Source organism: Syngnathus floridae, unplaced genomic scaffold (assembly GCF_059516105.1).
Source record: "Syngnathus floridae isolate MCC-2025c unplaced genomic scaffold, RoL_Sflo_1.0 HiC_scaffold_45, whole genome shotgun sequence".
NCBI lineage: Eukaryota > Metazoa > Chordata > Actinopteri > Syngnathiformes > Syngnathidae > Syngnathus > Syngnathus floridae.
In genome coordinates this window covers 128,080-198,352 of record NW_028284074.1, presented here as the reverse complement: position 1 = coordinate 198,352, position 70,273 = coordinate 128,080, and the positions used below count along the sequence as shown (strand labels likewise).

The following is a 70,273-nucleotide window of genomic DNA, read 5'->3' as shown; positions in this document are numbered from 1 at the left end:
TTCAGTGCGGCATGGTGTTGTTCAATGCGGCATGGTGTTGTTCAGTGCGGGATGGTGTTGTTCAGTGCGGCATGGTGTTGTTCAGTGCGGCATGGTGTTGTTCAGTGCGGAATAATGTTGTTCAGTGCGGCATGGTGTTGTTCAATGCAGGATCGTGTTGTTCAGTGCAGCATAATGTTGTTCAGTGCAGCATGGTGTTGTTCAGTGCGGCATGGTGTTGTTCAATGCGGCATGGTGTTGTTCACTGCGGGATGGTGTTGTTCAATGCGGGATCGTGTTGTTCAGTGCGGCATAATGTTGTTCAGTGCGGCATGGTGTTGTTCAGTGCCGCATGGTGTTGTTCAGTGCGACATAATGTTGTTTAGTGCGGCATAATGTTCTTCAGTGCGGCATAATGTTGTTCAGTGCGGCATGGTGTTGTTCAGTGCGGCATGGTGTTGTTCAGTGCGGCATGGTGTTGTTCAGTGCAGGATGGTGTTGTTCAGTGCGGCATGGTGTTGTTCAATGCGGCATGGTGTTGTTCAGTGCGGGATGGTGTTGTTCAGTGCAGGATGGTGTTGTTCAGTGCGGCATGGTGTTGTTCAGTGCGGAATGGTGTTGTTCAGTGCGGCATGGTGTTGTTCAGTGCGGCATGGTGTTGTTCAGTGCAGGATGGTGTTGTTCAATGCGGGATCGCGTTGTTCAGTGCGGCATGGTGTTGTTCAGTGCGGCATGGTGTTGTTCAGTGCGGCATAATGTTGTTCAGTGCGGCATGGTGTTGTTCAGTGCGGCATGGTGTTGTTCAGTGCGGCATGGTGTTGTTCAGTGCGGCATGGTGTTGTTCAGTGCGGCATGGTGTTGTCCAGTGCGCCATAATGTTGTTCAGTGCGGCATGGTGTTGTTTAGTGCGGGATGGTGTTGTTCAGTGCAGGATGGTGTTGTTCAGTGCGGCATGGTGTTGTTCAATGCGGCATGGTGTTGTTCAGTGCGGGATGGTGTTGTTCAGTGCGGCATGGTGTTGTTCAGTGCGGAATAATGTTGTTCAGTGCGGCATGGTGTTGTTCAGTGCGGCATGGTGTTGTTCAGTGTGGCATGGTGTTGTTCAGTGCGGCATGGTGTTGTTCAGTGCGGAATGGTGTTGTTCAGTGCGGCATGGTGTTGTTCATTGCGACATAATGTTGTTTAGTGCGGCATAATGTTGTTCAGTGCGGCATAATGTTGTTCAGTGCGGCATGGTGTTGTTCAGTGCAGGATGGTGTTGTTCAGTGCGGCATGGTGTTGTTCAATGCGGCATGGTGTTGTTCAGTGCGGGATGGTGTTGTTCAGTGCAGGATGGTGTTGTTCAGTGCGGCATGGTGTTGTTCAGTGCGGAATGGTGTTGTTCAGTGCGGCATGGTGTTGTTCAGTGCGGCATGGTGTTGTTCAGTGCAGGATGGTGTTGTTCGATGCGGGATCGTGTTGTTCAGTGCGGCATGGTGTTGTTCAGTGCGGCATGGTGTTGTTCAGTGCGGCATAATGTTGTTCAGTGCGGCATGGTGTTGTTCAGTGCGGCATGGTGTTGTTCAGTGCGGCATGGTGTTGTTCAGTGCGGCATGGTGTTGTTCAGTGCGGCATAATGTTGTCCAGTGCGCCATAATGTTGTCCAGTGCGGCATGGTGTTGTTTAGTGCGGGATGGTGTTGTTCAGTGCAGGATGGTGTTGTTCAGTGCGGCATGGTGTTGTTCAATGCGGCATGGTAATGTTCAGTGCGGGATGGTGTTGTTCAGTGCGGCATGGTGTTGTTCAGTGCGGCATAATGTTGTTCAGTGCGGCATGGTGTTGTTCAGTGCGGCATGGTGTTGTTCAGTGCGGCATGGTGTTGTTCAGTGCGGCATGGTGTTGTTCAGTGCGGAATGGTGTTGTTCAGTGCGGCATGGTGTTGTTCAGTGCGGGATGGTGTTGTTCAATGCGGGATCATGTTCAGTGCGGGGTGGTGTTGTTCAGTGCAGGATGGTGTTGTTCAGTGCAGGATGGTGTTGTTCAGTGCGGCATGGTGTTGTTCAATGCAGGATCGTGTTGTTCAGTGCAGCATAATGTTGTTCAGTGCAGCATGGTGTTGTTCAGTGCGGCATGGTGTTGTTCAATGCGGCATGGTGTTGTTCAGTGCGGGATGGTGTTGTTCAGTGCGGCATGGTGTTTTTCAGTGCGGCATAATGTTGTTCAGTGCGGCATGGTGTTGTTCAGTGCGGCATGGTGTTGTTCAGTGCAGGATGGTGTTGTTCAGTGCGGCATGGTGTTGTTCAATGCAGGATCGTGTTGTTCAGTGCAGCATAATGTTGTTCAGTGCAGCATGGTGTTGTTCAGTGCGGCATGGTGTTGTTCAATGCGGCATGGTGTTGTTCACTGCGGGATGGTGTTGTTCAATGCGGGATCGTGTTGTTCAGTGCGGCATAATGTTGTTCAGTGCAGCATGGTGTTGTTCAGTGCGGCATGGTGTTGTTCAGTGCGACATAATGTTGTTTAGTGCGGCATAATGTTGTTCAGTGCGGCATAATGTTGTTCAGTGCGGCATGGTGTTGTTCAGTGCGGCATGGTGTTGTTCAGTGCGGCATGGTGTTGTTCAGTGCAGGATGGTGTTGTTCAGTGCGGCATGGTGTTGTTTAATGCGGCATGGTGTTGTTCAGTGCGGGATGGTGTTTTTCAGTGCAGGATGGTGTTGTTCAGTGCGGCATGGTGTTGTTCAGTGCGGAATGGTGTTGTTCAGTGCGGCATGGTGTTGTTCAGTGCGGCATGGTGTTGTTCAGTGCAGGATGGTGTTGTTCAGTGCGGCATGGTGTTGTTCAGTGCGGCATGGTGTTGTTCAGTGCGGCATGGTGTTGTTCAGTGCGGAATGGTGTTGTTCAGTGCGGCATGGTGTTGTTCAGTGCGGGATGGTGTTCAATGCGGGATCGTGTTGTTCAGTGCGGGGTGGTGTTGTTCAGTGCAGGATGGTGTTGTTCAGTGCAGGATGGTGTTGTTCAGTGCGGCATGGTGTTGTTCAATGCAGGATCGTGTTGTTCAGTGCAGCATAATGTTTTTCAGTGCAGCATGGTGTTGTTCAGTGCGGCATGGTGTTGTTCAATGCGGCATGGTGTTGTTCAGTGCGGGATGGTGTTGTTCAGTGCGGCATGGTGTTTTTCAGTGCGGCATAATGTTGTTCAGTGCGGCATGGTGTTGTTCAGTGCGGCATGGTGTTGTTCAGTGCGACATAATGTTGTTCAGTGCGGCATAATGTTGTTCAGTGCGGCATGGTGTTGTTCAGTGCGGCATGGTGTTGTTCAGTGCGGCATGGTGTTGTTCAGTGCGGCATGGTGTTGTTCAGTGCAGGATGGTGTTGTTCAGTGCAGGATGGTGTTGTTCAATGCGGCATGGTGTTGTTCAGTGCGGGATAGTGTTGTTCAGTGCAGGATGGTGTTGTTCAGTGCGGCATGGTGTTGTTCAGTGCGGAATGGTGTTGTTCAGATCGGCATGGTGTTGTTCAGTGCGGCATGGTGTTGTTCAGTGCAGGATGGTGTTGTTCAATGCGGGATGGTGTTGTTCAGTGCGGGATGGTGTTGTTCAGTGCAGGATGGTGTTGTTCAGTGCGGCATGGTGTTGTTCAATGCGGCATGGTGTTGTTCAGTGCAGGATGGTGTTGTTCAGTGCGGCATGGTGTTGTTCAATGCGGCATGGTGTTGTTCAATGCGGCATGGTGTTGTTCAGTGCGGCATGGTGTTGTTCAGTGCGGCATGGTGTTGTTCAGTGCAGCGTAATGTTGTTCAGTGCGGCATGGTGTTGTTCAGTGCGGAATGGTGTTGTTCAGTGCGGCATGGTGTTGTTCAGTGCAGGATGGTGTTGTTCAGTGCGGCATGGTGTTGCTCAGTGCGGCATGGTGTTGTTCAGTGCGGGATGGTGTTGTTCATTGCGGCATGGTGTTGTTCAGTGCGGCATGGTGTTGTTCAGTGCGGCATGGTGTTCTTCAGTGCGGCATAATGTTGTTCAGTGCGCCATAATGTTGTTCAGTGCGGCATGGTGTTGTTCAGTGCGGGATGGTGTTGTTCAGTGCAGGATGGTGTTGTTCAGTGCGGCATGGTGTTGTTCAATGCGGGATCGTGTTGTTCAGTGCGGCATGGTGTTGTTCAGTGCGGCATGGTGTTGTTCAGTGCGGCATGGTGTTGTTCAGTGCGGCATGGTGTTGTTCAGTGCGGGATGGTGTTGTTCAGTGCGTTATAATGTAGTTCAGTGCGGCATGGTGTTGTTCAGTGCGGCATGGTGTTGTTCAGTGCGGCATGGTGTTGTTCAGTGCGGCATAATGTTGTTCAGTGCGGCATAATGTTGTTCAGTGCGGCATGGTGTTGTTCAGTGCGGGATGGTGTTGTTCAGTGCGGGATGGTGTTTTTCAGTGCGGCATGGTGTTCAATGCGGAATGCTGTTCAGTGCAGGATGGTGTTGTTCAGTGCGGCATGGTGTTGTTCAGTGCGGCATAATGTTGTTCAGTGCGGCATGGTGTTGTTCAGTGCGGCATGGTGTTGTTCAGTGCGGCATGGTGTTGTTCAGTGCGGCATAATGTTGTTCAGTGCGGCATGGTGTTGTTCAGTGCGGCATGGTGTTGTTCAGTGCGGCATAATGTTCAGTGCGGCATAATGTTGTTCAGTGCGGCATGGTGTTGTTCAGTGCGGGATGGTGTTGTTCAGTGCAGGATGGTGTTGTTCAGTGCGGCATGGTGTTCAGTGCGGGATGGTGTCTTTCAGTGCGGCATGGTGTCGTTCAGTGCGGCATGGTGTCTTTCAGTGCGGCATGGTGTCGTTCAGTGAGGCATGGTGTTGTTCAGTGCGGCATGGTGTTGTTCAGTGCGGCATGGTGTTGTTCAGTGCAGGATGGTGTTGTTCAGTGCGGCATGGTGTTGTTTAATGCGGCATGGTGTTGTTCAGTGCGGGATGGTGTTTTTCAGTGCAGGATGGTGTTGTTCAGTGCGGCATGGTGTTGTTCAGTGCGGAATGGTGTTGTTCAGTGCGGCATGGTGTTGTTCAGTGCGGCATGGTGTTGTTCAGTGCAGGATGGTGTTGTTCAGTGCGGCATGGTGTTGTTCAGTGCGGCATGGTGTTGTTCAGTGCGGCATGGTGTTGTTCAGTGCGGAATGGTGTTGTTCAGTGCGGCATGGTGTTGTTCAGTGCGGGATGGTGTTCAATGCGGGATCGTGTTGTTCAGTGCGGGGTGGTGTTGTTCAGTGCAGGATGGTGTTGTTCAGTGCAGGATGGTGTTGTTCAGTGCGGCATGGTGTTGTTCAATGCAGGATCGTGTTGTTCAGTGCAGCATAATGTTTTTCAGTGCAGCATGGTGTTGTTCAGTGCGGCATGGTGTTGTTCAATGCGGCATGGTGTTGTTCAGTGCGGGATGGTGTTGTTCAGTGCGGCATGGTGTTTTTCAGTGCGGCATAATGTTGTTCAGTGCGGCATGGTGTTGTTCAGTGCGGCATGGTGTTGTTCAGTGCGACATAATGTTGTTCAGTGCGGCATAATGTTGTTCAGTGCGGCATGGTGTTGTTCAGTGCGGCATGGTGTTGTTCAGTGCGGCATGGTGTTGTTCAGTGCGGCATGGTGTTGTTCAGTGCAGGATGGTGTTGTTCAGTGCAGGATGGTGTTGTTCAATGCGGCATGGTGTTGTTCAGTGCGGGATAGTGTTGTTCAGTGCAGGATGGTGTTGTTCAGTGCGGCATGGTGTTGTTCAGTGCGGAATGGTGTTGTTCAGATCGGCATGGTGTTGTTCAGTGCGGCATGGTGTTGTTCAGTGCAGGATGGTGTTGTTCAATGCGGGATGGTGTTGTTCAGTGCGGGATGGTGTTGTTCAGTGCAGGATGGTGTTGTTCAGTGCGGCATGGTGTTGTTCAATGCGGCATGGTGTTGTTCAGTGCAGGATGGTGTTGTTCAGTGCGGCATGGTGTTGTTCAATGCGGCATGGTGTTGTTCAATGCGGCATGGTGTTGTTCAGTGCGGCATGGTGTTGTTCAGTGCGGCATGGTGTTGTTCAGTGCAGCGTAATGTTGTTCAGTGCGGCATGGTGTTGTTCAGTGCGGAATGGTGTTGTTCAGTGCGGCATGGTGTTGTTCAGTGCAGGATGGTGTTGTTCAGTGCGGCATGGTGTTGCTCAGTGCGGCATGGTGTTGTTCAGTGCGGGATGGTGTTGTTCATTGCGGCATGGTGTTGTTCAGTGCGGCATGGTGTTGTTCAGTGCGGCATGGTGTTCTTCAGTGCGGCATAATGTTGTTCAGTGCGCCATAATGTTGTTCAGTGCGGCATGGTGTTGTTCAGTGCGGGATGGTGTTGTTCAGTGCAGGATGGTGTTGTTCAGTGCGGCATGGTGTTGTTCAATGCGGGATCGTGTTGTTCAGTGCGGCATGGTGTTGTTCAGTGCGGCATGGTGTTGTTCAGTGCGGCATGGTGTTGTTCAGTGCGGCATGGTGTTGTTCAGTGCGGGATGGTGTTGTTCAGTGCGTTATAATGTAGTTCAGTGCGGCATGGTGTTGTTCAGTGCGGCATGGTGTTGTTCAGTGCGGCATGGTGTTGTTCAGTGCGGCATAATGTTGTTCAGTGCGGCATAATGTTGTTCAGTGCGGCATGGTGTTGTTCAGTGCGGGATGGTGTTGTTCAGTGCGGGATGGTGTTTTTCAGTGCGGCATGGTGTTCAATGCGGAATGCTGTTGTTCAGTGCAGGATGGTGTTGTTCAGTGCGGCATGGTGTTGTTCAGTGCGGCATAATGTTGTTCAGTGCGGCATGGTGTTGTTCAGTGCGGCATGGTGTTGTTCAGTGCGGCATGGTGTTGTTCAGTGCGGCATAATGTTGTTCAGTGCGGCATGGTGTTGTTCAGTGCGGCATGGTGTTGTTCAGTGCGGCATAATGTTCAGTGCGGCATAATGTTGTTCAGTGCGGCATGGTGTTGTTCAGTGCGGGATGGTGTTGTTCAGTGCAGGATGGTGTTGTTCAGTGCGGCATGGTGTTCAGTGCGGGATGGTGTCTTTCAGTGCGGCATGGTGTCGTTCAGTGCGGCATGGTGTCTTTCAGTGCGGCATGGTGTCGTTCAGTGAGGCATGGTGTTGTTCAGTGCGGCATGGTGTTGTTTAGTGCGGCATGGTGTTGTTCAGTGCGGGATGGTGTTGTTCAGTGTGGCATGGTGTTCAGTGCGGCATGGTGTTGTTCAGTGCGGTATCGTGTTGTTCAGTGCGGTATCGTGTTTCTCAGTGCGGTATCGTGTTGTTCAGTGCAGTATCGTTGTGTTGTTCGTATTGTGTTTAACACTTAGCCTCTAACACTTAGCCTCTAACACTTAGCCTCTAGCATCTAGAAGGTAAATAAATAGGAAGGAAGGACTCACCGGTGACGTCTTCGCCCACGTCCAAGCGTTGTACTTTGTATTTTCATCCTTCTGACAGTGGAAAACATAGCCAACAAACACCGTGGAACCTAAACGAATGAAAGAAAACTATCATTTGGCCACAACCAACATTCACAGATACAACACAATGTGACGTGCGGGGTTGAGGTTAAAGGTTGAGTGCAGGGCCCTCGTTTTAAACTACTTTTTTGAAAAGGATTGGGAACAAGTAAGACGTATTTAATTTATTTAATGGGAAGTAGTAAGAGCTATTGAATTTAATCTATGTATTATATTCTATTGTATTGTATTCTGTTGTATTCTTTTGGATTGTATTCACACTAACCCCACTAAAACTTCAGCCCACAAAAACTCGCCTCTGGCGCCTAGCCTCTGGCACTTAGCCTCTAACACTTAGCCTTTAACACTTAGCCTTTAACACTTAGCCTTTAACACTTAGCCTAGAAGGTGAATAAATAGGGTTAAAGGTTGAGTGAAGGGACCTCGTTTTAAACTACTTTTTTGTAAAGGAGTGGGAACAAGTAAGACGTATTTAATTTATTTAATGGGAAGTAGTAAGACTTATTAAATTTATTTAATCTACTTTTCTTCCCAGGCAAAATTTGATGTGCTGCAATTCCAAATTTCCAAAGTGAATGAAGGAATGAAGTCCTTTAAATTATGATTTTGTATAAATACTAGGCATTAACACAAAATGGACGGCACAAAATGGGCAGACTTTACTTGTTTGAAAAGGACTGGTTACAAGACAGACTTTTTTAATTTATTTAATGGGAAGAAGACTTATTTAGTTTAATTGATCTATTTTTGTTCCCTGCCAAAATTCGATTTGCTGCAATTCCAAATTTCCAAAGTGAATGAAGGAAAGAAGTCGTTTAAATTATGATTTTGTTTAAATACTAGGCATAGACACAAAATCTACGGCACAAAATGGGCAGACTTTACTTGTTTGAAGAGGACTGGTTACAAGACAGACTTTTCTGATTTATTTAATGGGAAGAAGACTTATTTAGTTTATTTAATCTATTTTTGTTCCCTGGCAAAATTGGATTTGCTGAAATTGTATTTTGCCAAATCTTGCCTTGAGACCTGATAGGAAGTATTAAACGCTTAGTTAAATCAATACAAGTTGGTAATAAGAGCGAGTAATGTTGGTTGAACCGATGAATGAAGGTTGAAAGCAATTTAAATTATGACTTTGTATAAATACTAGATATTAACAGAACATCTACTGCGCGAAATGGGCAGAGTTTACTTGTTTGAGAAGGAGTGGCTTATTCAAAACTAAGATTTATTTAATCTGTTTGTTCCCAGGCAAAATTGGATGTGATGCAATTCCAAATTTCACCACATGATGGTGCCCAATTTTGAATTCATAGGACATATTAAACACTTAGCTTGTTATTATGTTCAAGGTAATCAGATTTGTTTATTATTCTAATGGCCTCTTCAAAACTATTCTGGATTACTACTTTGGATCTATTCTACATTACTTGGCAACAACATACTCTGTAACAGATTAGGCAGTATAATCATATCTGTTAACTTGAGAGTGCCCACACTCAATCTACTTATCGTGATGTGTTAAATCAATTACTGTTAGACATTATTTGTCTGATAATCTACCAAATCTTTGAATTGAAGAATTTGTGATTTAATTAATAGCTTGTTGTTATGTTAAGGGTAATCAGACTTGTATATAATTCTAATGGCCTTCTTTTGAAAACTATTCTGAATTACAACTTTGGATCTTATATTACTTTGCAACAATCTACTCGGTGACAGATTAGGCAGTATAATCACATATGTTAACTTCAGTGCCCACACTGTATTTATTTATGGTTATTTGTTAAATCAAGTACTGTTAGACATGAAATAGGAAGTGTTTAACATAAATGTTATGGCTACTCACCATTGTAGCTCGCTCCTGGTCAATGATACGAGCCTCTTCTTGCAGTGGAAAACTTGCAGCCAACAAACACCGTGGAACCTAAAGGAATGAAATTAAACATTAACATTTCGCCTCGACCAATTTTCACACGTACAACGCAACGCGGCTACACTTCTGCTATTACAAACGTAAATCTCCTTAAACACAATGAGTGTTACTTACCGTGTACGCTCTAGACGGTCCAGTTGCAAGCAGAAAATAAAGATATTTCTGTTGATAATCGTCGCTGCTCAGTGGCTCACGGCCATCGCGCCAACAGATTTGAATTTTGGCGGAGGTTCGGGCAATTACGTCATATCCACGGCACATGACTGCGACGTAATACCCGCTTATCTGAAACGGCAGTTAAAAGTAGAGTTACATCAAGTTTTCTTGGAACCTAAACGAATGAAAGAAAACTATCATTTGGCCACAACCAACATTCACAGATACAACACAACGTGCGGGGTTGGGGTTAAAGATTGAGTGAAGGGCCCTCGTTTTAAACTACTGTTTTGAAAAGGAGTGGGAACAAGTAAGACGTATTTAATTTATTTAATGGGAAGTAGTAAGACTTATTAAATTTATTTAATCTACTTTTCTTCCCAGGCAAAATTTGATGTGCTGCAATTCCAAATTTCCAAAGTGAATGAAGGAATGAAGTCCTTTAAATTATGATTTTGTATAAATACTAGGCATTAACACAAAATCGACGGCACAAAATGGGCAGACTTTACTTGTTTGAAAAGGACTGGTTACAAGACAGACTTTTTTAATTTATTTAATGGGAAGAAGACTTATTTAGTTTAATTGATCTATTTTTGTTCCCTGCCAAAATTCGATTTGCTGCAATTCCAAATTTCCAAAGTGAATGAAGGAAAGAAGTCGTTTAAATTATGATTTTGTTTAAATACTAGGCATAGACACAAAATCTACGGCACAAAATGGGCAGACTTTACTTGTTTGAAGAGGACTGGTTACAAGACAGACTTTTCTGATTTATTTAATGGGAAGAGGACTTATTTAGTTTATTTAATCTATTTTTGTTCCCTGGCAAAATTGGATTTGCTGAAATTGTATTTTGCCAAATCTCGATTTGAGACCTGATAGGAAGTATTAAACGCTTAGTTAAATCAATACAAGTTGGTAATAAGAGCGAGTAATGTTGGTTGAACCGATGAATGAAGGTTGAAAGCAATTTAAATTATGACTTTGTATAAATACTAGATATTAACAGAACATCTACTGCGCAAAATGGGCAGAGTTTACTTGTTTGAGAAGGAGTGGCTTATTCAAAACTAAGATTTATGTAATCTGTTTGTTCCCAGGCAAAATTGGATGTGATGCAATTCCAAATTTCACCACATGATGGTGCCCAATTTTGACTTCATAGGACATATTAAACACTTAGCTTGTTATTATGTTCAAGGTAATCAGATTTGTTTATCATTCTAATGGCCTCTTCAAAACTATTCTGGATTACTACTTTGGATCTATTCTACATTACTTGGCAACAACATACTCTGTAACAGATTAGGCAGTATAATCACATATGTTAACTTGAGAGTGCCCACACTCAATCTACTTATCGTGATGTGTTAAATCAATTACTGTTAGACATTATTTGTCTGATAATCTACCAAATCTTTGAATTGAAGAATTTGTGATTTAATTAATAGCTTGTTCAGGGTAATCAGACTTGTATATAATTCTAATGGCCTTCTTTTGAAAACTATTCTGAATTACAACTTTGGATCTTATATTACTTTGCAACAATCTACTCGGTGACAGATTAGGCAGTATAATCACATATGTTAACTTCAGTGCCCACACTGTATTTATTTATGGTTATTTGTTAAATCAAGTACTGTTAGACATGAAATAGGAAGTGTTTAACATAAATGTTATGGCTACTTACCATTGTAGCTCGCTCCTGGTCAATGATATGAGCCTCTTCTTGCAGTGGAAAACTTGCAGCCAACAAACACCGTGGAACCTAAAGGAATGAAATTAAACATTAACATTTCGCCCGGACCAACATTCACACGTACAACGCAACGCGGCTACACTTCTGCAATTACAAACGTAAATCTCCTTAAACACAACGAGTGTTACTTACCGTGTACGCTCTAGGCAAAATTGGATGTGATGCAATTCCAAATCTATCTGAAACGGCAGTTAAAAGTAGAGTTACATCAAGTTTTCTTTTTTAATCAACACAATCATTTACAACCGTTGACCAGAAAGAATCGTCGAAATTCGACGTCCCCCACAAACGCCACGCTCACTCGCTTTTCAGGGCAACAAAAGTACTTCTTTTTAAAAACGATGAGTTGTACTTACCGTGTACGCTCTGGACGGTCCAGTTGCAAGCAGAAAATAAAAATATTTCTCTTGTTAGTCGTATGTTACCATCCGCTGTGTCTTTGTCAACATCGCCGCCATTTTCCTACTTCCTGCTGCGAGCCACGCCCACGGATTTAAATTTGGGCGGAAGCTCTTTCCATTGGCGTCGTTTTTGCGTATAGCAAATCCGATTGGTTGGGAAGGGGGCACGGTTATGCAGCCGAGGGGTCCTGTGATCGGTGGGATGTAAAGTAGGCGTCGACGTCACGTCCGCGTCACGTGACCACGACGTGGCAGACGTCATATAGCAACCGCTGTTTTGTTTAGTAGACTTACAGTTGTTATGCATTGACATAATGGCGCACACACCAAATAGATTTAAATAAATTAAATAATTCTTCTGCCCACTCTCTTTTAAACAAGTTAACTCTCCCCGCGGATTTGAATTCCGGCGAAAGTTACGCCCATCGACGTCACGTATGTCACGTGACCACGACGTGGCAGATGTCATATAGCAACCGCTGTTTTGTTTAGTAGATTTACAGTTGTTATGCATTGGCATAATGGTGTGCACTCAAAATAGATTTGAATAAATATTTCTTCTGCCTACTCCCTTTTAAACAAGTTAACTCTGCCCACGTCCATTGACGTCTTGTCTGCGTCACGTGACCACGACGTAGCGACGTCATATAGTAACCGCTGTTTTGACCAGTAGACTTAGTTATTATGCGTTGACATAATGGCGCACTGGTTAGCATGGCCACCTCTTAAGCATGATGATGCGGGTTCGACGCCTGATCAATGTTAGCATGGAGTGAGCTGAAGTGCATGGCGCTGAAGATTTGAATCTTTGAAATGCGCTGAGGTCTGACATATCAGGCAGAATGGTTTGCCATCACGTTCAACAAAAAATAGAAACTTTCCCACTCTGATTAAAACGTCCTGTGTTCATCTACGTATTTGCTGTGCATCTTTTCCCTGCCATTTCGAGAGCCCAATTGACACTCATAGTTTAAAGAAATGTGTTTGCCCATCCTACTTTGTGGAATTTCACCACATGCGCTTTTGACCAAAATACCAAATTGAACTCAAGTGAAGCCAACACGCACAACCCCCCCCCCCCCCCCACACACACACACACACAAATGTTGATATGAACATAAAAGAGCCGCATGCGGTTCGGGAGTTGCGGCTTGGCCAAACCTGTACTATACAACTTTATTTGTATAAAATTTTCACAACAGCTGTCACACAAACAAAGCGGGAAAAACCGAAGACGTGCGTGTTCCGCCCACGCTGGATTTATTTGCACCTTTGAAAAGACACCGTATTGCCGCAGATGTGGCAAAGAGTACTTTTGGGCATCTGAGACGGAAGGATGTCCAAAGCATCACGTCACCTGCTCTGGTAGGCATGGTGGTGGGACGTTGAGGTCAACCGCTTTGGGGTTGGCTGACTCTTTGATCGCAGGATGCCACACACTTGAAGACAGAAGCAGAAAAGCAGAGCTAAATGCAAAATGTACTCACCGGTGACTCCAATTTTTTTCCCCCCTGAAGAAACAGCTGGACGGGTGGCCCCGGCTGGCCAGTGGGACTCTTGTTATTCTGACCCTTTTTAGTGCGCGTTTGGGGCAACAACCGTTTTTTGTGGCGCTCTCTTCTGGTTCAAAAGTGCCCTGCATGTGAATTTGCTTTTCCTGCCTTCTGATTGGATGAGCGCCGGTGTGACGCGGTGCCTCTGTCACCGTGGCGGGGGGTATACGTTGGCATCGGAGCGTCTGCCAACGTCTGAGACCGGCTGGCAGTGTATCGGAGGTGTCGAGTGCGGTGCCGCTGGAGCTCACTCACCAGCTGGTGTTAGGGCCACAGAATGAAGGCCAAGGAGAAGAATAGAAAGAGAAACAGAAACTTCTCCTCCAATTGTTTGATTTGTCTCTTCTGAGCTTCGATGAATTCTTTCAGCTCTTTGTTCCTCTAGGACGGACAAATGGAAAGTGGCATTCAAAAGCCAGTAAGCGTGCAAGTAAGTGCCGGGCTGGCTTTGGGCCCTTACCTGTTGCGCGCTGTGCAGCAGATCCATTCTCTCTTGGAGGATGCAAGCGTCGCGCTCCCTCAACTCGCACATCAGGGCTCGCTTCCATTGGTCCACGGCGCTCCTAAGCTCTTCTCTCTGATCCGCCGTCAGCACGTCATTCACGCCAGCGTGGCTGGCTTTTTCGCCGTCCGTGGCGGGGCAGTCCCGCTGCGGTAGCGCCTCGTACAACATGGCCTCCAGCTCCAGGATCCTCTGGGCCGCAATCCTCGTCCATCAGTGGTCCGGCGGGAGATTTGAGGGCGGCTTACCTTATGAGCCTGGTCCATGGAACACTTCCTGAAGTCCAACTCTTCATCCAGGTAGCCCTTCTGCTTGCAGAACATATCCTAGCACAGCTCAAGGTCAGAATTGTTGGGGCACATTGCCGGAGTTCCCCTTGGCTGATGTCGCGTGTCTGTCTACCTTCTCACTTTCAATGTCCAACATCTTCTGTTGAAGTGCTGACTTGGTCACTTTGATGTATTTTAACCACTGAGGAAAGGCTGCTGTCACATAAGCAGAATGCGAGAGCGTGCGTGGACGTGCGCGTTACCTTCTCGGCTAGGGTGAGAAGGGTCCTGGCGTGAATCACGACCACCTGCTCCTCGTTGGTGAGATTCTGCAAGAGCCCAAAAGCACAGCGTCAACAAGCTTCTTTCAGCGCAAAGCCTTCCAAAAGTCACATTTGAGCCGCCGAGTCTCGTGGAGTGCGAATATAAGGAGTTCGACATACACTTACGGCGTTATAGCCCAGGATGTCCAGCTTCTTCATCAGATCACTGATGACGATGTCCGGGGGAAAGGCGCAAGGAGCAATGTAAGGTGTTCTGGGACCTCGGGTTAAGGTTAGGGTTGCGAGGGACGCCTTACGTACGCTCACGCCCTCGGCCTCGCAGTAGATCTGCAAAGGGCTGAGGCCGTCTGGGAAACGGACTTGCAGAAACTTCAAGACGGGGGAGCGCCACTCCCTCTCCTGAAAGGCAGAGGCATGCATCCGTCCGTCCGTCCGTCCGTCCGTCCGTCACATCTCTGGCCTCAACACGCTTGTGCGAGTCTTCCCACCTCCAGCTCCAGGATGCGGAACTCAAGCAGTTCGTTTTGGTCTCGGATATCCTGGATGTGCTCTTTCAGACGCGCTTCTTCCGCCTCCATCCGCCTGACCTGAAAAGACAGTCAGACCTCATCTGCGGGGCTTCCCGACAGGTGTGACGCCAAGCGACTCCGCCCAGCGCCTTTCTTTCCGTCACCTTTTCGGCCAACTGCTGATTGCTCTGACGCAGCAGCTGCTTCTCCTCCACCCACTTGACATTCTAGAAGAGACAAACGCGTGGACAGCTTTGGAATGTTGTGTCATTTTCATCCACAAATTCTTTGGTTGACTGGAAAATGACATTTGCTTTTCTCCGCATTTTCCCAGCCACGTTCGGGGGGGGGGGGGGGGGGTTGGTCCAGTAATGCCAGACGGATGAGTGACTGAAGAATGTAGCTATTTTGTCTGAGAAAAAGGTGTGCTCATTGATGAGCTTACCTGTCCTTGTTGCTTCAGCGCTGACTCCAGATCTGCTACTCTGCTTTGATAGTGACCCATTTCTACCATCAGCTTTTCTCTGGTCTGAAAGGAGGAGGAGGGAGGCTCCTCCTCCTCCTTTCAGACCAGAGAACACCCGAGGCTGGGTGAGAACGGGGAGGCTGCGACCCGGCCGGGGGTTGCGGGAAGGGGCGCCACCTTGATCTCCTTCTCGGCGTCGTAGTCCCCTTCGCTGGTCTGGGCTCTTAGAGCGTAGGCTCGTTGCAGCGCTTGATATTCTTGCGTCAGCTGGCGGTAGCGAAGCTCCGCCTCTTCATGCACACACCAATGCAACACAGCACTAGTACCAGAATCAGTCAGACCGGCGACAAAGCACCCGCGACGCAAAGACGAGTCCGATTCCAGGCTGAAGAGGAATGTTTGGTGCCAATACGCTGGCAGAAATGGCGGGCTACCTCTTCGGGTTCCGTGTCGGGGGTTCTGTCGGTGTGAAAAGACAAGGACGATCCGTCCGAGTCCACCAACACGTCTTCGTCGTAGCCGTAAAATGTTTCGATGACCTGCGGGCGCGGAAGCAAACATCTCTCTGAACAAACTGAAGCGACACCTCACGATGAATCGACGAGAGGAACGATAGCGAGAAAAAGGCCATTTCATCTTGCGCAACACCAAGCAGCCGCAAACAAACAGACTCACCTTGCAGGACCTCACGCTTTGTTCCTCCTCAGAGATTCTCGACGTCGGTATCGTAGCAGCAAATCTCTCTCCTGTCGACACAAATAATCCGCCTTTGAGATTCTTTGGATGCAAAGGGAACGAACGGCTCCGGCGCAGAAACAAACGCGACTCACAATGACATTTCTGACATGAGCTCCTGTCTCCAGAGCCTGAAAAACACGTCACCGGCGATGATTGGAGGGACGCTCGTCTTTTCCAAAAGTGACAACTACAGGGTGTGTCAGGGTTTTCCAGATTATCTTTATCGTATCATTGTGTTGCTTTGACTTTGACTGCGACCTGTAATAAATAATATTATTTATCCCTTATTTATCCCTATCGCTTATCCCTTCCTACACAAAGTCGTAAAACACCCCTTGCTATGTTTTGACTAGAGGTCAAGGGCTTCCTCTATTCAATCCACTCTTACACCCACCCTGTTTCTCTTAATTAAAATGCTCGTGCAGGAGCCGAGAGTCAGACTTCATTCGTACAACGGATGGACTCTCCACCTGCAGGTGTCCAAAAGAACTTACTTGTCTCCCGTGTGGTAATAAGTTGCAGCGAGCGCAACTCTAACAGGGTGCATTTTGCCACTAGCTGCCTACGGACAATGACGTCGCGCTCGCGGCTCATGGTTGACGGGCTGAGCAGCCGGGCAAGTCCGTCGTTTTCAGCGCACAGCGAGTGGCAAAGGCGCTGACAAAACGGGAGCTTTGAGCTGCTGAAAACGGCAAAACAAGTCTAAAGCGTGTTCAAACGCGTGCGCACAATGCTCCTGCTTGAAAGGTCGGAATTTAAGGGGCCAATTTTTTGGATGGCGGCCGCCGGCCAAGCTTTGGACGGAAAAGGTTTCCTGGCGACAGCGAGCGAGCGCGGCGCTGCCGTACGTGCACCGAGTCGCCTGCCTGAAGACCTTGGACAAGTCGTCGATGATGTGCCGCTGCTCCACAACTTGAAGGAACTCCATTTCACCGTCCTGCTGGCCGCAACCGCGGTCCAGGTCATTGAGCGAACTAGGCCTTCTCTGTGGAACACAAATGCAGTGGACTCTGTTGGCACGCCGCTGTTGTCCGCGTCGACTTACCAAGCTTGCCATCTCCTCGTTCTCCTGGGTGACAAAGCGCACTTTGTTTTCAAGGCGACACAGCACCAGCGAGAGTTCTTCATTCTTCCTGCTCAGGCGTTTGTTTTTGTACAGGAGTGGCAGAAACTGGCTTTCTGTTTCTCTCAGTCGCTTTAGCTGCAAGCATGAAGTGCGGGATGTGAAAGACGCACAACACGCGGGCCAGAACGTATCCATTCCTTTTGCATCGGTTTGAACGGAATCGTGGCTTTGGCTCCCAATAAAAGACATCTACCAGGCAACCGACTCGCCGCGCCGCTCAACTAATAAGCAAGCGCAATGGGTGCCTCGCTGGATGGCGCGCATCAAACGTAGCGCAAACCTTCAAGCGTGCCGTCAATAAATTACCAGTTCATTGCGCTCTTCAGAAAGCAGGGCGTTTCGATCCTCCAGTTTCCTGATGACTGCGCTGAGCTCAGCGATTTTCAGATGAAACCGTCGCGTGTCCCGATCCTCCTGAGACTGAAAACGCCCCGCAACACACACACACAAGCACTCGTTCAAAGTTCAAAACTGTTTTTGTGCTACCTTCCTCCAGCAACGAACTAAGTCATGCGTACTGCAAGTGTGTGATGAGGTGGCTTACGCAATGAAGAGGATTGCTAGTAGCGGCGTTGACCCCACTTCCAGGGTAGTTTAGGCCCGCCCTTTGGGAATCCCTCAGGGCAGCGATCTGCTGCTCGGCAGCCTGAGTCTGCAGCTGAAGGCGGTGGACGTGGCCGGCCCCAGGGCTTCATCCAAAACACTAACCGCTCTGTCTTTCAGCTTGATCTCATCCGTCTGGATGTACAAACGGGGAGCGCTCAGGCAGGCGGGCAAACTCATTTGCCAGAATTGTGACAAAAACAAAGAGAGCAACCGGCCAATTTTTTTCTTGAATCGACTAGAACACCTTTGCTGTGACAAAAGCGAAGCGAGCAACCGGACATTTTCTTCTTGTGAAATAGAATAGAATAGAATGCCTTAGGTGTCATTGCACTGCAGGTATACAACGAAATTGGGAACATAGCCACGCACCGCGCATCTGATCAGTCCTACCAGTCGGCGGATCTCCCTCTCGCAGTCTCTCTTGGTTCGGCTCAGCTCCTCCCGATGCTGGTGATGAGCCGATCGGAGCTCGGCCGCTCGGGACTGCCAGGCCTGCTGGGCCGCTGCCAGGGCTTCTTCCGCGCTCCTGGTGGAGGCGACACCGCTCGGTCTCCCGACACCGCCGCGTCTCCTCCACCTCCGCCAGCAAAGCGCCCCCCCTCCTCACCTGAGCAGACATTGCGCCACACCGGGCCGTTGAGACCGCAACGGAGCGCCGCGACGCTTACTGGGGACAAGCTACACAATACGGTAGCGGCCGCATCGAAGCCCGACGTGGCGTGCGGATAGTCAGACACGGATAGAGCGGATCACCTTGTCCATGGAGCCGTCCCTCAGGCTGAGGACCAAGGCATTCAGTCGCTGGATCTCTCCATCTTTGATTTTGATCACTCTCATCAGCTCCATTTCATGCTGCCGCAGTAATGTCTCCCTGGTAATGGCTAACTCTTTCTGCTTCTCCTCATGGAGTTTGCTTTTGAGTTCCGTCATGGCGGCGGTGGCACGGTGGTGCTCCGCCCGCAGGTCCTGACTTCTCTCTCTCTCCAGACAGCTGACCTGACATGACTTAGACTTAGACTTAGACAAACTTTATTGTCATCTTGTCTGCACATGGTGCATACAAAACGAAATTCCGTTGCATACGTCTTACAACAAAGTAGTGATATTGCAGTTGAATAGAAGTAACATATCCTATGAAAATATATATATATATACATATATACTATATATATATATATATATATATATTAAAAATAAGTATAAAGTGCAGCAGTGATAATTATGCAATAGTGCAAGTAGGCAAAACAGTATTCAAGAGTGTGCAGAGGAATGCTAAACCATGTATTAAACTTCTATTTAAAGGGTTTATACAAGTTCAGTAAAGTTGGTAGTGCGAGATAGTGCAAGATAGAGGTCCGTAGTGTCATAAAGTACAGTTCTGTGAATGTGTGATGCAGAGTTCAGTTTAGAGCTCAACAGTTCTAGTGTTCAACAGTCTGATGACAGCAGGGAAAAAGCTGTTGCAGAACCTGGTGGACCTGCAGCGGATGCTGCAAACCTCTTCCCAGAGGGCAGCAGGGAGAACAGTCCATGGTGGGGGTGTGATGGGTCATTGATGATGTTACGGGCACGGGACATGCAGCGCTGAGATGAAATGTCCTGAATGGAGGGAAGAGGAGCCCCTATGATCCTCTCTGCTGTCCTCACCACTCTCCTCACGTTCTTCCAATCGGAGGCGGTGCAGCCTCCACACCACACAGAGAGACAGCTTGTCAGAATGCTCTCTATGGTGCTCCTGTAGAACGTCCTCATGATGGGTGGGGGCAGGTGGGCTCTCCTCATCCTCCGCAGGAAGTACAAGCGCTTCTGTGCCCTCTTGACCAGTGCCGTAGTGTTCATAGTCCAGGTGAGGTCTTCTGTGATGTGGACCCCCAGGAATTTGGTGGTGCTGACCACCTCCACAGCTGAGCTGTTGATGATCAGTGGAGCGTGGTGAGGCTGTTTTTTCCTGAAGTCGACGATGATCTCCTTCATCTTCTCCTCATTCAGGATCAGGCTGTTTTCTCTGCACCAGCCCACCAGCTGCTCCACCTCCTCTCTGTAGTCCAGGTCGTTGTTGTCTCTGATGAGCCCCACCACCGTTGTGTCGTCTGCTGACTTCACGATGTGATTGGTGGTGAACCTGAGGACGCAGTCGTGTGTCATCAGGGTGCACAGCAGGGGGCTCAGGACGCAGCCCTGAAGGGAGCCTGTGCTGAGGGTGATGACATCAGAGGTGTTCTGTCCGACCCGGACTGACTGAGGTCTGTTGGTGAGGAAGTCTAGCAGCCAGTTGCGAAGGGGGGTGTTGAAGCCCAGGTGTTCCAATTTTCCTACCAGATGCTGTGGGATGATGGTGTTAAACGCTGAGCTGAAGTCCAGGAACAGCCTCCGCACATGGGTGTTCTTCTCCTCCAGGTGAGCCAGGCTCAGGTGAAGAACGGAGGAGATGGCGTCCTGAGTGGAGCGGTTTTGCCGGTCGCCAAACTGGAACGGGTCAAATAATAGGGGGAGTCTGGAAACGATGTGACCTTTAAGCAGCCTTTCGAAGCACTTCATCATAACCGGAGTCAGTGCAACAGGCCGGTAATCATTAAATGAGGTGATTTGAGGTTTCTTCGGCACCGGAATGATGGAGGCAGTCTTAAAGCACGCCGGCACTGTGGCTTGGCCCAGCGAGGTGTTAAAAATGTCTGTGATGACCCCAGCCAGATGACTTGCACATTCCCTGAACACACGCCCAGGAATGTTGTCGGGGCCAGGGGCCTTACAGGGGTTGACTCTCCTCAGGGTCTTCAACACATCGGCGGAGTCAAGGCAGAGTACCTCCTCTTCCTGATGGGGGACAGTTTTAACTGCTGGAGTGCCGTTTAGTGCCTCGAACCTCCCAAAGAAGTTATTTAGACCATTTAGAAAGTCAGCATCAACTACACCCACCGGGGGGGGGGAGGGTGAGTTGTAGTCTGTAATCGCCCGTATGCCTTGCCACATACTCCTGATGTTTTTGACGTCGTGGAAACGATCCTGAAATTTTCGACTGCGGTCTCGCTTCGCTATCCTGATGGCACGGTTCAAGTTGGCTCTCGCTGTCCTCAGTGTCTCCTTGTCGCCAGACTTGAAGGCAGAGTTCCGCGCTCGTAGCGTTTGACGTACCTCCTCAGTCATCCAGGGTCGTTGGTTGCCCCGGGTGATGATATTCTTAGTGGTGCTGACGTCCTCGGTGCATTTGTTGATGTAGGCTGACACAGTCATGGCACACGCATGTCTAATCTACATCGGGAAAACTGGGAGGGAGGGAGGCAGGCAGGGAGGCAGGCAGGGAGGCAGGCAGTGTCTGTCTGTTGAGGTTTTCACCTTGTTCTTCTCCTGCTGAAGTTCTAACTGGACGTCCATCAGTTTGGTTCTCAGCTCGTCATTGGCGGCCTGAAGGGCGTCCGTTCGCTCCGCCTTGGCCCGCCCTGCCGGAGCTCGTTTGGACATCTCTTACTCGAGTCTCGCCCGGTCGTCAGTCAGAGATCACAACATTTGTACCTGGAGAGCACAAACGCAGCGCTGTTTTCCACTGGCTTCGAACTCAACTTCAATCGGTACCGTAACTTACAACATCATAAACATAGAACTAGCTTGACTTATTCATTGAATAAATGCATTTGGTTCTTCAAAACTGCATCACGCAACATAGCGTGACCGAGACGGCCGTTATCCACCTGCGTGAAGTTATTTGGTGAAATGAATGAGATGTTTAAGACACCATCGTTCTGTCTCTATGTAGATGAAGGGAAATAATCGATTGCTGAAGGTCCAAAGGTGTTGTGATAAACAAATAAACATATTAGTGATTAGTGACATATTTGTGATAAACATATTAGGCAGGATAATCACATATGTTAACGTGACTGCCCACACTGTATTTATTTATGGTTATTTGTTAAATCGAGTACTGTTAGACATGAAATAGGAAGTGTTTAACATAAATGGAAGACGAAAGGGGTACTCACCATTGTAGCTCCTGCTGGTCAATGATACGAGCCTCTTCTTGCAGTGGAAAACATACAGCCAACAAACACCGTGGAACCTAAAGGAATGAAATTAAACATTAACATTTAGCCTCAACCAACATTCACAGATACAACGCAACGCAAACTACACAAACGTAAATCTTTTTAAACACAATGAGTTGTACTTACCGTGTACGCTCTAGACGGTCCACTTGCAAGCGGAAAATAAAGATATTTCTGTTGATAATCGTCGTGTTTGTATCCGGTGTCTCGCTCAAGGCCATTGCGCCCACAGATTTGAATTTTGGCGAGAGTTCAGCCTATTGACGTCATTTCCGCGGTGTAATACCCGCATATCTGAAACGGCAAAGTTAAGAGTAGAGTTAAATAAAGTTTTTAGTCAACGCAATAATTTACAACCGTTGACCAGTCGAAATAATCGTCGAAATTTGGCGTCTGTGGCTGGAAGCAGACGCCGAGTTCGACATTCCTCCCAAACGCCACACTCCCTCGCTTTTCAGGGCTAAAAAAAAACAGTTGTAATTACCTTGTACGCTCTAGACGGTCAAGTTGCAAGCTGAAAACAAAAATATTTGCCTTGTTAGTCATCGTGTTACTAACAGCTGTGTCTTGTTTGCCAGAACTGCCGCTTTCCTACTTCCTGTTGCAAGCCACGCCCACGGATTATAATTTTGCCGTGAGTTCCGCCTATTGACGTCATGTCCGCGTCACATGACTGCGACGTAATATTATCTAAAACTGTTTGTGCGGTATTGTGTTGTTCTGTGCGGTATTGTGTTATTCTGTGCGGCGTCCTGTTGTTCTGTGCGGTGTCGTGTTGTTCAGTGCGACGTCGTGTTGTTCAGTGCGGCATGGTGTTGTTCAGTGCGGCATGGTGTTGTTCAGTGCGGCATAATGTTGTTCAGTGCGGCATAATGTTGTTCAGTGCGGCATGGTGTTGTTCAGTGCGGCATGGTGTTGTTCAGTGCGGCATGGTGTTGTTCAGTGCGGCATAATGTTGTTCAGTGGGCCATAATGTTGTTCAGTGCGGCATGGTGTTGTTCAGTGCCGGATGGTGTTGTTCAGTGCAGGATGGTGTTGTTCAGTGCGGCATGGTGTTGTTCAATGCGGCATGGTGTTGTTCAGTGCGGGATGGTGTTGTTCAGTGCGGCATGGTGTTGTTCAGTGCGGCATAATGTTGTTCAGTGCGGCATGGTGTTGTTCAGTGCGGCATGGTGTTGTTCAGTGCGGCATGGTGTTGTTCAGTGCGGCATGGTGTTGTTCAGTGCGGAATGGTGTTGTTCAATGCGGGATCGTGTTGTTCAGTGCGGCATAATGTTGTTCAGTGCAGCATGGTGTTGTTCAGTGCGGCATGGTGTTGTTCAGTGCGACATAATGTTGTTTAGTGCGGCATAATGTTGTTCAGTGCGGCATAATGTTGTTCAGTGCGGCATGGTGTTGTTCAGTGCGGCATGGTGTTGTTCAGTGCGGCATGGTGTTGTTCAGTGCAGGATGGTGTTGTTCAGTGCGGCATGGTGTTGTTTAATGCGGCATGGTGTTGTTCAGTGCGGGATGGTGTTTTTCAGTGCAGGATGGTGTTGTTCAGTGCGGCATGGTGTTGTTCAGTGCGGAATGGTGTTGTTCAGTGCGGCATGGTGTTGTTCAGTGCGGCATGGTGTTGTTCAGTGCAGGATGGTGTTGTTCAGTGCGGCATGGTGTTGTTCAGTGCGGCATGGTGTTGTTCAGTGCGGCATGGTGTTGTTCAGTGCGGAATGGTGTTGTTCAGTGCGGCATGGTGTTGTTCAGTGCGGGATGGTGTTCAATGCGGGATCGTGTTGTTCAGTGCGGGGTGGTGTTGTTCAGTGCAGGATGGTGTTGTTCAGTGCAGGATGGTGTTGTTCAGTGCGGCATGGTGTTGTTCAATGCAGGATCGTGTTGTTCAGTGCAGCATAATGTTTTTCAGTGCAGCATGGTGTTGTTCAGTGCGGCATGGTGTTGTTCAATGCGGCATGGTGTTGTTCAGTGCGGGATGGTGTTGTTCAGTGCGGCATGGTGTTTTTCAGTGCGGCATAATGTTGTTCAGTGCGGCATGGTGTTGTTCAGTGCGGCATGGTGTTGTTCAGTGCGACATAATGTTGTTCAGTGCGGCATAATGTTGTTCAGTGCGGCATGGTGTTGTTCAGTGCGGCATGGTGTTGTTCAGTGCGGCATGGTGTTGTTCAGTGCGGCATGGTGTTGTTCAGTGCAGGATGGTGTTGTTCAGTGCAGGATGGTGTTGTTCAATGCGGCATGGTGTTGTTCAGTGCGGGATAGTGTTGTTCAGTGCAGGATGGTGTTGTTCAGTGCGGCATGGTGTTGTTCAGTGCGGAATGGTGTTGTTCAGTGCGGCATGGTGTTGTTCAGTGCGGCATGGTGTTGTTCAGTGCAGGATGGTGTTGTTCAATGCGGGATGGTGTTGTTCAGTGCGGGATGGTGTTGTTCAGTGCAGGATGGTGTTGTTCAGTGCGGCATGGTGTTGTTCAATGCGGCATGGTGTTGTTCAGTGCAGGATGGTGTTGTTCAGTGCGGCATGGTGTTGTTCAATGCGGCATGGTGTTGTTCAATGCGGCATGGTGTTGTTCAGTGCGGCATGGTGTTGTTCAGTGCGGCATGGTGTTGTTCAGTGCAGCGTAATGTTGTTCAGTGCGGCATGGTGTTGTTCAGTGCGGAATGGTGTTGTTCAGTGCGGCATGGTGTTGTTCAGTGCAGGATGGTGTTGTTCAGTGCGGCATGGTGTTGCTCAGTGCGGCATGGTGTTGTTCAGTGCGGGATGGTGTTGTTCATTGCGGCATGGTGTTGTTCAGTGCGGCATGGTGTTGTTCAGTGCGGCATGGTGTTGTTCAGTGCGGCATAATGTTGTTCAGTGCGCCATAATGTTGTTCAGTGCGGCATGGTGTTGTTCAGTGCGGGATGGTGTTGTTCAGTGCAGGATGGTGTTGTTCAGTGCGGCATGGTGTTGTTCAATGCGGGATCGTGTTGTTCAGTGCGGCATGGTGTTGTTCAGTGCGGCATGGTGTTGTTCAGTGCGGCATGGTGTTGTTCAGTGCGGCATGGTGTTGTTCAGTGCGGGATGGTGTTGTTCAGTGCGTTATAATGTAGTTCAGTGCGGCATGGTGTTGTTCAGTGCGGCATGGTGTTGTTCAGTGCGGCATGGTGTTGTTCAGTGCGGCATAATGTTGTTCAGTGCGGCATAATGTTGTTCAGTGCGGCATGGTGTTGTTCAGTGCGGGATGGTGTTGTTCAGTGCGGGATGGTGTTTTTCAGTGCGGCATGGTGTTCAATGCGGAATGCTGTTGTTCAGTGCAGGATGGTGTTGTTCAGTGCGGCATGGTGTTGTTCAGTGCGGCATAATGTTGTTCAGTGCGGCATGGTGTTGTTCAGTGCGGCATGGTGTTGTTCAGTGCGGCATGGTGTTGTTCAGTGCGGCATAATGTTGTTCAGTGCGGCATGGTGTTGTTCAGTGCGGCATGGTGTTGTTCAGTGCGGCATAATGTTCAGTGCGGCATAATGTTGTTCAGTGCGGCATGGTGTTGTTCAGTGCGGGATGGTGTTGTTCAGTGCAGGATGGTGTTGTTCAGTGCGGCATGGTGTTCAGTGCGGGATGGTGTCTTTCAGTGCGGCATGGTGTCGTTCAGTGCGGCATGGTGTCTTTCAGTGCGGCATGGTGTCGTTCAGTGAGGCATGGTGTTGTTCAGTGCGGCATGGTGTTGTTTAGTGCGGCATGGTGTTGTTCAGTGCGGGATGGTGTTGTTCAGTGTGGCATGGTGTTCAGTGCGGCATGGTGTTGTTCAGTGCGGTATCGTGTTGTTCAGTGCGGTATCGTGTTTCTCAGTGCGGTATCGTGTTGTTCAGTGCAGTATCGTTGTGTTGTTCGTATTGTGTTTAACACTTAGCCTCTAACACTTAGCCTCTAACACTTAGCCTCTAGCATCTAGAAGGTAAATAAATAGGAAGGAAGGACTCACCGGTGACGTCTTCGCCCACGTCCAAGCGTTGTACTTTGTATTTTCATCCTTCTGACAGTGGAAAACATAGCCAACAAACACCGTGGAACCTAAACGAATGAAAGAAAACTATCATTTGGCCACAACCAACATTCACAGATACAACACAATGTGACGTGCGGGGTTGAGGTTAAAGGTTGAGTGCAGGGCCCTCGTTTTAAACTACTTTTTTGAAAAGGATTGGGAACAAGTAAGACGTATTTAATTTATTTAATGGGAAGTAGTAAGAGCTATTGAATTTAATCTATGTATTATATTCTATTGTATTGTATTCTGTTGTATTCTTTTGGATTGTATTCACACTAACCCCACTAAAACTTCAGCCCACAAAAACTCGCCTCTGGCGCCTAGCCTCTGGCACTTAGCCTCTAACACTTAGCCTTTAACACTTAGCCTTTAACACTTAGCCTTTAACACTTAGCCTAGAAGGTGAATAAATAGGGTTAAAGGTTGAGTGAAGGGACCTCGTTTTAAACTACTTTTTTGTAAAGGAGTGGGAACAAGTAAGACGTATTTAATTTATTTAATGGGAAGTAGTAAGACTTATTAAATTTATTTAATCTACTTTTCTTCCCAGGCAAAATTTGATGTGCTGCAATTCCAAATTTCCAAAGTGAATGAAGGAATGAAGTCCTTTAAATTATGATTTTGTATAAATACTAGGCATTAACACAAAATGGACGGCACAAAATGGGCAGACTTTACTTGTTTGAAAAGGACTGGTTACAAGACAGACTTTTTTAATTTATTTAATGGGAAGAAGACTTATTTAGTTTAATTGATCTATTTTTGTTCCCTGCCAAAATTCGATTTGCTGCAATTCCAAATTTCCAAAGTGAATGAAGGAAAGAAGTCGTTTAAATTATGATTTTGTTTAAATACTAGGCATAGACACAAAATCTACGGCACAAAATGGGCAGACTTTACTTGTTTGAAGAGGACTGGTTACAAGACAGACTTTTCTGATTTATTTAATGGGAAGAAGACTTATTTAGTTTATTTAATCTATTTTTGTTCCCTGGCAAAATTGGATTTGCTGAAATTGTATTTTGCCAACTCTTGCCTTGAGACCTGATAGGAAGTATTAAACGCTTAGTTAAATCAATACAAGTTGGTAATAAGAGCGAGTAATGTTGGTTGAACCGATGAATGAAGGTTGAAAGCAATTTAAATTATGACTTTGTATAAATACTAGATATTAACAGAACATCTACTGCGCGAAATGGGCAGAGTTTACTTGTTTGAGAAGGAGTGGCTTATTCAAAACTAAGATTTATTTAATCTGTTTGTTCCCAGGCAAAATTGGATGTGATGCAATTCCAAATTTCACCACATGATGGTGCCCAATTTTGAATTCATAGGACATATTAAACACTTAGCTTGTTATTATGTTCAAGGTAATCAGATTTGTTTATTATTCTAATGGCCTCTTCAAAACTATTCTGGATTACTACTTTGGATCTATTCTACATTACTTGGCAACAACATACTCTGTAACAGATTAGGCAGTATAATCATATCTGTTAACTTGAGAGTGCCCACACTCAATCTACTTATCGTGATGTGTTAAATCAATTACTGTTAGACATTATTTGTCTGATAATCTACCAAATCTTTGAATTGAAGAATTTGTGATTTAATTAATAGCTTGTTGTTATGTTAAGGGTAATCAGACTTGTATATAATTCTAATGGCCTTCTTTTGAAAACTATTCTGAATTACAACTTTGGATCTTATATTACTTTGCAACAATCTACTCGGTGACAGATTAGGCAGTATAATCACATATGTTAACTTCAGTGCCCACACTGTATTTATTTATGGTTATTTGTTAAATCAAGTACTGTTAGACATGAAATAGGAAGTGTTTAACATAAATGTTATGGCTACTCACCATTGTAGCTCGCTCCTGGTCAATGATACGAGCCTCTTCTTGCAGTGGAAAACTTGCAGCCAACAAACACCGTGGAACCTAAAGGAATGAAATTAAACATTAACATTTCGCCTCGACCAATTTTCACACGTACAACGCAACGCGGCTACACTTCTGCTATTACAAACGTAAATCTCCTTAAACACAATGAGTGTTACTTACCGTGTACGCTCTAGACGGTCCAGTTGCAAGCAGAAAATAAAGATATTTCTGTTGATAATCGTCGCTGCTCAGTGGCTCACGGCCATCGCGCCAACAGATTTGAATTTTGGCGGAGGTTCGGGCAATTACGTCATATCCACGGCACATGACTGCGACGTAATACCCGCTTATCTGAAACGGCAGTTAAAAGTAGAGTTACATCAAGTTTTCTTGGAACCTAAACGAATGAAAGAAAACTATCATTTGGCCACAACCAACATTCACAGATACAACACAACGTGCGGGGTTGGGGTTAAAGATTGAGTGAAGGGCCCTCGTTTTAAACTACTGTTTTGAAAAGGAGTGGGAACAAGTAAGACGTATTTAATTTATTTAATGGGAAGTAGTAAGACTTATTAAATTTATTTAATCTACTTTTCTTCCCAGGCAAAATTTGATGTGCTGCAATTCCAAATTTCCAAAGTGAATGAAGGAATGAAGTCCTTTAAATTATGATTTTGTATAAATACTAGGCATTAACACAAAATCGACGGCACAAAATGGGCAGACTTTACTTGTTTGAAAAGGACTGGTTACAAGACAGACTTTTTTAATTTATTTAATGGGAAGAAGACTTATTTAGTTTAATTGATCTATTTTTGTTCCCTGCCAAAATTCGATTTGCTGCAATTCCAAATTTCCAAAGTGAATGAAGGAAAGAAGTCGTTTAAATTATGATTTTGTTTAAATACTAGGCATAGACACAAAATCTACGGCACAAAATGGGCAGACTTTACTTGTTTGAAGAGGACTGGTTACAAGACAGACTTTTCTGATTTATTTAATGGGAAGAGGACTTATTTAGTTTATTTAATCTATTTTTGTTCCCTGGCAAAATTGGATTTGCTGAAATTGTATTTTGCCAAATCTCGATTTGAGACCTGATAGGAAGTATTAAACGCTTAGTTAAATCAATACAAGTTGGTAATAAGAGCGAGTAATGTTGGTTGAACCGATGAATGAAGGTTGAAAGCAATTTAAATTATGACTTTGTATAAATACTAGATATTAACAGAACATCTACTGCGCAAAATGGGCAGAGTTTACTTGTTTGAGAAGGAGTGGCTTATTCAAAACTAAGATTTATGTAATCTGTTTGTTCCCAGGCAAAATTGGATGTGATGCAATTCCAAATTTCACCACATGATGGTGCCCAATTTTGACTTCATAGGACATATTAAACACTTAGCTTGTTATTATGTTCAAGGTAATCAGATTTGTTTATCATTCTAATGGCCTCTTCAAAACTATTCTGGATTACTACTTTGGATCTATTCTACATTACTTGGCAACAACATACTCTGTAACAGATTAGGCAGTATAATCACATATGTTAACTTGAGAGTGCCCACACTCAATCTACTTATCGTGATGTGTTAAATCAATTACTGTTAGACATTATTTGTCTGATAATCTACCAAATCTTTGAATTGAAGAATTTGTGATTTAATTAATAGCTTGTTCAGGGTAATCAGACTTGTATATAATTCTAATGGCCTTCTTTTGAAAACTATTCTGAATTACAACTTTGGATCTTATATTACTTTGCAACAATCTACTCGGTGACAGATTAGGCAGTATAATCACATATGTTAACTTCAGTGCCCACACTGTATTTATTTATGGTTATTTGTTAAATCAAGTACTGTTAGACATGAAATAGGAAGTGTTTAACATAAATGCTATGGCTACTCACCATTGTAGCTCGCTCCTGGTCAATGATATGAGCCTCTTCTTGCAGTGGAAAACTTGCAGCCAACAAACACCGTGGAACCTAAAGGAATGAAATTAAACATTAACATTTCGCCCGGACCAACATTCACACGTACAACGCAACGCGGCTACACTTCTGCAATTACAAACGTAAATCTCCTTAAACACAACGAGTGTTACTTACCGTGTACGCTCTAGGCAAAATTGGATGTGATGCAATTCCAAATCTATCTGAAACGGCAGTTAAAAGTAGAGTTACATCAAGTTTTCTTTTTTAATCAACACAATCATTTACAACCGTTGACCAGAAAGAATCGTCGAAATTCGACGTCCCCCACAAACGCCACGCTCACTCGCTTTTCAGGGCAACAAAAGTACTTCTTTTTAAAAACGATGAGTTGTACTTACCGTGTACGCTCTGGACGGTCCAGTTGCAAGCAGAAAATAAAAATATTTCTCTTGTTAGTCGTATGTTACCATCCGCTGTGTCTTTGTCAACATCGCCGCCATTTTCCTACTTCCTGCTGCGAGCCACGCCCACGGATTTAAATTTGGGCGGAAGCTCTTTCCATTGGCGTCGTTTTTGCGTATAGCAAATCCGATTGGTTGGGAAGGGGGCACGGTTATGCAGCCGAGGGGTCCTGTGATCGGTGGGATGTAAAGTAGGCGTCGACGTCACGTCCGCGTCACGTGACCACGACGTGGCAGACGTCATATAGCAACCGCTGTTTTGTTTAGTAGACTTACAGTTGTTATGCATTGACATAATGGCGCACACACCAAATAGATTTAAATAAATTAAATAATTCTTCTGCCCACTCTCTTTTAAACAAGTTAACTCTCCCCGCGGATTTGAATTCCGGCGAAAGTTACGCCCATCGACGTCACGTATGTCACGTGACCACGACGTGGCAGATGTCATATAGCAACCGCTGTTTTGTTTAGTAGATTTACAGTTGTTATGCATTGGCATAATGGTGTGCACTCAAAATAGATTTGAATAAATATTTCTTCTGCCTACTCCCTTTTAAACAAGTTAACTCTGCCCGCGTCCATTGACGTCTTGTCTGCGTCACGTGACCACGACGTAGCGACGTCATATAGTAACCGCTGTTTTGACCAGTAGACTTAGTTATTATGCGTTGACATAATGGCGCACTGGTTAGCATGGCCACCTCTTAAGCATGATGATGCGGGTTCGACGCCTGATCAATGTTAGCATGGAGTGAGCTGAAGTGCATGGCGCTGAAGATTTGAATCTTTGAAATGCGCTGAGGTCTGACATATCAGGCAGAATGGTTTGCCATCACGTTCAACAAAAAATAGAAACTTTCCCACTCTGATTAAAACGTCCTGTGTTCATCTACGTATTTGCTGTGCATCTTTTCCCTGCCATTTCGAGAGCCCAATTGACACTCATAGTTTAAAGAAATGTGTTTGCCCATCCTACTTTGTGGAATTTCACCACATGCGCTTTTGACCAAAATACCAAATTGAACTCAAGTGAAGCCAACACGCACAACCCCCCCCCCCCCCCCCCCCCCCCCCCACACACACACACAAATGTTGATATGAACATAAAAGAGCCGCATGCGGTTCGGGAGTTGCGGCTTGGCCAAACCTGTACTATACAACTTTATTTGTATAAAATTTTCACAACAGCTGTCACACAAACAAAGCGGGAAAAACCGAAGACGTGCGTGTTCCGCCCACGCTGGATTTATTTGCACCTTTGAAAAGACACCGTATTGCCGCAGATGTGGCAAAGAGTACTTTTGGGCATCTGAGACGGAAGGATGTCCAAAGCATCACGTCACCTGCTCTGGTAGGCATGGTGGTGGGACGTTGAGGTCAACCGCTTTGGGGTTGGCTGAATCTTTGATCGCAGGATGCCACACACTTGAAGACAGAAGCAGAAAAGCAGAGCTAAATGCAAAATGTACTCACCGGTGACTCCAATTTTTTTCCCCCCTGAAGAAACAGCTGGACGGGTGGCCCCGGCTGGCCAGTGGGACTCTTGTTATTCTGACCCTTTTTAGTGCGCGTTTGGGGCAACAACCGTTTTTTGTGGCGCTCTCTTCTGGTTCAAAAGTGCCCTGCATGTGAATTTGCTTTTCCTGCCTTCTGATTGGATGAGCGCCGGTGTGACGCGGTGCCTCTGTCACCGTGGCGGGGGGTATACGTTGGCATCGGAGCGTCTGCCAACGTCTGAGACCGGCTGGCAGTGTATCGGAGGTGTCGAGTGCGGTGCCGCTGGAGCTCACTCACCAGCTGGTGTTAGGGCCACAGAATGAAGGCCAAGGAGAAGAATAGAAAGAGAAACAGAAACTTCTCCTCCAATTGTTTGATTTGTCTCTTCTGAGCTTCGATGAATTCTTTCAGCTCTTTGTTCCTCTAGGACGGACAAATGGAAAGTGGCATTCAAAAGCCAGTAAGCGTGCAAGTAAGTGCCGGGCTGGCTTTGGGCCCTTACCTGTTGCGCGCTGTGCAGCAGATCCATTCTCTCTTGGAGGATGCAAGCGTCGCGCTCCCTCAACTCGCACATCAGGGCTCGCTTCCATTGGTCCACGGCGCTCCTAAGCTCTTCTCTCTGATCCGCCGTCAGCACGTCATTCACGCCAGCGTGGCTGGCTTTTTCGCCGTCCGTGGCGGGGCAGTCCCGCTGCGGTAGCGCCTCGTACAACATGGCCTCCAGCTCCAGGATCCTCTGGGCCGCAATCCTCGTCCATCAGTGGTCCGGCGGGAGATTTGAGGGCGGCTTACCTTATGAGCCTGGTCCATGGAACACTTCCTGAAGTCCAACTCTTCATCCAGGTAGCCCTTCTGCTTGCAGAACATATCCTAGCACAGCTCAAGGTCAGAATTGTTGGGGCACATTGCCGGAGTTCCCCTTGGCTGATGTCGTGTGTCTGTCTACCTTCTCACTTTCAATGTCCAACATCTTCTGTTGAAGTGCTGACTTGGTCACTTTGATGTATTTTAACCACTGAGGAAAGGCTGCTGTCACATAAGCAGAATGCGAGAGCGTGCGTGGACGTGCGCGTTACCTTCTCGGCTAGGGTGAGAAGGGTCCTGGCGTGAATCACGACCACCTGCTCCTCGTTGGTGAGATTCTGCAAGAGCCCAAAGGCACAGCGTCAACAAGCTTCTTTCAGCGCAAAGCCTTCCAAAAGTCACATTTGAGCCGCCGAGTCTCGTGGAGTGCGAATATAAGGAGTTCGACATACACTTACGGCGTTATAGCCCAGGATGTCCAGCTTCTTCATCAGATCACTGATGACGATGTCCGGGGGAAAGGCGCAAGGAGCAATGTAAGGTGTTCTGGGACCTCGGGTTAAGGTTAGGGTTGCGAGGGACGCCTTACGTACGCTCACGCCCTCGGCCTCGCAGTAGATCTGCAAAGGGCTGAGGCCGTCTGGGAAACGGACTTGCAGAAACTTCAAGACGGGGGAGCGCCACTCCCTCTCCTGAAAGGCAGAGGCATGCATCCGTCCGTCCGTCCGTCCGTCCGTCCGTCACATCTCTGGCCTCAACACGCTTGTGCGAGTCTTCCCACCTCCAGCTCCAGGATGCGGAACTCAAGCAGTTCGTTTTGGTCTCGGATATCCTGGATGTGCTCTTTCAGACGCGCTTCTTCCGCCTCCATCCGCCTGACCTGAAAAGACAGTCAGACCTCATCTGCGGGGCTTCCCGACAGGTGTGACGCCAAGCGACTCCGCCCAGCGCCTTTCTTTCCGTCACCTTTTCGGCCAACTGCTGATTGCTCTGACGCAGCAGCTGCTTCTCCTCCACCCACTTGACATTCTAGAAGAGACAAATGCGTGGACAGCTTTGGAATGTTGTGTCATTTTCATCCACAAATTCTTTGGTTGACTGGAAAATGACATTTGCTTTTCTCCGCATTTTCCCAGCCACGTTCGGGGGGGGGGGGGGGGGTTGGTCCAGTAATGCCAGACGGATGAGTGACTGAAGAATGTAGCTATTTTGTCTGAGAAAAAGGTGTGCTCATTGATGAGCTTACCTGTCCTTGTTGCTTCAGCGCTGACTCCAGATCTGCTACTCTGCTTTGATAGTGACCCATTTCTACCATCAGCTTTTCTCTGGTCTGAAAGGAGGAGGAGGGAGGCTCCTCCTCCTCCTTTCAGACCAGAGAACACCCGAGGCTGGGTGAGAACGGGGAGGCTGCGACCCGGCCGGGGGTTGCGGGAAGGGGCGCCACCTTGATCTCCTTCTCGGCGTCGTAGTCCCCTTCGCTGGTCTGGGCTCTTAGAGCGTAGGCTCGTTGCAGCGCTTGATATTCTTGCGTCAGCTGGCGGTAGCGAAGCTCCGCCTCTTCATGCACACACCAATGCAACACAGCACTAGTACCAGAATCAGTCAGACCGGCGACAAAGCACCCGCGACGCAAAGACGAGTCCGATTCCAGGCTGAAGAGGAATGTTTGGTGCCAATACGCTGGCAGAAATGGCGGGCTACCTCTTCGGGTTCCGTGTCGGGGGTTCTGTCGGTGTGAAAAGACAAGGACGATCCGTCCGAGTCCACCAACACGTCTTCGTCGTAGCCGTAAAATGTTTCGATGACCTGCGGGCGCGGAAGCAAACATCTCTCTGAACAAACTGAAGCGACACCTCACGATGAATCGACGAGAGGAACGATAGCGAGAAAAAGGCCATTTCATCTTGCGCAACACCAAGCAGCCGCAAACAAACAGACTCACCTTGCAGGACCTCACGCTTTGTTCCTCCTCAGAGATTCTCGACGTCGGTATCGTAGCAGCAAATCTCTCTCCTGTCGACACAAATAATCCGCCTTTGAGATTCTTTGGATGCAAAGGGAACGAACGGCTCCGGCGCAGAAACAAACGCGACTCACAATGACATTTCTGACATGAGCTCCTGTCTCCAGAGCCTGAAAAACACGTCACCGGCGATGATTGGAGGGACGCTCGTCTTTTCCAAAAGTGACAACTACAGGGTGTGTCAGGGTTTTCCAGATTATCTTTATCGTATCATTGTGTTGCTTTGACTTTGACTGCGACCTGTAATAAATAATATTATTTATCCCTTATTTATCCCTATCGCTTATCCCTTCCTACACAAAGTCGTAAAACACCCCTTGCTATGTTTTGACTAGAGGTCAAGGGCTTCCTCTATTCAATCCACTCTTACACCCACCCTGTTTCTCTTAATTAAAATGCTCGTGCAGGAGCCGAGAGTCAGACTTCATTCGTACAACGGATGGACTCTCCACCTGCAGGTGTCCAAAAGAACTTACTTGTCTCCCGTGTGGTAATAAGTTGCAGCGAGCGCAACTCTAACAGGGTGCATTTTGCCACTAGCTGCCTACGGACAATGACGTCGCGCTCGCGGCTCATGGTTGACGGGCTGAGCAGCCGGGCAAGTCCGTCGTTTTCAGCGCACAGCGAGTGGCAAAGGCGCTGACAAAACGGGAGCTTTGAGCTGCTGAAAACGGCAAAACAAGTCTAAAGCGTGTTCAAACGCGTGCGCACAATGCTCCTGCTTGAAAGGTCGGAATTTAAGGGGCCAATTTTTTGGATGGCGGCCGCCGGCCAAGCTTTGGACGGAAAAGGTTTCCTGGCGACAGCGAGCGAGCGCGGCGCTGCCGTACGTGCACCGAGTCGCCTGCCTGAAGACCTTGGACAAGTCGTCGATGATGTGCCGCTGCTCCACAACTTGAAGGAACTCCATTTCACCGTCCTGCTGGCCGCAACCGCGGTCCAGGTCATTGAGCGAACTAGGCCTTCTCTGTGGAACACAAATGCAGTGGACTCTGTTGGCACGCCGCCGTTGTCCGCGTCGACTTACCAAGCTTGCCATCTCCTCGTTCTCCTGGGTGACAAAGCGCACTTTGTTTTCAAGGCGACACAGCACCAGCGAGAGTTCTTCATTCTTCCTGCTCAGGCGTTTGTTTTTGTACAGGAGTGGCAGAAACTGGCTTTCTGTTTCTCTCAGTCGCTTTAGCTGCAAGCATGAAGTGCGGGATGTGAAAGACGCACAACACGCGGGCCAGAACGTATCCATTCCTTTTGCATCGGTTTGAACGGAATCGTGGCTTTGGCTCCCAATAAAAGACATCTACCAGGCAACCGACTCGCCGCGCCGCTCAACTAATAAGCAAGCGCAATGGGTGCCTCGCTGGATGGCGCGCATCAAACGTAGCGCAAACCTTCAAGCGTGCCGTCAATAAATTACCAGTTCATTGCGCTCTTCAGAAAGCAGGGCGTTTCGATCCTCCAGTTTCCTGATGACTGCGCTGAGCTCAGCGATTTTCAGATGAAACCGTCGCGTGTCCCGATCCTCCTGAGACTGAAAACGCCCCGCAACACACACACACAAGCACTCGTTCAAAGTTCAAAACTGTTTTTGTGCTACCTTCCTCCAGCAACGAACTAAGTCATGCGTACTGCAAGTGTGTGATGAGGTGGCTTACGCAATGAAGAGGATTGCTAGTAGCGGCGTTGACCCCACTTCCAGGGTAGTTTAGGCCCGCCCTTTGGGAATCCCTCAGGGCAGCGATCTGCTGCTCGGCAGCCTGAGTCTGCAGCTGAAGGCGGTGGACGTGGCCGGCCCCAGGGCTTCATCCAAAACACTAACCGCTCTGTCTTTCAGCTTGATCTCATCCGTCTGGATGTACAAACGGGGAGCGCTCAGGCAGGCGGGCAAACTCATTTGCCAGAATTGTGACAAAAACAAAGAGAGCAACCGGCCAATTTTTTTCTTGAATCGACTAGAACACCTTTGCTGTGACAAAAGCGAAGCGAGCAACCGGACATTTTCTTCTTGTGAAATAGAATAGAATAGAATGCCTTAGGTGTCATTGCACTGCAGGTATACAACGAAATTGGGAACATAGCCACGCACCGCGCATCTGATCAGTCCTACCAGTCGGCGGATCTCCCTCTCGCAGTCTCTCTTGGTTCGGCTCAGCTCCTCCCGATGCTGGTGATGAGCCGATCGGAGCTCGGCCGCTCGGGACTGCCAGGCCTGCTGGGCCGCTGCCAGGGCTTCTTCCGCGCTCCTGGTGGAGGCGACACCGCTCGGTCTCCCGACACCGCCGCGTCTCCTCCACCTCCGCCAGCAAAGCGCCCCCCCTCCTCACCTGAGCAGACATTGCGCCACACCGGGCCGTTGAGACCGCAACGGAGCGCCGCGACGCTTACTGGGGACAAGCTACACAATACGGTAGCGGCCGCATCGAAGCCCGACGTGGCGTGCGGATAGTCAGACACGGATAGAGCGGATCACCTTGTCCATGGAGCCGTCCCTCAGGCTGAGGACCAAGGCATTCAGTCGCTGGATCTCTCCATCTTTGATTTTGATCACTCTCATCAGCTCCATTTCATGCTGCCGCAGTAATGTCTCCCTGGTAATGGCTAACTCTTTCTGCTTCTCCTCATGGAGTTTGCTTTTGAGTTCCGTCATGGCGGCGGTGGCACGGTGGTGCTCCGCCCGCAGGTCCTGACTTCTCTCTCTCTCCAGACAGCTGACCTGACATGACTTAGACTTAGACTTAGACAAACTTTATTGTCATCTTGTCTGCACATGGTGCATACAAAACGAAATTCCGTTGCATACGTCTTACAACAAAGTAGTGATATTGCAGTTGAATAGAAGTAACATATCCTATGAAAATATATATATATATACATATATACTATATATATATATATATATATATATATATTAAAAATAAGTATAAAGTGCAGCAGTGATAATTATGCAATAGTGCAAGTAGGCAAAACAGTATTCAAGAGTGTGCAGAGGAATGCTAAACCATGTATTAAACTTCTATTTAAAGGGTTTATACAAGTTCAGTAAAGTTGGTAGTGCGAGATAGTGCAAGATAGAGGTCCGTAGTGTCATAAAGTACAGTTCTGTGAATGTGTGATGCAGAGTTCAGTTTAGAGCTCAACAGTTCTAGTGTTCAACAGTCTGATGACAGCAGGGAAAAAGCTGTTGCAGAACCTGGTGGACCTGCAGCGGATGCTGCAAACCTCTTCCCAGAGGGCAGCAGGGAGAACAGTCCATGGTGGGGGTGTGATGGGTCATTGATGATGTTACGGGCACGGGACATGCAGCGCTGAGATGAAATGTCCTGAATGGAGGGAAGAGGAGCCCCTATGATCCTCTCTGCTGTCCTCACCACTCTCCTCACGTTCTTCCAATCGGAGGCGGTGCAGCCTCCACACCACACAGAGAGACAGCTTGTCAGAATGCTCTCTATGGTGCTCCTGTAGAACGTCCTCATGATGGGTGGGGGCAGGTGGGCTCTCCTCATCCTCCGCAGGAAGTACAAGCGCTTCTGTGCCCTCTTGACCAGTGCCGTAGTGTTCATAGTCCAGGTGAGGTCTTCTGTGATGTGGACCCCCAGGAATTTGGTGGTGCTGACCACCTCCACAGCTGAGCTGTTGATGATCAGTGGAGCGTGGTGAGGCTGTTTTTTCCTGAAGTCGACGATGATCTCCTTCATCTTCTCCTCATTCAGGATCAGGCTGTTTTCTCTGCACCAGCCCACCAGCTGCTCCACCTCCTCTCTGTAGTCCAGGTCGTTGTTGTCTCTGATGAGCCCCACCACCGTTGTGTCGTCTGCTGACTTCACGATGTGATTGGTGGTGAACCTGAGGACGCAGTCGTGTGTCATCAGGGTGCACAGCAGGGGGCTCAGGACGCAGCCCTGAAGGGAGCCTGTGCTGAGGGTGATGACATCAGAGGTGTTCTGTCCGACCCGGACTGACTGAGGTCTGTTGGTGAGGAAGTCTAGCAGCCAGTTGCGAAGGGGGGTGTTGAAGCCCAGGTGTTCCAATTTTCCTACCAGATGCTGTGGGATGATGGTGTTAAACGCTGAGCTGAAGTCCAGGAACAGCCTCCGCACATGGGTGTTCTTCTCCTCCAGGTGAGCCAGGCTCAGGTGAAGAACGGAGGAGATGGCGTCCTGAGTGGAGCGGTTTTGCCGGTCGGCAAACTGGAACGGGTCAAATAATAGGGGGAGTCTGGAAACGATGTGACCTTTAAGCAGCCTTTCGAAGCACTTCATCATAACCGGAGTCAGTGCAACAGGCCGGTAATCATTAAATGAGGTGATTTGAGGTTTCTTCGGCACCGGAATGATGGAGGCAGTCTTAAAGCACGCCGGCACTGTGGCTTGGCCCAGCGAGGTGTTAAAAATGTCTGTGATGACCCCAGCCAGATGACTTGCACATTCCCTGAACACACGCCCAGGAATGTTGTCGGGGCCAGGGGCCTTACAGGGGTTGACTCTCCTCAGGGTCTTCAACACATCGGCGGAGTCAAGGCAGAGTACCTCCTCTTCCTGATGGGGGACAGTTTTAACTGCTGGAGTGCCGTTTAGTGCCTCGAACCTCCCAAAGAAGTTATTTAGACCATTTAGAAAGTCAGCATCAACTACACCCACCGGGGGGGGGGAGGGTGAGTTGTAGTCTGTAATCGCCCGTATGCCTTGCCACATACTCCTGATGTTTTTGACGTCGTGGAAACGATCCTGAAATTTTCGACTGCGGTCTCGCTTCGCTATCCTGATGGCACGGTTCAAGTTGGCTCTCGCTGTCCTCAGTGTCTCCTTGTCGCCAGACTTGAAGGCAGAGTTCCGCGCTCGTAGCGTTTGACGTACCTCCTCAGTCATCCAGGGTCGTTGGTTGCCCCGGGTGATGATATTCTTAGTGGTGCTGACGTCCTCGGTGCATTTGTTGATGTAGGCTGACACAGTCATGGCACACGCATGTCTAATCTACATCGGGAAAACTGGGAGGGAGGGAGGCAGGCAGGGAGGCAGGCAGGGAGGCAGGCAGGGAGGCAGGCAGTGTCTGTCTGTTGAGGTTTTCACCTTGTTCTTCTCCTGCTGAAGTTCTAACTGGACGTCCATCAGTTTGGTTCTCAGCTCGTCATTGGCGGCCTGAAGGGCGTCCGTTCGCTCCGCCTTGGCCCGCCCTGCCGGAGCTCGTTTGGACATCTCTTACTCGAGTCTCGCCCGGTCGTCAGTCAGAGATCACAACATTTGTACCTGGAGAGCACAAACGCAGCGCTGTTTTCCACTGGCTTCGAACTCAACTTCAATCGGTACCGTAACTTACAACATCATAAACATAGAACTAGCTTGACTTATTCATTGAATAAATGCATTTGGTTCTTCAAAACTGCATTACGCAACATAGCGTGACCGAGACGGCCGTTATCCACCTGCGTGAAGTTATTTGGTGAAATGAATGAGATGTTTAAGACACCATCGTTCTGTCTCTATGTAGATGAAGGGAAATAATCGATTGCTGAAGGTCCAAAGGTGTTGTGATAAACAAATAAACATATTAGTGATTAGTGACATATTTGTGATAAACATATTAGGCAGGATAATCACATATGTTAACGTGACTGCCCACACTGTATTTATTTATGGTTATTTGTTAAATCGAGTACTGTTAGACATGAAATAGGAAGTGTTTAACATAAATGGAAGACGAAAGGGGTACTCACCATTGTAGCTCCTGCTGGTCAATGATACGAGCCTCTTCTTGCAGTGGAAAACATACAGCCAACAAACACCGTGGAACCTAAAGGAATGAAATTAAACATTAACATTTAGCCTCAACCAACATTCACAGATACAACGCAACGCAAACTACACAAACGTAAATCTTTTTAAACACAATGAGTTGTACTTACCGTGTACGCTCTAGACGGTCCACTTGCAAGCGGAAAATAAAGATATTTCTGTTGATAATCGTCGTGTTTGTATCCGGTGTCTCGCTCAAGGCCATTGCGCCCACAGATTTGAATTTTGGCGAGAGTTCAGCCTATTGACGTCATTTCCGCGGTGTAATACCCGCATATCTGAAACGGCAAAGTTAAGAGTAGAGTTAAATAAAGTTTTTAGTCAACGCAATAATTTACAACCGTTGACCAGTCGAAATAATCGTCGAAATTTGGCGTCTGTGGCTGGAAGCAGACGCCGAGTTCGACATTCCTCCCAAACGCCACACTCCCTCGCTTTTCAGGGCTAAAAAAAAACAGTTGTAATTACCTTGTACGCTCTAGACGGTCAAGTTGCAAGCTGAAAACAAAAATATTTGCCTTGTTAGTCATCGTGTTACTAACAGCTGTGTCTTGTTTGCCAGAACTGCCGCTTTCCTACTTCCTGTTGCAAGCCACGCCCACGGATTATAATTTTGCCGTGAGTTCCGCCTATTGACGTCATGTCCGCGTCACATGACTGCGACGTAATATTATCTAAAACTGTTTGTGCGGTATTGTGTTGTTCTGTGCGGTATTGTGTTATTCTGTGCGGCGTCGTGTTGTTCTGTGCGGCGTCGTGTTGTTCAGTGCGACGTCGTGTTGTTCAGTGCGGCATGGTGTTGTTCAGTGCGGCATGGTGTTGTTCAGTGCGGCATGGTGTTGTTCAGTACGGCATAATGTTGTTCAGTGCGGCATAATGTTGTTCAGTGCGGCATGGTGTTGTTCAGTGCGGCATGGTGTTGTTCAGTGCGGCATGGTGTTGTTCAGTGCGGCATAATGTTGTTCAGTGCGCCATAATGTTGTTCAGTGCGGCATGGTGTTGTTCAGTGCGGGATGGTGTTGTTCAGTGCAGGATGGTGTTGTTCAGTGCGGCATGGTGTTGTTCAATGCGGCATGGTGTTGTTCAGTGCGGGATGGTGTTGTTCAGTGCGGCATGGTGTTGTTCAGTGCGGCATAATGTTGTTCAGTGCGGCATGGTGTTGTTCAGTGCGGCATGGTGTTGTTCAGTGCGGCATGGTGTTGTTCAGTGCGGCATGGTGTTGTTCAGTGCGGAATGGTGTTGTTCAGTGCGGCATGGTGTTGTTCAGTCCGGGATGGTGTTGTTCAATGCGGGATCGTGTTGTTCAGTGCGGGGTGGTGTTGTTCAGTGCGGGATGGTGTTGTTCAGTGCGGCATGGTGTTGTTCAATGCGGCATGGTGTTGTTCAGTGCGGGATGGTGTTGTTCATTGCGGCATGGTGTTGTTCAGTGCGGCATGGTGTTGTTCAGTGCGGCATGGTGTTGTTCAGTGCGGCATGGTGTTGTTCAGTGCGGAATAATGTTGTTCAGTGCGGCATGGTGTTGTTCAGTGTGGAAAGGTGTTGTTCAGTGCAGGATGGTGTTGTTCAGTGCGGCATGGTGTTGTTCAATGCAGGATCGTGTTGTTCAGTGCAGCATAATGTTGTTCAGTGCAGCATGGTGTTGTTCAGTGCGGCATGGTGTTGTTCAATGCGGCATAATGTTGTTCAGTGCGGCATAATGTTGTTCAGTGCGGCATGGTGTTGTTCAGTGCGGCATGGTGTTGTTCAGTGCGGCATGGTGTTGTTCAATGCGGCATGGTGTTGTTCAGTGCGGGATGGTGTTGTTCAGTGCAGGATGGTGTTGTTCAGTGCGGCATGGTGTTGTTCAGTGCGGAATGGTGTTGTTCAGTGCGGCATGGTGTTGTTCAGTGCGGCATGGTGTTGTTCAGTGCAGGATGGTGTTGTTCAATGCGGGATCGTGTTGTTCAGTGCGGCATGGTGTTGTTCAGTGCGGCATGGTGTTGTTCAGTGCGGCATAATGTTGTTCAGTGCGGCATGGTGTTGTTCAGTGCGGCATGGTGTTGTTCAGTGCGGCATGGTGTTGTTCAGTGCGGCATGGTGTTGTTCAGTGCGGCATAATGTTGTCCAGTGCGCCATAATGTTGTTCAGTGCGGCATGGTGTTGTTTAGTGCGGGATGGTGTTGTTCAGTGCAGGATGGTGTTGTTCAGTGCGGCATGGTGTTGTTCAATGCGGCATGGTGTTGTTCAGTGCGGGATGGTGTTGTTCAGTGCGGCATGGTGTTGTTCAGTGCGGCATAATGTTGTTCAGTGCGGCATGGTGTTGTTCAGTGCGGCATGGTGTTGTTCAGTGCGGCATGGTGTTGTTCAGTGCGGCATGGTGTTGTTCAGTGCGGAATGGTGTTGTTCAGTGCGGCATGGTGTTGTTCAGTGCGGGATGGTGTTGTTCAATGCGGGATCGTGTTGTTCAGTGCGGGGTGGTGTTGTTCAGTGCAGGATGGTGTTGTTCAGTGCAGGATGGTGTTGTTCAGTGCGGCATGGTGTTGTTCAATGCAGGATCGTGTTGTTCAGTGCAGCATAATGTTGTTCAGTGCAGCATGGTGTTGTTCAGTGCGGCATGGTGTTGTTCAATGCGGCATGGTGTTGTTCAGTGCGGGATGGTGTTGTTCAGTGCGGCATGGTGCTTTTCAGTGCGGCATAATGTTGTTCAGTGCGGCATGGTGTTGTTCAGTGCGGCATGGTGTTGTTCAGTGCAGGATGGTGTTGTTCAGTGCGGCATGGTGTTGTTCAATCTAGGATCGTGTTGTTCAGTGCAGCATAATGTTGTTCAGTGCAGCATGGTGTTGTTCAGTGCGGCATGGTGTTGTTCAATGCGGCATGGTGTTGTTCACTGCGGGATGGTGTTGTTCAATGCGGGATCGTGTTGTTCAGTGCGGCATAATGTTGTTCAGTGCAGCATGGTGTTGTTCAGTGCGGCATGGTGTTGTTCAGTGCGACATAATGTTGTTTAGTGCGGCATAATGTTGTTCAGTGCGGCATAATGTTGTTCAGTGCGGCATGGTGTTGTTCAGTGCGGCATGGTGTTGTTCAGTGCGGCATGGTGTTGTTCAGTGCAGGATGGTGTTGTTCAGTGCGGCATGGTGTTGTTTAATGCGGCATGGTGTTGTTCAGTGCGGGATGGTGTTGTTCAGTGCAGGATGGTGTCGTTCAGTGCGGCATGGTGTTGTTCAGTGCGGAATGGTGTTGTTCAGTGCGGCATGGTGTTGTTCAGTGCGGCATGGTGTTGTTCAGTGCAGGATGGTGTTGTTCAATGCGGGATCGTGTTGTTCAGTGCGGCATGGTGTTGTTCAGTGCGGCATGGTGTTGTTCAGTGCGGCATAATGTTGTTCAGTGCGGCATGGTGTTGTTCAGTGCGGCATGGTGTTGTTCAGTGCGGCATGGTGTTGTTCAGTGCGGCATGGTGTTGTTCAGTGCGGCATAATGTTGTCCAGTGCGCCATAATGTTGTTCAGTGCGGCATGGTGTTGTTTAGTGCGGGATGGTGTTGTTCAGTGCAGGATGGTGTTGTTCAGTGCGGCATGGTGTTGTTCAATGCGGCATGGTGTTGTTCAGTGCGGGATGGTGTTGTTCAGTGCGGCATGGTGTTGTTCAGTGCGGCATAATGTTGTTCAGTGCGGCATGGTGTTGTTCAGTGCGGGATGGTGTTCAATGCGGGATCGTGTTGTTCAGTGCGGGGTGGTGTTGTTCAGTGCAGGATGGTGTTGTTCAGTGCAGGATGGTGTTGTTCAGTGCGGCATGGTGTTGTTCAATGCAGGATCTTGTTGTTCAGTGCAGCATAATGTTGTTCAGTGCAGCATGGTGTTGTTCAGTGCGGCATGGTGTTGTTCAATGCGGCATGGTGTTGTTCAGTGCGGGATGGTGTTGTTCAGTGCGGCATGGTGTTTTTCAGTGCGGCATAATGTTGTTCAGTGCGGCATGGTGTTGTTCAGTGCGGCATGGTGTTGTTCAGTGCGACATAATGTTGTTCAGTGCGGCATAATGTTGTTCAGTGCGGCATGGTGTTGTTCAGTGCGGCATGGTGTTGTTCAGTGCGGCATGGTGTTGTTCAGTGCGGCATGGTGTTGTTCAGTGCAGGATGGTGTTGTTCAGTGCAGGATGGTGTTGTTCAATGCGGCATGGTGTTGTTCAGTGCGGGATGGTGTTGTTCAGTGCAGGATGGTGTTGTTCAGTGCGGCATGGTGTTGTTCAGTGCGGAATGGTGTTGTTCAGTGCGGCATGGTGTTGTTCAGTGCGGCATAGTGTTGTTCAGTGCAGGATGGTGTTGTTCAATGCGGGATGGTGTTGTTCAGTGCGGGATGGTGTTGTTCAGTGCAGGATGGTGTTGTTCAGTGCGGCATGGTGTTGTTCAATGCGGCATGGTGTTGTTCAGTGCAGGATGGTGTTGTTCAGTGCGGCATGGTGTTGTTCAATGCGGCATGGTGTTGTTCAATGCGGCATGGTGTTGTTCAGTGCGGCATGGTGTTGTTCAGTGCGGCATGGTGTTGTTCAGTGCAGCGTAATGTTGTTCAGTGCGGCATGGTGTTGTTCAGTGCGGAATGGTGTTGTTCAGTGCGGCATGGTGTTGTTCAGTGCGGGATGGTGTTGTTCAGTGCGGCATGGTGTTGCTCAGTGCGGCATGGTGTTGTTCAGTGCGGGATGGTGTTGTTCATTGCGGCATGGTGTTGTTCAGTGCGGCATGGTGTTGTTCAGTGCGGCATGGTGTTGTTCAGTGCGGTATAATGTTGTTCAGTGCGCCATAATGTTGTTCAGTGCGGCATGGTGTTGTTCAGTGCGGGATGGTGTTGTTCAGTGCAGGATGGTGTTGTTCAGTGCGGCATGGTGTTGTTCAATGCGGGATCGTGTTGTTCAGTGCGGCATGGTGTTGTTCAGTGCGGCATGGTGTTGTTCAGTGCGGCATGGTGTTGTTCAGTGCGGCATAATGTTGTTCAGTGCGGCATAATGTTGTTCAGTGCGGCATAATGTTGTTCAGTGCGGCATAATGTTGTTCAGTGCGGCATAATGTTGTTCAGTGTGGGATGGTGTTGTTCATTGCGTCATGGTGTTGTTCAGTGCGGCATGGTGTTGTTCAGTGCGGCATGGTGTTGTTCAGTGCGGGATGGTGTTGTTCAGTGCAGGATGGTGTTGTTCAGTGCGGCATGGTGTTGTTCAGTGCGGCATGGTGTTGTTCATTTCGGCATAATGTTGTTCAGTGCGGCATAATGTTGTTTAGTGCGGCATGGTGTTGTTCAGTGCGGGATGGTGTTGTTCAGTGCGTTATAATGTTGTTCAGTGCGGCATGGTGTTGTTCAGTGCGGCATGGTGTTGTTCAGTGCGGCATGGTGTTGTTCAGTGCGGCATAATGTTGTTCAGTGCGGCATAATGTTGTTCAGTGCGGCATGGTGTTGTTCAGTGCGGGATGGTGTTGTTCAGTGCGGGATGGTGTTGTTCAGTGCGGCATGGTGTTCAATGCAGAATGGTGTTGTTCAGTGCAGGATGGTGTTGTTCAGTGCGGCATGGTGTTGTTCAGTGCGGCATAATGTTGTTTAGTGCGGCATGGTGTTGTTCAGTGCGGGATGGTGTTGTTCAGTGCGTTATAATGTTGTTCAGTGCGGCATGGTGTTGTTCAGTGCAGCGTAATGTTGTTCAGTGCGGCATGGTGTTGTTCAGTGCGGGATGGTGTTGTTCAGTGCAGGATGGTGTTGTTCAGTGCGGCATGGTGTTGTTCAGTGCGGCATGGTGTTGTTCATTTCGGCATAATGTTGTTCAGTGCGGCATAATGTTGTTTAGTGCGGCATGGTGTTGTTCAGTGCGGGATGGTGTTGTTCAGTGCGGGATGGTGTTGTTCAGTGCGGCATGGTGTTCAATGCAGAATGGTGTTGTTCAGTGCAGGATGGTGTTGTTCAGTGCGGCATGGTGTTGTTCAGTGCGGCATAATGTTGTTTAGTGCGGCATGGTGTTGTTCAGTGCGGGATGGTGTTGTTCAGTGCGTTATAATGTTGTTCAGTGCGGCATGGTGTTGTTCAGTGCAGCGTAATGTTGTTCAGTGCGGCATGGTGTTGTTCAGTGCGGGATGGTGTTGTTCAGTGCAGGATGGTGTTGTTCAGTGCGGCATGGTGTTGTTCAGTGCGGCATGGTGTTGTTCATTTCGGCATAATCTTGTTCAGTGCGGCATAATGTTGTTTAGTGCGGCATGGTGTTGTTCAGTGCGGGATGGTGTTGTTCAGTGCGTTATAATGTTGTTCAGTGCGGCATGGTGTTGTTCAGTGCGGCATGGTGTTGTTCAGTGCGGCATGGTGTTGTTCAGTGCGGCATAATGTTGTTCAGTGCGGCATAATGTTGTTCAGTGCGGCATGGTGTTGTTCAGTGCGGGATGGTGTTGTTCAGTGCGGGATGGTGTTGTTCAGTGCGGCATGGTGTTCAATGCGGAATGGTGTTGTTCAGTGCAGGATGGTGTTGTTCAGTGCGGCATGGTGTTGTTCAGTGCGGCATAATGTTGTTCAGTGCGGCATGGTGTTGTTCAGTGCGGCATGGTGTTGTTCAGTGCGGCATGGTGTTGTTCAGTGCGGCATAATGTTGTTTAGTGCGGCATGGTGTTGTTCAGTGCGGGATGGTGTTGTTCAGTGCGTTATAATGTTGTTCAGTGCGGCATGGTGTTGTTCAGTGCAGCGTAATGTTGTTCAGTGCGGCATGGTGTTGTTCAGTGCGGAATGGTGTTGTTCAGTGCGGCATGGTGTTGTTCAGTGCGGGATGGTGTTGTTCAGTGCGGCATGGTGTTGCTCAGTGCGGCATGGTGTTGTTCAGTGCGGGATGGTGTTGTTCATTGCGGCATGGTGTTGTTCAGTGCGGCATGGTGTTGTTCAGTGCGGCATGGTGTTGTTCAGTGCGGCATAATGTTGTTCAGTGCGCCATAATGTTGTTCAGTGCGTTATAATGTTGTTTAGTGCGGCATAATGTTGTTCAGTGCGGGATGGTGTTGTTCATTGCGGCATGGTGTTGTTCAGTGCGGCATGGTGTTGTTCAGTGCGGCATGGTGTTGTTCAGTGCGGGATGGTGTTGTTCAGTGCAGGATGGTGTTGTTCAGTGCGGCATGGTGTTGTTCAGTGCGGCATGGTGTTGTTCATTTCGGCATAATGTTGTTCAGTGCGGCATAATGTTGTTTAGTGCGGCATGGTGTTGTTCAGTGCGGGATGGTGTTGTTCAGTGCGTTATAATGTTGTTCAGTGCGGCATGGTGTTGTTCAGTGCGGCATGGTGTTGTTCAGTGCGGCATGGTGTTGTTCAGTGCGGCATAATGTTGTTCAGTGCGGCATAATGTTGTTCAGTGCGGCATGGTGTTGTTCAGTGCGGGATGGTGTTGTTCAGTGCGGGATGGTGTTGTTCAGTGCGGCATGGTGTTCAATGCGGAATGGTGTTGTTCAGTGCAGGATGGTGTTGTTCAGTGCGGCATGGTGTTGTTCAGTGCGGCATAATGTTGTTCAGTGCGGCATGGTGTTGTTCAGTGCGGCATGGTGTTGTTCAGTGCGGCATGGTGTTGTTCAGTGCGGCATAATGTTGTTCAGTGCGGCATGGTGTTGTTCAGTGCGGCATGGTGTTGTTCAGTGCGGCATAATGTTCAGTGCGGCATAATGTTGTTCAGTGCGGCATGGTGTTGTTCAGTGCGGGATGGTGTTGTTCAGTGCAGGATGGTGTTGTTCAGTGCGGCATGGTGTTCAGTGCGGGATGGTGTCTTTCAGTGCGGCATGGTGTCGTTCAGTGCGGCATGGTGTCTTTCAGTGCGGCATGGTGTCGTTCAGTGAGGCATGGTGTTGTTCAGTGCGGCATGGTGTTGTTTAGTGCGGCATGGTGTTGTTCAGTGCAGGATGGTGTTGTTCAGTGTGGCATGGTGTTCAGTGCGGCATGGTGTTGTTCAGTGCGGTATCGTGTTGTTCAGTGCGGTATCGTGTTTCTCAGTGCGGTATCGTGTTGTTCAGTGCAGTATCGTTGTGTTGTTCGTATTGTGTTTAACACTTAGCCTCTAACACTTAGCCTCTAACACTTAGCCTCTAGCATCTAGAAGGTAAATAAATAGGAAGGAAGGACTCACCGGTGACGTCTTCGCCCACGTCCAAGCGTTGTACTTTGTATTTTCATCCTTCTGACAGTGGAAAACATAGCCAACAAACACCGTGGAACCTAAACGAATGAAAGAAAACTATCATTTGGCCACAACCAACATTCACAGATACAACACAATGTGACGTGCGGGGTTGAGGTTAAAGGTTGAGTGAAGGGCCCTCGTTTTAAACTACTTTTTTGAAAAGGATTGGGAACAAGTAAGACGTATTTAATTTATTTAATGGGAAGTAGTAAGAGCTATTGAATTTAATCTATGTATTATATTCTATTGTATTGTATTCTGTTGTATTCTTTTGGATTGTATTCACACTAACCCCACTAAAACTTCAGCCCACAAAAACTCGCCTCTGGCGCCTAGCCTCTGGCACTTAGCCTCTAACACTTAGCCTTTAACACTTAGCCTTTAACACTTAGCCTTTAACACTTAGCCTAGAAGGTGAATAAATAGGGTTAAAGGTTGAGTGAAGGGCCCTCGTTTTAAACTACTGTTTTGAAAAGGAGTGGGAACAAGTAAGACGTATTTAATTTATTTAATGGGAAGTAGTAAGACTTATTAAATTTATTTAATCTACTTTTCTTCCCAGGCAAAATTTGATGTGCTGCAATTCCAAATTTCCAAAGTGAATGAAGGAATGAAGTCCTTTAAATTATGATTTTGTATAAATACTAGGCATTAACACAAAATCGACGGCACAAAATGGGCAGACTTTACTTGTTTGAAAAGGACTGGTTACAAGACAGACTTTTTTAATTTATTTAATGGGAAGAAGACTTATTTAGTTTAATTGATCTATTTTTGTTCCCTGCCAAAATTCGATTTGCTGCAATTCCAAATTTCCAAAGTGAATGAAGGAAAGAAGTCGTTTAAATTATGATTTTGTTTAAATACTAGGCATAGACACAAAATCTACGGCACAAAATGGGCAGACTTTACTTGTTTGAAGAGGACTGGTTACAAGACAGACTTTTCTGATTTATTTAATGGGAAGAGGACTTATTTAGTTTATTTAATCTATTTTTGTTCCCTGGCAAAATTGGATTTGCTGAAATTGTATTTTGCCAAATCTCGATTTGAGACCTGATAGGAAGTATTAAACGCTTAGTTAAATCAATACAAGTTGGTAATAAGAGCGAGTAATGTTGGTTGAACCGATGAATGAAGGTTGAAAGCAATTTAAATTATGACTTTGTATAAATACTAGATATTAACAGAACATCTACTGCGCAAAATGGGCAGAGTTTACTTGTTTGAGAAGGAGTGGCTTATTCAAAACTAAGATTTATGTAATCTGTTTGTTCCCAGGCAAAATTGGATGTGATGCAATTCCAAATTTCACCACATGATGGTGCCCAATTTTGACTTCATAGGACATATTAAACACTTAGCTTGTTATTATGTTCAAGGTAATCAGATTTGTTTATCATTAACTATTCTGGATTACTACTTTGGATCTATTCTACATTACTTGGCAACAACATACTCTGTAACAGATTAGGCAGTATAATCACATATGTTAACTTGAGAGTGCCCACACTCAATCTACTTATCGTGATGTGTTAAATCAATTACTGTTAGACATTATTTGTCTGATAATCTACCAAATCTTTGAATTGAAGAATTTGTGATTTAATTAATAGCTTGTTCAGGGTAATCAGACTTGTATATAATTCTAATGGCCTTCTTTTGAAAACTATTCTGAATTACAACTTTGGATCTTATATTACTTTGCAACAATCTACTCGGTGACAGATTAGGCAGTATAATCACATATGTTAACTTCAGTGCCCACACTGTATTTATTTATGGTTATTTGTTAAATCAAGTACTGTTAGACATGAAATAGGAAGTGTTTAACATAAATGTTATGGCTACTCACCATTGTAGCTCGCTCCTGGTCAATGATATGAGCCTCTTCTTGCAGTGGAAAACTTGCAGCCAACAAACACCGTGGAACCTAAAGGAATGAAATTAAACATTAACATTTCGCCCGGACCAACATTCACACGTACAACGCAACGCGGCTACACTTCTGCTATTACAAACGTAAATCTCCTTAAACACAACGAGTGTTACTTACCGTGTACGCTCTAGGCAAAATTGGATGTGATGCAATTCCAAATCTATCTGAAACGGCAGTTAAAAGTAGAGTTACATCAAGTTTTCTTTTTTAATCAACACAATCATTTACAACCGTTGACCAGAAAGAATCGTCGAAATTCGACGTCCCCCACAAACGCCACGCTCACTCGCTTTTCAGGGCAACAAAAGTACTTCTTTTTAAAAACGATGAGTTGTACTTACCGTGTACGCTCTGGACGGTCCAGTTGCAAGCAGAAAATAAAAATATTTCTCTTGTTAGTCGTATGTTACCATCCGCTGTGTCTTTGTCAACATCGCCGCCATTTTCCTACTTCCTGCTGCGAGCCACGCCCACGGATTTAAATTTGGGCGGAAGCTCTTTCCATTGGCGTCGTTTTCGCGTATAGCAAATCCGATTGGTTGGGAAGGGGGCACGGTTATGCAGCCGAGGAGTCCTGTGATCGGTGGGATGTAAAGTAGGCGTCGACGTCACGTCCGCGTCACGTGACCACGACGTGGCAGACGTCAAATAGCAACCGCTGTTTTGTTTAGTAGACTTACAGTTGTTATGCATTGACATAATGGCGCACACACCAAATAGATTTAAATAAATTAAATAATTCTTCTGCCCACTCTCTTTTAAACAAGTTAACTCTCCCCGCGGATTTGAATTCCGGCGAAAGTTACGCCCATCGACGTCACGTATGTCACGTGACCACGACGTGGCAGATGTCATATAGCAACCGCTGTTTTGTTTAGTAGATTTACAGTTGTTATGCATTGGCATAATGGTGTGCACTCAAAATAGATTTAAATAAATTAAATATTTCTTCTGCCTACTCCCTTTTAAACAAGTTAACTCTGCCCACGTCCATTGACGTCTTGTCTGCGTCACGTGACCACGACGTAGCGACGTCATATAGTAACCGCTGTTTTGACCAGTAGACTTAGTTATTATGCGTTGACATAATGGCGCACTGGTTAGCATGGCCACCTCTTAAGCATGATGATGCGGGTTCGACGCCTGATCAATGTTAGCATGGAGTGAGCTGAAGTGCATGGCGCTGAAGATTTGAATCTTTGAAATGCGCTGAGGTCTGACATATCAGGCAGAATGGTTTGCCATCACGTTCAACAAAAAATAGAAACTTTCCCACTCTGATTAAAACGTCCTGTGTTCATCTACGTATTTTCGTTTTGCTGTGCATCTTTTCCCTGCCATTTCGAGAGCCCAATTGACACTCATAGTTTAAAGAAATGTGTTTGCCCATCCTACTTTGTGGAATTTCACCACATGCGCTTTTGACCAAAATACCAAATTGAACTCAAGTGAAGCCAACACGCACAACCCCCCCCCCCCCCACACACACACACACACACACAAATGTTGATATGAACATAAAAGAGCCGCATGCGGTTCGGGAGTTGCGGCTTGGCCAAACCTGTACTATACAACTCTATTTGTATAAAATTTTCACAACAGCTGTCACACAAACAAAGCGGGAAAAACCGAAGACGTGCGTGTTCCGCCCACGCTGGATTTATTTGCACCTTTGAAAAGACACCGTATTGCCGCAGATGTGGCAAAGAGTACTTTTGGGCATCTGAGACGGAAGGATGTCCAAAGCATCACGTCACCTGCTCTGGTAGGCATGGTGGTGGGACGTTGAGGTCAACCGCTTTGGGGTTGGCTGACTCTTTGATCGCAGGATGCCACACACTTGAAGACAGAAGCAGAAAAGCAGAGCTAAATGCAAAATGTACTCACCGGTGACTCCAATTTTTTTCCCCCCTGAAGAAACAGCTGGACGGGTGGCCCCGGCTGGCCAGTGGGACTCTTGTTATTCTGACCCTTTTTAGTGCGCGTTTGGGGCAACAACCGTTTTTTGTGGCGCTCTCTTCTGGTTCAAAAGTGCCCTGCATGTGAATTTGCTTTTCCTGCCTTCTGATTGGATGAGCGCCGGTGTGACGCGGTGCCTCTGTCACCGTGGCGGGGGGTATACGTTGGCATCGGAGCGTCTGCCAACGTCTGAGACCGGCTGGCAGTGTATCGGAGGTGTCGAGTGCGGTGCCGCTGGAGCTCACTCACCAGCTGGTGTTAGGGCCACAGAATGAAGGCCAAGGAGAAGAATAGAAAGAGAAACAGAAACTTCTCCTCCAATTGTTTGATTTGTCTCTTCTGAGCTTCGATGAATTCTTTCAGCTCTTTGTTCCTCTAGGACGGACAAATGGAAAGTGGCATTCAAAAGCCAGTAAGCGTGCAAGTAAGTGCCGGGCTGGCTTTGGGCCCTTACCTGTTGCGCGCTGTGCAGCAGATCCATTCTCTCTTGGAGGATGCAAGCGTCGCGCTCCCTCAACTCGCACATCAGGGCTCGCTTCCATTGGTCCACGGCGCTCCTAAGCTCTTCTCTCTGATCCGCCGTCAGCACGTCATTCACGCCAGCGTGGCTGGCTTTTTCGCCGTCCGTGGCGGGGCAGTCCCGCTGCGGTAGCGCCTCGTACAACATGGCCTCCAGCTCCAGGATCCTCTGGGCCGCAATCCTCGTCCATCAGTGGTCCGGCGGGAGATTTGAGGGCGGCTTACCTTATGAGCCTGGTCCATGGAACACTTCCTGAAGTCCAACTCTTCATCCAGGTAGCCCTTCTGCTTGCAGAACATATCCTAGCACAGCTCAAGGTCAGAATTGTTGGGGCACATTGCCGGAGTTCCCCTTGGCTGATGTCGCGTGTCTGTCTACCTTCTCACTTTCAATGTCCAACATCTTCTGTTGAAGTGCTGACTTGGTCACTTTGATGTATTCTAACCACTGAGGAAAGGCTGCTGTCACATAAGCAGAATGCGAGAGCGTGCGTGGACGTGCGCGTTACCTTCTCGGCTAGGGTGAGAAGGGTCCTGGCGTGAATCACGACCACCTGCTCCTCGTTGGTGAGATTCTGCAAGAGCCCAAAGGCACAGCGTCAACAAGCTTCTTTCAGCGCAAAGCCTTCCAAAAGTCACATTTGAGCCGCCGAGTCTCGTGGAGTGCGAACATAAGGAGTTCGACATACACTTACGGCGTTATAGCCCAGGATGTCCAGCTTCTTCATCAGATCACTGATGACGATGTCCGGGGGAAAGGCGCAAGGAGCAATGTAAGGTGTTCTGGGACCTCGGGTTAAGGTTAGGGTTGCGAGGGACGCCTTACGTACGCTCACGCCCTCGGCCTCGCAGTAGATCTGCAAAGGGCTGAGGCCGTCTGGGAAACGGACTTGCAGAAACTTCAAGACGGGGGAGCGCCACTCCCTCTCCTGAAAGGCAGAGGCATGCATCCGTCCGTCCGTCCGTCCGTCCGTCCGTCCGTCCGTCACATCTCTGGCCTCAACACGCTTGTGCGAGTCTTCCCACCTCCAGCTCCAGGATGCGGAACTCAAGCAGTTCGTTTTGGTCTCGGATATCCTGGATGTGCTCTTTCAGACGCGCTTCTTCCGCCTCCATCCGCCTGACCTGAAAAGACAGTCAGACCTCATCTGCGGGGCTTCCCGACAGGTGTGACGCCAAGCGACTCCGCCCAGCGCCTTTCTTTCCATCACCTTTTCGGACAACTGCTGATTGCTCTGACGCAGCAGCTGCTTCTCCTCCACCCACTTGACATTCTAGAAGAGACAAACGCGTGGACAGCTTTGGAATGTTGTGTCATTTTCATCCACAAATTCTTTGGTTGACTGGAAAATGACATTTGCTTTTCTCCGCATTTTCCCAGCCACGTTCGGGGTGGGGGGGGGGGGGTTGGTCCAGTAATGCCAGACGGATGAGTGACTGAAGAATGTAGCTATTTTGTCTGAGAAAAAGGTGTGCTCATTGATGAGCTTACCTGTCCTTGTTGCTTCAGCGCTGACTCCAGATCTGCTACTCTGCTTTGATAGTGACCCATTTCTACCATCAGCTTTTCTCTGGTCTGAAAGGAGGAGGAGGGAGGCTCCTCCTCCTCCTTTCAGACCAGAGAACACCCGAGGCTGGGTGAGAACGGGGAGGCTGCGACCCGGCCGGGGGTTGCGGGAAGGGGCGCCACCTTGATCTCCTTCTCGGCGTCGTAGTCCCCTTTCGCTGGTCTGGGCTAGCAGAGCGTAGGCTCGTTGCAGCGCTTGATATTCTTGCGTCAGCTGGCGGTAGCGAAGCTCCGCCTCTTCATGCACACACCAATGCAACACAGCACTAGTACCAGAATCAGTCAGACCGGCGACAAAGCACCCGCGACGCAAAGACGAGTCCGATTCCAGGCTGAAGAGGAATGTTTGGTGCCAATACGCTGGCAGAAATGGCGGGCTACCTCTTCGGGTTCCGTGTCGGGGGTTCTGTCGGTGTGAAAAGACAAGGACGATCCGTCCGAGTCCACCAACACGTCTTCGTCGTAGCCGTAAAATGTTTCGATGACCTGCGGGCGCGGAAGCAAACATCTCTCTGAACAAACTGAAGCGACACCTCACGATGAATCGACGAGAGGAACGATAGCGAGAAAAAGGCCATTTCATCTTGCGCAACACCAAGCAGCCGCAAACAAACAGACTCACCTTGCAGGACCTCACGCTTTGTTCCTCCTCAGAGATTCTCGACGTCGGTATCGTAGCAGCAAATCTCTCTCCTGTCGACACAAATAATCCGCCTTTGAGATTCTTTGGATGCAAAGGGAACGAACGGCTCCGGCGCAGAAACAAACGCGACTCACAATGACATTTCTGACATGAGCTCCTGTCTCCAGAGCCTGAAAAACACGTCACCGGCGATGATTGGAGGGACGCTCGTCTTTTCCAAAAGTGACAACTACAGGGTGTGTCAGGGTTTTCCAGATTATCTTTATCGTATCATTGTGTTGCTTTGACTTTGACTGCGACCTGTAATAAATAATATTATTTATCCCTTATTTATCCCTATCGCTTATCCCTTCCTACACAAAGTCGTAAAACACCCCTTGCTATGTTTTGACTAGAGGTCAAGGGCTTCCTCTATTCAATCCACTCTTACACCCACCCTGTTTCTCTTAATTAAAATGCTCGTGCAGGAGCCGAGAGTCAGACTTCATTCGTACAACGGATGGACTCTCCACCTGCAGGTGTCCAAAAGAACTTACTTGTCTCCCGTGTGGTTCTTGCAAAATAAGTTGGAGCGAGCGCAACTCTAACAGGGTGCATTTTGCCACTAGCTGCCTACGGACAATGACGTCGCGCTCGCGGCTCATGGTTGACGGGCTGAGCAGCCGGGCAAGTCCGTCGTTTTCAGCGCACAGCGAGTGGCAAAGGCGCTGACAAAACGGGAGCTTTGAGCTGCTGAAAACGGCAAAACAAGTCTAAAGCGTGTTCAAACGCGTGCGCACAATGCTCCTGCTTGAAAGGTCGGAATTTAAGGGGCCAATTTTTTGGATGGCGGCCGCCGGCCAAGCTTTGGACGGAAAAGGTTTCCTGGCGACAGCGAGCGAGCGCGGCGCTGCCGTACGTGCACCGAGTCGCCTGCCTGAAGACCTTGGACAAGTCGTCGATGATGTGCCGCTGCTCCACAACTTGAAGGAACTCCATTTCACCGTCCTGCTGGCCGCAACCGCGGTCCAGGTCATTGAGCGAACTAGGCCTTCTCTGTGGAACACAAATGCAGTGGACTCTGTTGGCACGCCGCCGTTGTCCGCGTCGACTTACCAAGCTTGCCATCTCCTCGTTCTCCTGGGTGACAAAGCGCACTTTGTTTTCAAGGCGACACAGCACCAGCGAGAGTTCTTCATTCTTCCTGCTCAGGCGTTTGTTTTTGTACAGGAGTGGCAGAAACTGGCTTTCTGTTTCTCTCAGTCGCTTTAGCTGCAAGCATGAAGTGCGGGATGTGAAAGACGCACAACACGCGGGCCAGAACGTATCCATTCCTTTTGCATCGGTTTGAACGGAATCGTGGCTTTGGCTCCCAATAAAAGACATCTACCAGGCAACCGACTCGCCGCGCCGCTCAACTAATAAGCAAGCGCAATGGGTGCCTCGCTGGATGGCGCGCATCAAACGTAGCGCAAACCTTCAAGCGTGCCGTCAATAAATTACCAGTTCATTGCGCTCTTCAGAAAGCAGGGCGTTTCGATCCTCCAGTTTCCTGATGACTGCGCTGAGCTCAGCGATTTTCAGATGAAACCGTCGCGTGTCCCGATCCTCCTGAGACTGAAAACGCCCCGCAACACACACACACAAGCACTCGTTCAAAGTTCAAAACTGTTTTTGTGCTACCTTCCTCCAGCAACGAACTAAGTCATGCGTACTGCAAGTGTGTGATGAGGTGGCTTACGCAATGAAGAGGATTGCTAGTAGCGGCGTTGACCCCACTTCCAGGGTAGTTTAGGCCCGCCCTTTGGGAATCCCTCAGGGCAGCGATCTGCTGCTCGGCAGCCTGAGTCTGCAGCTGAAGGCGGTGGACGTGGCCGGCCCCAGGGCTTCATCCAAAACACTAACCGCTCTGTCTTTCAGCTTGATCTCATCAGTCTGGATGTACAAACGGGGAGCGCTCAGGCAGGCGGGCAAACTCATTTGCCAGAATTGTGACAAAAACAAAGAGAGCAACCGGCCAATTTTTTTCTTGAATCGACTAGAACACCTTTGCTGTGACAAAAGCGAAGCGAGCAACCGGACATTTTCTTCTTGTGAAATAGAATAGAATAGAATGCCTTAGGTGTCATTGCACTGCAGGTATACAACGAAATTGGGAACATAGCCACGCACCGCGCATCTGATCAGTCCTACCAGTCGGCGGATCTCCCTCTCGCAGTCTCTCTTGGTTCGGCTCAGCTCCTCCCGATGCTGGTGATGAGCCGATCGGAGCTCGGCCGCTCGGGACTGCCAGGCCTGCTGGGCCGCTGCCAGGGCTTCTTCCGCGCTCCTGGTGGAGGCGACACCGCTCGGTCTCCCGACACCGCCGCGTCTCCTCCACCTCCGCCAGCAAAGCGCCCCCCCTCCTCACCTGAGCAGACATTGCGCCACACCGGGCCGTTGAGACCGCAACGGAGCGCCGCGACGCTTACTGGGGACAAGCTACACAATACGGTAGCGGCCGCATCGAAGCCCGACGTGGCGTGCGGATAGTCAGACACGGATAGAGCGGATCACCTTGTCCATGGAGCCGTCCCTCAGGCTGAGGACCAAGGCATTCAGTCGCTGGATCTCTCCATCTTTGATTTTGATCACTCTCATCAGCTCCATTTCATGCTGCCGCAGTAATGTCTCCCTGGTAATGGCTAACTCTTTCTGCTTCTCCTCATGGAGTTTGCTTTTGAGTTCCGTCATGGCGGCGGTGGCACGGTGGTGCTCCGCCCGCAGGTCCTGACTTCTCTCTCTCTCCAGACAGCTGACCTGACATGACTTAGACTTAGACAAACTTTATTGTCATCTTGTCTGCACATGGTGCATACAAAACGAAATTCCGTTGCATACGTCTTACAACAAAGTAGTGATATTGCAGTTGAATAGAAGTAACATATCCTATGAAAATATATATATATACATATATACTATATATATATATATATATATATTAAAAATAAGTATAAAGTGCAGCAGTGATAATTATGCAATAGTGCAAGTAGGCAAAACAGTATTCAAGAGTGTGCAGAGGAATGCTAAACCATGTATTAAACTTCTATTTAAAGGGTTTATACAAGTTCAGTAAAGTTGGTAGTGCGAGATAGTGCAAGATAGAGGTCCGTAGTGTCATAAAGTACAGTTCTGTGAATGTGTGATGCAGAGTTCAGTTTAGAGCTCAACAGTTCTAGTGTTCAACAGTCTGATGACAGCAGGGAAAAAGCTGTTGCAGAACCTGGTGGACCTGCAGCGGATGCTGCAAACCTCTTCCCAGAGGGCAGCAGGGAGAACAGTCCATGGTGGGGGTGTGATGGGTCATTGATGATGTTACGGGCACGGGACATGCAGCGCTGAGATGAAATGTCCTGAATGGAGGGAAGAGGAGCCCCTATGATCCTCTCTGCTGTCCTCACCACTCTCCTCACGTTCTTCCAATCGGAGGCGGTGCAGCCTCCACACCACACAGAGAGACAGCTTGTCAGAATGCTCTCTATGGTGCTCCTGTAGAACGTCCTCATGATGGGTGGGGGCAGGTGGGCTCTCCTCATCCTCCGCAGGAAGTACAAGCGCTTCTGTGCCCTCTTGACCAGTGCCGTAGTGTTCATAGTCCAGGTGAGGTCTTCTGTGATGTGGACCCCCAGGAATTTGGTGGTGCTGACCACCTCCACAGCTGAGCTGTTGATGATCAGTGGAGCGTGGTGAGGCTGTTTTTTCCTGAAGTCGACGATGATCTCCTTCATCTTCTCCTCATTCAGGATCAGGCTGTTTTCTCTGCACCAGCCCACCAGCTGCTCCACCTCCTCTCTGTAGTCCAGGTCGTTGTTGTCTCTGATGAGCCCCACCACCGTTGTGTCGTCTGCTGACTTCACGATGTGATTGGTGGTGAACCTGAGGACGCAGTCGTGTGTCATCAGGGTGCACAGCAGGGGGCTCAGGACGCAGCCCTGAAGGGAGCCTGTGCTGAGGGTGATGACATCAGAGGTGTTCTGTCCGACCCGGACTGACTGAGGTCTGTTGGTGAGGAAGTCTAGCAGCCAGTTGCGAAGGGGGGTGTTGAAGCCCAGGTGTTCCAATTTTCCTACCAGATGCTGTGGGATGATGGTGTTAAACGCTGAGCTGAAGTCCAGGAACAGCCTCCGCACATGGGTGTTCTTCTCCTCCAGGTGAGCCAGGCTCAGGTGAAGAACGGAGGAGATGGCGTCCTGAGTGGAGCGGTTTTGCCGGTCGGCAAACTGGAACGGGTCAAATAATAGGGGGAGTCTGGAAACGATGTGACCTTTAAGCAGCCTTTCGAAGCACTTCATCATAACCGGAGTCAGTGCAACAGGCCGGTAATCATTAAATGAGGTGATTTGAGGTTTCTTCGGCACCGGAATGATGGAGGCAGTCTTAAAGCACGCCGGCACTGTGGCTTGGCCCAGCGAGGTGTTAAAAATGTCTGTGATGACCCCAGCCAGATGACTTGCACATTCCCTGAACACACGCCCAGGAATGTTGTCGGGGCCAGGGGCCTTACAGGGGTTGACTCTCCTCAGGGTCTTCAACACATCGGCGGAGTCAAGGCAGAGTACCTCCTCTTCCTGATGGGGGACAGTTTTAACTGCTGGAGTGCCGTTTAGTGCCTCGAACCTCCCAAAGAAGTTATTTAGACCATTTAGAAAGTCAGCATCAACTACACCCACCGGGGGGGGGGAGGGTGAGTTGTAGTCTGTAATCGCCCGTATGCCTTGCCACATACTCCTGATGTTTTTGACGTCGTGGAAACGATCCTGAAATTTTCGACTGCGGTCTCGCTTCGCTATCCTGATGGCACGGTTCAAGTTGGCTCTCGCTGTCCTCAGTGTCTCCTTGTCACCAGACTTGAAGGCAGAGTTCCGCGCTCGTAGCGTTTGACGTACCTCCTCAGTCATCCAGGGTCGTTGGTTGCCCCGGGTGATGATATTCTTAGTGGTGCTGACGTCCTCGGTGCATTTGTTGATGTAGGCTGACACAGTCATGGCACACGCATGTCTAATCTACATCGGGAAAACTGGGAGGGAGGGAGGCAGGCAGGGAGGCAGGCAGGGAGGCAGGCAGGGAGGCAGGCAGTGTCTGTCTGTTGAGGTTTTCACCTTGTTCTTCTCCTGCTGAAGTTCTAACTGGACGTCCATCAGTTTGGTTCTCAGCTCGTCATTGGCGGCCTGAAGGGCGTCCGTTCGCTCCGCCTTGGCCCGCCCTGCCGGAGCTCGTTTGGACATCTCTTACTCGAGTCTCGCCCGGTCGTCAGTCAGAGATCACAACATTTGTACCTGGAGAGCACAAACGCAGCGCTGTTTTCCACTGGCTTCGAACTCAACTTCAATCGGTACCGTAACTTACAACATCATAAACATAGAACTAGCTTGACTTATTCATTGAATAAATGCATTTGGTTCTTCAAAACTGCATCACGCAACATAGCGTGACCGAGACGGCCGTTATCCACCTGCGTGAAGTTATTTGGTGAAATGAATGAGATGTTTAAGACACCATCGTTCTGTCTCTATGTAGATGAAGGTAAATAATCGATTGCTGAAGGTCCAAAGGTGTTGTGATAAACAAATAAACATATTAGTGATTAGTGACATATTTGTGATAAACATATTAGGCAGGATAATCACATATGTTAACGTGACTGCCCACACTGTATTTATTTATGGTTATTTGTTAAATCGAGTACTGTTAGACATGAAATAGGAAGTGTTTAACATAAATGGAAGACGAAAGGGGTACTCACCATTGTAGCTCCTGCTGGTCAATGATACGAGCCTCTTCTTGCAGTGGAAAACATACAGCCAACAAACACCGTGGAACCTAAAGGAATGAAATTAAACATTAACATTTAGCCTCAACCAACATTCACAGATACAACGCAACGCAAACTACACAAACGTAAATCTTTTTAAACACAATGAGTTGTACTTACCGTGTACGCTCTAGACGGTCCACTTGCAAGCGGAAAATAAAGATATTTCTGTTGATAATCGTCGTGTTTGTATCCGGTGTCTCGCTCAAGGCCATTGCGCCCACAGATTTGAATTTTGGCGAGAGTTCAGCCTATTGACGTCATTTCCGCGGTGTAATACCCGCATATCTGAAACGGCAAAGTTAAGAGTAGAGTTAAATAAAGTTTTTAGTCAACGCAATAATTTACAACCGTTGACCAGTCGAAATAATCGTCGAAATTTGGCGTCTGTGGCTGGAAGCAGACGCCGAGTTCGACATTCCTCCCAAACGCCACACTCCCTCGCTTTTCAGGGCTAAAAAAAAACAGTTGTAATTACCTTGTACGCTCTAGACGGTCAAGTTGCAAGCTGAAAACAAAAATATTTGCCTTGTTAGTCATCGTGTTACTAACAGCTGTGTCTTGTTTGCCAGAACTGCCGCTTTCCTACTTCCTGTTGCAAGCCACGCCCACGGATTATAATTTTGCCGTGAGTTCCGCCTATTGACGTCATGTCCGCGTCACATGACTGCGACGTAATATTATCTAAAACTGTTTGTGCGGTATTGTGTTGTTCTGTGCGGTATTGTGTTATTCTGTGCGGCGTCGTGTTGTTCTGTGCGGCGTCGTGTTGTTCAGTGCGACGTCGTGTTGTTCAGTGCGGCATGGTGTTGTTCAGTGCGGCATGGTGTTGTTCAGTGCGGCATGGTGTTGTTCAGTACGGCATAATGTTGTTCAGTGCGGCATAATGTTGTTCAGTGCGGCATGGTGTTGTTCAGTGCGGCATGGTGTTGTTCAGTGCGGCATGGTGTTGTTCAGTGCGGCATAATGTTGTTCAGTGCGCCATAATGTTGTTCAGTGCGGCATGGTGTTGTTCAGTGCGGGATGGTGTTGTTCAGTGCAGGATGGTGTTGTTCAGTGCGGCATGGTGTTGTTCAATGCGGCATGGTGTTGTTCAGTGCGGGATGGTGTTGTTCAGTGCGGCATGGTGTTGTTCAGTGCGGCATAATGTTGTTCAGTGCGGCATGGTGTTGTTCAGTGCGGCATGGTGTTGTTCAGTGCGGCATGGTGTTGTTCAGTGCGGCATGGTGTTGTTCAGTGCGGAATGGTGTTGTTCAGTGCGGCATGGTGTTGTTCAGTCCGGGATGGTGTTGTTCAATGCGGGATCGTGTTGTTCAGTGCGGGGTGGTGTTGTTCAGTGCGGGATGGTGTTGTTCAGTGCGGCATGGTGTTGTTCAATGCGGCATGGTGTTGTTCAGTGCGGGATGGTGTTGTTCATTGCGGCATGGTGTTGTTCAGTGCGGCATGGTGTTGTTCAGTGCGGCATGGTGTTGTTCAGTGCGGCATGGTGTTGTTCAGTGCGGCATAATGTTGTTCAGTGCGGAGTGGTGTTGTTCAGTGTGGAAAGGTGTTTTTCAGTGCAGGATGGTGTTGTTCAGTGCGGCATGGTGTTGTTCAATGCAGGATCGTGTTGTTCAGTGCAGCATAATGTTGTTCAGTGCAGCATGGTGTTGTTCAGTGCGGCATGGTGTTGTTCAATGCGGCATGGTGTTGTTCACTGCGGGATGGTGTTGTTCAATGCGGGATCGTGTTGTTCAGTGCGGCATAATGTTGTTCAGTGCAGCATGGTGTTGTTCAGTGCGGCATGGTGTTGTTCAGTGCGACATAATGTTGTTTAGTGCGGCATAATGTTGTTCAGTGCGGCATAATGTTGTTCAGTGCGGCATGGTGTTGTTCAGTGCGGCATGGTGTTGTTCAGTGCGGCATGGTGTTGTTCAGTGCAGGATGGTGTTGTTCAGTGCGGCATGGTGTTGTTCAATGCGGCATGGTGTTGTTCAGTGCGGGATGGTGTTGTTCAGTGCGGGATGGTGTTGTTCAGTGCGGCATGGTGTTGTTCAGTGCGGAATGGTGTTGTTCAGTGCGGCATGGTGTTGTTCAGTGCGGCATGGTGTTGTTCAGTGCAGGATGGTGTTGTTCAGTGCGACATGGTGTTGTTCAATGCGGCATGGTGTTGTTCAGTGCGGGATGGTGTTGTTCAGTGCGGCATGGTGTTGTTCAGTGCGGGATGGTGTTGTTCAGTGCGGCATGGTGTTTTTCAGTGCGGCATAATGTTGTTCAGTGCGGCATGGTGTTGTTCAGTGCGCCATAATGTTGTTCAGTGCGGCATGGTGTTGTTTAGTGCGGGATGGTGTTGTTCAGTGCAGGATGGTGTTGTTCAGTGTGGCATGGTGTTGTTCAATGCGGCATGGTGTTGTTCAGTGCGGGATGGCGTTGTTCAGTGCGGCATGGTGTTGTTCAGTGCGGCATAATGTTGTTCAGTGCGGCATGGTGTTGTTCAGTGCGGCATGGTGTTGTTCAGTGCGGCATGGTGTTGTTCAGTGCGGCATGGTGTTGTTCAGTGCGGAATGGTGTTGTTCAGTGCGGCATGGTGTTGTTCAGTGCGGGATGGTGTTCAATGCGGGATCGTGTTGTTCAGTGCGGGGTGGTGTTGTTCAGTGCAGGATGGTGTTGTTCAGTGCAGGATGGTGTTGTTCAGTGCGGCATGGTGTTGTTCAATGCAGGATCTTGTTGTTCAGTGCAGCATAATGTTGTTCAGTGCAGCATGGTGTTGTTCAGTGCGGCATGGTGTTGTTCAATGCGGCATGGTGTTGTTCAGTGCGGGATGGTGTTGTTCAGTGCGGCATGGTGTTTTTCAGTGCGGCATAATGTTGTTCAGTGCGGCATGGTGTTGTTCAGTGCGGCATGGTGTTGTTCAGTGCGACATAATGTTGTTCAGTGCGGCATAATGTTGTTCAGTGCGGCATGGTGTTGTTCAGTGCGGCATGGTGTTGTTCAGTGCGGCATGGTGTTGTTCAGTGCGGCATGGTGTTGTTCAGTGCAGGATGGTGTTGTTCAGTGCAGGATGGTGTTGTTCAATGCGGCATGGTGTTGTTCAGTGCGGGATGGTGTTGTTCAGTGCAGGATGGTGTTGTTCAGTGCGGCATGGTGTTGTTCAGTGCGGAATGGTGTTGTTCAGTGCGGCATGGTGTTGTTCAGTGCGGCATGGTGTTGTTCAGTGCAGGATGGTGTTGTTCAATGCGGGATGGTGTTGTTCAGTGCGGGATGGTGTTGTTCAGTGCAGGATGGTGTTGTTCAGTGCGGCATGGTGTTGTTCAATGCGGCATGGTGTTGTTCAGTGCAGGATGGTGTTGTTCAGTGCGGCATGGTGTTGTTCAATGCGGCATGGTGTTGTTCAATGCGGCATGGTGTTGTTCAGTGCGGCATGGTGTTGTTCAGTGCGGCATGGTGTTGTTCAGTGCAGTGTAATGTTGTTCAGTGCGGCATGGTGTTGTTCAGTGCGGAATGGTGTTGTTCAGTGCGGCATGGTGTTGTTCAGTGCGGGATGGTGTTGTTCAGTGCGGCATGGTGTTGCTCAGTGCGGCATGGTGTTGTTCAGTGCGGGATGGTGTTGTTCATTGCGGCATGGTGTTGTTCAGTGCGGCATGGTGTTGTTCAGTGCGGCATAATGTTGTTCAGTGCGCCATAATGTTGTTCAGTGCGGCATGGTGTTGTTCAGTGCGGGATGGTGTTGTTCAGTGCAGGATGGTGTTGTTCAGTGCGGCATGGTGTTGTTCAATGCGGGATCGTGTTGTTCAGTGCGGCATGGTGTTGTTCAGTGCGGCATGGTGTTGTTCAGTGCGGCATGGTGTTGTTCAGTGCGGCATAATGTTGTTCAGTGCGGCATAATGTTGTTCAGTGCGGCATAATGTTGTTCAGTGCGGCATAATGTTGTTCAGTGCGGCATAATGTTGTTCAGTGCGGGATGGTGTTGTTCATTGCGTCATGGTGTTGTTCAGTGCGGCATGGTGTTGTTCAGTGCGGCATGGTGTTGTTCAGTGCGGGATGGTGTTGTTCAGTGCAGGATGGTGTTGTTCAGTGCGGCATGGTGTTGTTCAGTGCGGCATGGTGTTGTTCATTTCGGCATAATGTTGTTCAGTGCGGCATAATGTTGTTTAGTGCGGCATGGTGTTGTTCAGTGCGGGATGGTGTTGTTCAGTGCGTTATAATGTTGTTCAGTGCGGCATGGTGTTGTTCAGTGCGGCATGGTGTTGTTCAGTGCGGCATGGTGTTGTTCAGTGCGGCATAATGTTGTTCAGTGCGGCATGGTGTTGTTCAGTGCGGCATGGTGTTGTTCAGTGCGGCATGGTGTTGTTCAGTGCGGCATAATGTTGTTCAGTGCGGCATGGTGTTGTTCAGTGCGGCATGGTGTTGTTCAGTGCGGCATAATGTTCAGTGCGGCATAATGTTGTTCAGTGCGGCATGGTGTTGTTCAGTGCGGGATGGTGTTGTTCAGTGCAGGATGGTGTTGTTCAGTGCGGCATGGTGTTCAGTGCGGGATGGTGTCTTTCAGTGCGGCATGGTGTCGTTCAGTGCGGCATGGTGTCTTTCAGTGCGGCATGGTGTCGTTCAGTGAGGCATGGTGTTGTTCAGTGCGGCATGGTGTTGTTTAGTGCGGCATGGTGTTGTTCAGTGCAGGATGGTGTTGTTCAGTGTGGCATGGTGTTCAGTGCGGCATGGTGTTGTTCAGTGCGGTATCGTGTTGTTCAGTGCGGTATCGTGTTTCTCAGTGCGGTATCGTGTTGTTCAGTGCAGTATCGTTGTGTTGTTCGTATTGTGTTTAACACTTAGCCTCTAACACTTAGCCTCTAACACTTAGCCTCTAGCATCTAGAAGGTAAATAAATAGGAAGGAAGGACTCACCGGTGACGTCTTCGCCCACGTCCAAGCGTTGTACTTTGTATTTTCATCCTTCTGACAGTGGAAAACATAGCCAACAAACACCGTGGAACCTAAACGAATGAAAGAAAACTATCATTTGGCCACAACCAACATTCACAGATACAACACAATGTGACGTGCGGGGTTGAGGTTAAAGGTTGAGTGAAGGGCCCTCGTTTTAAACTACTTTTTTGAAAAGGATTGGGAACAAGTAAGACGTTTTTAATTTATTTAATGGGAAGTAGTAAGAGCTATTGAATTTAATCTATGTATTATATTCTATTGTATTGTATTCTGTTGTATTCTTTTGGATTGTATTCACACTAACCCCACTAAAACTTCAGCCCACAAAAACTCGCCTCTGGCGCCTAGCCTCTGGCACTTAGCCTCTAACACTTAGCCTTTAACACTTAGCCTTTAACACTTAGCCTTTAACACTTAGCCTAGAAGGTGAATAAATAGGGTTAAAGGTTGAGTGAAGGGACCTCGTTTTAAACTACTTTTTTGTAAAGGAGTGGGAACAAGTAAGACGTATTTAATTTATTTAATGGGAAGTAGTAAGACTTATTAAATTTATTTAATCTACTTTTCTTCCCAGGCAAAATTTGATGTGCTGCAATTCCAAATTTCCAAAGTGAATGAAGGAATGAAGTCCTTTAAATTATGATTTTGTATAAATACTAGGCATTAACACAAAATCGACGGCACAAAATGGGCAGACTTTACTTGTTTGAAAAGGACTGGTTACAAGACAGACTTTTTTAATTTATTTAATGGGAAGAAGACTTATTTAGTTTAATTGATCTATTTTTGTTCCCTGGCAAAATTCGATTTGCTGCAATTCCAAATTTCCAAAGTGAATGAAGGAAAGAAGTCGTTTAAATTATGATTTTGTTTAAATACTAGGCATAGACACAAAATCTACGGCACAAAATGGGCAGACTTTACTTGTTTGAAGAGGACTGGTTACAAGACAGACTTTTCTGATTTATTTAATGGGAAGAAAACTTATTTAGTTTATTTAATCTATTTTTGTTCCCTGGCAAAATTGGATTTGCTGAAATTGTATTTTGCCAAATCTTGCCTTGAGACCTGATAGGAAGTATTAAACGCTTAGTTAAATCAATACAAGTTGGTAATAAGAGCGAGTAATGTTGGTTGAACCGATGAATGAAGGTTGAAAGCAATTTAAATTATGACTTTGTATAAATACTAGATATTAACAGAACATCTACTGCGCGAAATGGGCAGAGTTTACTTGTTTGAGAAGGAGTGGCTTATTCAAAACTAAGATTTATTTAATCTGTTTGTTCCCAGGCAAAATTGGATGTGATGCAATTCCAAATTTCACCACATGATGGTGCCCAATTTTGACTTCATAGGACATATTAAACACTTAGCTTGTTATTATGTTCAAGGTAATCAGATTTGTTTATTATTCTAATGGCCTCTTCAAAACTATTCTGGATTACTACTTTGGATCTATTCTACATTACTTGGCAACAACATACTCTGTAACAGATTAGGCAGTATAATCATATCTGTTAACTTGAGAGTGCCCACACTCAATCTACTTATCGTGATGTGTTAAATCAATTACTGTTAGACATTATTTGTCTGATAATCTACCAAATCTTTGAATTGAAGAATTTGTGATTTAATTAATAGCTTGTTGTTATGTTAAGGGTAATCAAACTTGTATATAATTCTAATGGCCTTCTTTTGAAAACTATTCTGAATTACAACTTTGGATCTTATATTACTTTGCAACAATCTACTCCCTGACAGATTAGGCAGTATAATCACATATGTTAACTTCAGTGCCCACACTGTATTTATTTATGGTTATTTGTTAAATCAAGTACTGTTAGACATGAAATAGGAAGTGTTTAACATAAATGTTATGGCTACTCACCATTGTAGCTCGCTCCTGGTCAATGATACGAGCCTCTTCTTGCAGTGGAAAACTTGCAGCCAACAAACACCGTGGAACCTAAAGGAATGAAATTAAACATTAACATTTCGCCTCGACCAATTTTCACACGTACAACGCAACGCGGCTACACTTCTGCTATTACAAACGTAAATATCCTTAAACACAATGAGTGTTACTTACCGTGTACGCTCTAGACGGTCCAGTTGCAAGCAGAAAATAAAGATATTTCTGTTGATAATCGTCGCTGCTCAGTGGCTCACGGCCATCGCGCCAACAGATTTGAATTTTGGCGGAGGTTCGGGCAATTACGTCATATCCACGGCACATGACTGCGACGTAATACCCGCTTATCTGAAACGGCAGTTAAAAGTAGAGTTACATCAAGTTTTCTTGGAACCTAAACGAATGAAAGAAAACTATCATTTGGCCACAACCAACATTCACAGATACAACACAACGTGCGGGGTTGGGGTTAAAGATTGAGTGAAGGGCCCTCGTTTTAAACTACTGTTTTGAAAAGGAGTGGGAACAAGTAAGACGTATTTAATTTATTTAATGGGAAGTAGTAAGACTTATTAAATTTATTTAATCTACTTTTCTTCCCAGGCAAAATTTGATGTGCTGCAATTCCAAATTTCCAAAGTGAATGAAGGAATGAAGTCCTTTAAATTATGATTTTGTATAAATACTAGGCATTAACACAAAATCGACGGCACAAAATGGGCAGACTTTACTTGTTTGAAAAGGACTGGTTACAAGACAGACTTTTTTAATTTATTTAATGGGAAGAAGACTTATTTAGTTTAATTGATCTATTTTTGTTCCCTGCCAAAATTCGATTTGCTGCAATTCCAAATTTCCAAAGTGAATGAAGGAAAGAAGTCGTTTAAATTATGATTTTGTTTAAATACTAGGCATAGACACAAAATCTACGGCACAAAATGGGCAGACTTTACTTGTTTGAAGAGGACTGGTTACAAGACAGACTTTTCTGATTTATTTAATGGGAAGAGGACTTATTTAGTTTATTTAATCTATTTTTGTTCCCTGGCAAAATTGGATTTGCTGAAATTGTATTTTGCCAAATCTCGATTTGAGACCTGATAGGAAGTATTAAACGCTTAGTTAAATCAATACAAGTTGGTAATAAGAGCGAGTAATGTTGGTTGAACCGATGAATGAAGGTTGAAAGCAATTTAAATTATGACTTTGTATAAATACTAGATATTAACAGAACATCTACTGCGCAAAATGGGCAGAGTTTACTTGTTTGAGAAGGAGTGGCTTATTCAAAACTAAGATTTATGTAATCTGTTTGTTCCCAGGCAAAATTGGATGTGATGCAATTCCAAATTTCACCACATGATGGTGCCCAATTTTGACTTCATAGGACATATTAAACACTTAGCTTGTTATTATGTTCAAGGTAATCAGATTTGTTTATCATTCTAATGGCCTCTTCAAAACTATTCTGGATTACTACTTTGGATCTATTCTACATTACTTGGCAACAACATACTCTGTAACAGATTAGGCAGTATAATCACATATGTTAACTTGAGAGTGCCCACACTCAATCTACTTATCGTGATGTGTTAAATCAATTACTGTTAGACATTATTTGTCTGATAATCTACCAAATCTTTGAATTGAAGAATTTGTGATTTAATTAATAGCTTGTTCAGGGTAATCAGACTTGTATATAATTCTAATGGCCTTCTTTTGAAAACTATTCTGAATTACAACTTTGGATCTTATATTACTTTGCAACAATCTACTCGGTGACAGATTAGGCAGTATAATCACATATGTTAACTTCAGTGCCCACACTGTATTTATTTATGGTTATTTGTTAAATCAAGTACTGTTAGACATGAAATAGGAAGTGTTTAACATAAATGTTATGGCTACTCACCATTGTAGCTCGCTCCTGGTCAATGATATGAGCCTCTTCTTGCAGTGGAAAACTTGCAGCCAACAAACACCGTGGAACCTAAAGGAATGAAATTAAACATTAACATTTCACCCGGACCAACATTCACACGTACAACGCAACGCGGCTACACTTCTGCTATTACAAACGTAAATCTCCTTAAACACAACGAGTGTTACTTACCGTGTACGCTCTAGGCAAAATTGGATGTGATGCAATTCCAAATCTATCTGAAACGGCAGTTAAAAGTAGAGTTACATCAAGTTTTCTTTTTTAATCAACACAATCATTTACAACCGTTGACCAGAAAGAATCGTCGAAATTCGACGTCCCCCACAAATGCCACGCTCACTCGCTTTTCAGGGCAACAAAAGTACTTCTTTTTAAAAACGATGAGTTGTACTTACCGTGTACGCTCTGGACGGTCCAGTTGCAAGCAGAAAATAAAAATATTTCTCTTGTTAGTCGTATGTTACCATCCGCTGTGTCTTTGTCAACATCGCCGCCATTTTCCTACTTCCTGCTGCGAGCCACGCCCACGGATTTAAATTTGGGCGGAAGCTCTTTCCATTGGCGTCGTTTTCGCGTATAGCAAATCCGATTGGTTGGGAAGGGGGCACGGTTATGCAGCCGAGGAGTCCTGTGATCGGTGGGATGTAAAGTAGGCGTCGACGTCACGTCCGCGTCACGTGACCACGACGTGGCAGACGTCA

At 47.6% G+C, this 70,273-nt stretch overlaps 2 protein-coding genes and 1 pseudogene across 2 annotated transcripts; all 3 read right to left on the bottom strand.

Annotated features, from left to right (window-relative positions):
- Positions 1–10,601: 10,601 nt before the first annotated feature.
- Positions 10,602–16,435, bottom strand: LOC148378438 (janus kinase and microtubule-interacting protein 3-like). Its single transcript, XM_088367899.1, has 11 exons — positions 16,098–16,435; positions 15,943–16,013; positions 15,702–15,806; positions 15,247–15,488; positions 14,966–15,028; positions 14,781–14,879; positions 14,458–14,691; positions 14,272–14,337; positions 14,142–14,210; positions 13,988–14,065; positions 10,602–10,610 (listed from the first exon to the last, which is right to left on the bottom strand). Exons 4-11 carry the CDS (start codon positions 15,313–15,315, stop codon positions 10,602–10,604), a joined length of 687 nt encoding a protein of 228 aa, XP_088224025.1. The 5' UTR covers positions 15,316–15,488; positions 15,702–15,806; positions 15,943–16,013; positions 16,098–16,435.
- A 20,410-nt stretch (positions 16,436–36,845) lies between these two features.
- LOC148378437 (janus kinase and microtubule-interacting protein 3-like) lies at positions 36,846–40,454 on the bottom strand. Its single transcript, XM_088367898.1, has 4 exons — positions 40,299–40,454; positions 40,110–40,186; positions 39,466–39,642; positions 36,846–37,112 (listed from the first exon to the last, which is right to left on the bottom strand). The coding sequence occupies exons 3-4, from the start codon at positions 39,589–39,591 to the stop codon at positions 36,846–36,848; spliced, it is 393 nt and encodes a 130-aa protein (XP_088224024.1). The 5' UTR covers positions 39,592–39,642; positions 40,110–40,186; positions 40,299–40,454.
- Positions 40,455–53,125: 12,671 nt separating this feature from the next.
- Positions 53,126–69,621, bottom strand: LOC148378436 (janus kinase and microtubule-interacting protein 3-like; annotated as a pseudogene).
- Between the last annotated feature and the right edge of the window lie 652 nt (positions 69,622–70,273).

Bases quoted from the DNA above. Each gene is read 5' to 3' on its own strand.
- LOC148378438 (XM_088367899.1), bottom strand. From the start codon at position 15,315: ATGGTAGAAATGGGTCACTATCAAAGCAGAGTAGCAGATCTGGAGTCA. The intron at 14,338-14,457 runs GTAAGTGTATGT...GGGCTCTTGCAG, and splicing joins ACATCCTGGGCTATAACGCC to AATCTCACCAACGAGGAGCA. The intron at 14,211-14,271 runs GTAACGCGCACG...GCCTTTCCTCAG, and splicing joins TTCTCACCCTAGCCGAGAAG to TGGTTAAAATACATCAAAGT.
- LOC148378437 (XM_088367898.1), bottom strand. From the start codon at position 39,591: ATGTCCAAACGAGCTCCGGCAGGGCGGGCCAAGGCGGAGCGAACGGAC. The intron at 37,113-39,465 runs GTGAAAACCTCA...AAGTCATGTCAG, and splicing joins TTCAGCAGGAGAAGAACAAG to GTCAGCTGTCTGGAGAGAGA.